Consider the following 72089-nt stretch of genomic DNA (forward strand, 5'->3'; position numbering starts at 1 on the left):
TCTGGTTATTTCTTCACATGGGGAATCATCAACCCATTGAATGAAAAGTTCATTGTCAAGTTCCATTGATTCTTCATCCTCATTGCTTTCTGTGACAACAGTTTGACGCGTTTTAGGACGGTGAACCTGCTGTGGCTCAGATGTGTCTGCGGTGGCAACCGGGAGGAAACTGCAGGGAAGCAACAGGTCTCTGTGTAAAGTTCGGGAGGGACCTTGCTTGGACTCGGGTTTAACAGTATAAACGGGTAGGTCGCCTGCACGTTTGACTACCACATGGATGTCTGCCTCCCATTTATCAGCAAGTTTATGCTTGCCACGCAGCCGCACGTTTCTAACTAAAACCCGGTCCCCAGGTTCAAGTTCTGAAACAGTTATTTTGCGATCAAATCTGGCCTTATTCTTGTCTGCCACTTTTTGTGCGGTTTGAGAAGCTAACCTATAGCTTTCCTCTAGCCGTTTCTTGAGACTTTCAGCATATTGCGAATGTGTCACTTTTTGATCTTTGCTGAGAGGAAGTCCATATGCAAGATCAACAGCTAATCTGGGTTTTCTGCCAAACATCAACTCGTAGGGTGTAAACCCTGTTGCATCACTACGGGTGCAATTGTACGCATGTACTAATGGCATAACATAGTCTTTCCAGTGAGACTTTTGTTTGGATTCCAGTGTTCCTAACATACTAAGTAGTGTTCTATTAAATCGTTCAGTAGGGTTACCACGTGGGTGGTACGGGGTAGTTCTTATTTTCTTTATCCCAGAGATCTCACACAGATCTTTTATCAGTTTTGCCTCGAAATCAGGACCCTGATCGCTGTGCAGGCGCTCAGGTATGCCGTAGTGGACAATGAACTGGTCCCACAGGCACCTGGCGACTGTTCGTGACTTTTGATTAGAGGTGGGCAACGCGAGGGCAAACTTAGTGAAATGATCGGTTATCACAAGGATATCCCGTGTGTTGCTACTGTCTGGTTCTAGACTGAGAAAATCCATACAGACGAGTTCTAAAGGTCTGGTTGTTGTTATGTTGACCAGTCTAGCTGCTTTTTCAGGGGGACTCTTTCTCCGTATACAACGATCACATGTTTTCACTTTCTGCTCAACCTGTGTCGCCATGCGTGGCCAATAGAATCGGGTTCTGACCAGATCAAGGGTTCTGTCGATACCTAAGTGGCCCATGTCATCATGCAAACTTTGGAGCACTGAAGCTCTGAGCTCCTCAGGAAGAACAAGCTGGTGGGTCACCTGGTCTCCATCTTGTCTTTTTCTGTATAACACCTCATTGTGCATTTCCAACCGATTGAGTTCCCTAAGCAAAAGAGGGAGATCTGGGAGTTCTTTTCTAACAGTCGGTGGAGGTGTCTGACCATGTTCGATTTGTTTGATAACTTGGCTGATTGTCGAGTCTGCTCTCTGCTTATCCTTAATTTCTGATTGGGACAAGGCAGGGATGGTTGGTAAGCCATGATGTTCTTCTGAAACATAGATGTCTGGAATCGCGTCAGCTGAGAGGGTAAGCGATTCTACAAGTGTAACACCACTATCCTGACAATCATCACTGACTTTTACAAGGTGATTTTGACAGATTGCTTGGACAACATCACTATCTACAAGCTTTATGGTGTCAGTGGTGTCAGTGTCAGCTAGGTGACGCTCTACAAATTGGCTTACACGCTCCTGCTCTTTCCTGGACTGGACATCATTTACGAGTTCTCCATGAGGACGTCTAGACAACCCATCTGCGTCTAGGTTGTGCTTGCCCGCTCTATACTGTAACTTAAAGTTGTAGTTAGATAAAGCGGCAAGCCACCTATAGCCAGTGGCATCTAACTTAGCAGAGGTCAATATGTATGTGAGTGGGTTACTATCTGTAACCACAGTGAACTGACCACCATACAAATAATCGTGAAACTTTTCAGTCACTGCCCATTTGAGTGCTAAAAATTCCAACTTGTGGGCTGGATATCGTGCTTCACTTCTTGATAACCCACGACTGGCAAAAGCTATGGCTCTGAGCTGACCCTCCTGCTCCTGGTAGAGTGCTGCACCTAAGCCAGTAGTACTGGCATCGGTATGGAGCACATAAGGCAGCTTCGAGTCTGCAAAGCCTAAGACGGGGGCTGACGTTAGCTTTTCAATGATGGAGTCAAAAGCTTTTTGACACTCTGCGGTCCATCGGTCCTCAAATGGCAGTTTGGGATCAAAGTAGGTCTGGTTGGGTTCTTTGGACTTTGATTTCTTACGTAGTGGTGGGTAACCACGAGTGAGGTCATTGAGTGGGCGTACTATGGACGAGTACCCTTTTACAAAACGTCTGTAGTACCCCGAGAACCCCAGGAAAGATCTTAGTTCTTTGAGATTCTTGGGCCGTGGCCAGGTCTTTAGGGCCTGAATCTTTTCGGGATCCGTCTCAACTCCGCTTTCAGAGATTACATGCCCAAGATACCGAACTGTGGTTTGGAAAAATTTACATTTTTCCAGCGATAACTTCAGGCCATACTCTTTAAGGCGATGGAGTACCCGCATAAGTCGGCGTTCGTGTTCTTCCAAACTATCTGAGAAGATGATGAGATCATCTAAAAAGACGAGCACTTCATGTAAGTTCATATCACCAACACAGCGCTCCATCAGCCGCTGGAAGGTGCTTGGGGCGTTGGTTATGCCCTGCGGCATGCGGTTAAACTCCCAGAACCCAAGCGGTGTCACAAACGCGGTCTTTTCTTTGTCTGCCTCCTCAACTTCTATCTGGTAATACCCAGATTTCAGATCGAGGACCGTGAACCACCTGGATCCTGAAAGGGCAGAGAATGTCTCTTCCAGATTTGGAAGTGCGTAAGAGTCTTTTATTGTTTGCAAGTTCAGCTTGCGAAAGTCTATACATAGACGCACATCATTGTTCCGCTTTCTCACCACAACAATGGGAGACGAGAAAGGTGATTGAGACTCTCTTATCACACCTGCAGCAAGCAGCTCCTGCAGGTGTTTCCGGACAGCCTCAAGATCTTGAGGGTGTATAGGGCGTGCACGGTGCTTGAAGGGAGTCGGATCATTAAGCTTGATGGAATGTTTCACCTTGTTCGTACACCCAAAGTCAAGATCATGAAAAGCGAATACTTCCGGAATGTCATTGAGTTGCTTGGTTATCCTCTCTTTCCATTCATGTGGAATCGGAGAGTCACCAAAATTGAAATTCAGCGGTGTCTTACTTGTGGCTGACTCATTAACACTGGTGACATTATGCTGGGACATGATACAATGGAAAGCTCCCAGCTCTGCAATGACACAAGTAGACGGGATAGTAACATCTTGTTCTGTTTCATTTGTAATCATAACAGGCACTTTGTGTGGAGCTCGGGAAGGAAGTGTTATCAAGCAAGTTTTAACACAAAGGCCACCAGGCAAGGAAGACTGAGAGGGGTGTTCAACTATGGCACACGTGTCTGCTGCAGTACAATGAACGTTAGCAGATCCCTCTAAAACTACTGTTTGGCCTGCTGGAACTACAACTGTAGCCTTGCCTGACAGGGTAACTAACCCAATGCTCCCATCTTTGTTCTGTGTATGTCTTAGTTCTAGAGTTTTCAACAGGGCTCTAAACCCGCAAGGACTAGGTAAGTAGTCAGAAGTCTTAAGGTCCAAAAATTTTTCATAAAGGACATCAAGCGTGTTTGTTCCCACCAACACTGGGGTCTGACTGTTTGGATGAGTGTCTGGAACAACAAGAGCTAAGGTTGGTATGTCCATCTCTGCATCTAAGAAGTCTTTTGGAAAAGTAATGCATGTCTCTATATAACCCAAATAGGGGACGGGCTGACCTGCAGCACCCTCCACTTCCAAAAGATCATAGAGTGGGTTAAGATTTTGATCTGGAAAGTTCTGTTTGTAGAACGACTCAGCGACTGTGGTCACTTGTGACCCTGAGTCCAGGAGACAATTTACATTAACGCCAGAAATGCTAACTACTGCTGTGCATTTAGAGCCAACCAACCCTTTTGGCAGACTATACTTCTGTGGCTTAGTGACAGATTGCTTACAGTTAGCATGTTGCATGTACTTAGTGGGACATGATCGCCTGGCTGCAGTCTCCATTTGCCCCGCAATAGAGACTGTTTTCAGTTTAACTGTTCCTTAGTGGCTGGAGGGTTCTCAACCTCCCATTTCCTCTGTTTCTCTTTAAACAGTTTGCGCTTTTCAGCAACTAGGGCTGGGTTTGGTTCATTTTCGCAGTTTGGCTTGATGTGGCCATCTTCTCCACATTGGAAACAGTACCACGGTTTGGGTGGGATACTTTGAGTTTTAACTGTTCGTTCTGAGGGCTCCTTGCTCACTTTGTCTGGCTTTCGGTTTTCTTTAGACTTGGTATGGGAGGCATATCTGGAATTCTGCGCTTTTGATTTCGCGGTCAGCTGCACCAGTTGGGCCTGGAGCTCTGCAACTTGCTTTGAGAGTTCTTTAATTGAGCTTAAGGTGGTTGTGTCTTCATTTTCGTCTAAGCAGCCTTTGACTGTTTGGAGGTGGTATGTCGCTTTTTGTTTCGTGATGTTCAAATGTTGCTTCATTCGCATTGTTTTGGTAGCATTTTGGTCTTCTTCTGTGCGTAATAAGAGAAGCAACTCAGGAAAAGATGGGGGGTTTATCCGTTTTTGTTTTAGTTGAAGTGCGTTTAAAAGGGAATCATCCCAGCAACCACGACAGAACTGCGTGACAAGGAGTCTGTCAACATCATTGCTTAAAGCACCACCCCGTTTTACAGTGTGAGTTAAAGCTACCTGAAGGCGTTGTACGTATGACGACGGTTTCTCACCTGGATTTTGGAAGGTGTCAAGAAATTTGGCGTAAAGCTCTCCACCATCTTGAACTGTCCCATAGGCAGAATCCAACATTTGAAGGTAGTCTGCAGGTGAGCTGTCTGGGTTCAAGTGCTTAACTACGTCAGCTGCCGGGGGTAAGAGAGACTCAAGAATCTTTCGCGATTGTTGCAGTTGCGACATGGAAGTGTCACTCAAGATTAGTTCAGCACTGGAACGCCAAGTATCATAATCTGGCTCATAGGTTGGCCGGGGGTCCTTGCCAGAAAAAGCTCTGAGTTTTTGTGAAAAATGTTGCACTGAATGATCATCTCTTCTCACAATGTGCTCAACTACTACACGCTGCACCTCAGGAGGGTTTAAATCAGGTGCAGGTATGGTGGGTACACTATGAGCTGGGTTTCTTGCAGTGTGATTTGACTGGTTCGATTGCTGTGCACCATCAACACTGGGTTCAACAGCTGAAGGCTGAAACTCAGCCAAGGGAGATTCAGGTAAGTCAATTTGCTCTGATTGATCATGTTCAGGCTCTTTGATTGATTCAGCTATCTGTGACATCATGTCTTTCAGAACATCTGCAAACCCTCGGCCGCTCATTTTGGCTAGGTTTTTTAACTCAGTGAGATATGACTTGGTTGTATCATTCCCCACACATCGCGTGTATACGCTTGCAAGAGACTGTATTCTATACTTAACCCCGCTATCGGATATGTGGTTGTAAGGTAACGGCTCAAGAACATCAACAGCAGTACCTGAATTGTACTCAACAACAACACTCGAGATAAACTCAGATTTACCATCATCTACCTTTAAGACTCTTGAGATTGACCCATACTGTTTTAGGAATTCAGTCACCTCATCAATTTGCTCATCTCCAGCTATTTCGCTCACGATCACCGAATTTGGGACTTTAACAGATTCACGTTCAACAAGACGGTCCATTTGGGGTGCGTTATATACTTGTAATCACATGAGAAAAAGCCTCCTGGCTGGCTCGCCAAGACTTACTGTAACCACTGACTCATTTTAAATAGTTTAGGACAGCCAAACTACGGACCAGTTGCTAGGTTCGGCAGGGCTACAATAGAAAGCGAGGCGAATGCAGAATGAAATGGCTGGAGACAGGAATTTGAGCAGCAACAGTTATTATTTTGCACAAAAATGAAATAAACAAGACACAAATTCCACATTGACAGTAGTAGTGATAATAACCATAACAATAATAAGAAGAAGCCGGCAAAACAAAAATAACCCCAAAAATAGTCGTTTGAGCTCAATATTCAATTGTCTTTTTGTCTTTGGTCATTTGTCAAGTCAAAAATTCTTAGTCTAGTTCTTGTTCTCTTTCGTTTGTGGTTTGTGTGTTACCACTTGGGAGTCTCCGTCGAGGAAGAAGAGTAAGTTCCTCTGCAAAGTTCAGTCTGGGCTCAGGCTCGCCATCTCCATCCGGAGAGAATCCATTGGAATCCAAAATCTTAGTTCCTTCCACACGGACAAGGGAAAAAAACCTAGCCTGCACAACAATATTAACATTATTGTACACAGCCAGCTCCGTTTCTTCTCTTGTATCACAGCTATAGCTTTAGTTCTTTATCTCTTTTCACATTTCTTTCACATTACCACAGTAATACATTACATGCATGCTTTGAATATATCTCTCGTTATACATGAAATTATTTTAACCATGTAAACAACAAATGAATTTCTTGTTCTCTTTTTAACCATGAAATTATGATTAATAGGTATAACCAGCAAGATAATACATTTTTCCAATCATCCTTCGAGTATGCTAAACAAATCCTACCACAACAGCATTTCAACCGTTTTTAAACAGCAAATTACCACTCGCGAATCGGTATGAACAGAAGAAACAACTTTTAGCAACAGACTAACACATTATTAACTTTTCAAACCCATGGGCTAAACTCACCAAAATGTTAGAAAATTCCGCACGAGCTATCCGTGACCTGTCTCATCTATTTCCACGTGCGAAAAGATCTAGCTCATGTGAAATGATGGTCTGGTGTTTCGGAAGACGAGGCTAAAACCACCTTCAACCAATGAAAAAGGCATTTATCCCTTGTGATCCAGCAACAGAAAATAAAGTTTGCTAGAGGATCACACTTCCTTTTTTCAAAATAAATGTTTCTTTTCAAAATAAAATAATGAAAATACATTTATACAATCAAAACGAAAACAAGAAAAAAATAACAAAAGGTAGTTTTCTCTACTGGGTTACAAATGTCCTCAACCAAAACCACTGGCCCTGGTGTAATGTGGATCGCCTCATCCAGCACCCCACGCCCTGGTGTGGTGATGATGGCCTCAGCCAAAAGAACTGTCCCTGGTGTTATGTATATGGCCTCAGCCAACAACAGTGGCCCTGGTGAAATATGGATCGTATTGGTCAGCACCACACACCCTGGTTTAATGTGAATGGCCTTAGCCAGTAGCACAGGCCCTTGTGAATTGTGGATCACATCAGCCAGCAACGCAGGCCCTGGTCTGGTGAAGATGGCCTCACAGGGAGCATTGGCCCTGGTGCAATGTGTATGGCCTCTGCCAGCAACACAGACAGTGGTGTGGTGAAGATGGCTTCACAGGGAGCACTGGCCCTGGTGTAATGTGGATGGCCTCAGCCAACACCACTTGATCTGGTGAAATGTGGATGATATCGTTCAGCACCACAGGCCCAGGTGTAATGTGAATGTCCTCAGCCGAAACCACTGGCCCTGGTGTAATGTGGATGGTATCAGCCAGTAGCACAGGCCCTTGTGTATTGTGGATGGCACCAGCCAGTAGCACTGTCCCTGGTGTAAAGTGTATGGCGTCTGCCAACAACAGTGGCCCTGGTGAAATGTGGATGGTATTGGCCAGCAGCACAGGCCCTGGTGTGGTGAATATGGCCTCACAGGGAGATTGGCCCTGGTGCAATGTGTAAGGCCTCTGCCAGCAACACAGACAGTGGTGTGTTGTAGATGGCTTCGCAGGGAGCACAGGCCCTGGTGTAATGTGGATGGCCTCAGCCAACAACACTGGCCCTGGTGTAATGTGGATCGCATCCGCCAGCAACACAAACCCTGGTGAAATGTGGATGGTATCAACGAGTAGCACACACCCTGGTGTAATGTGAATGGCCTCATCCAACACCACTTGATCTGGTGAAATGTGGATGATATCGTTCAGCACCACAGGCCCAGGTGTAATGTGAATGTCCTCAGCCGAAACCACTGGCCCTGGTGTAATGTGGATGGCATCAGCCAGTAGCAAAGGCCCTTGTGTATTGTGGATGGCACCAGCCAGTAGCACTGTCCCTGGTGTAAAGTGTATGGCGTCTGCCAACAACAGTGGCCCTGGTGAAATGTGGATGGTATTGGCCAGCATAACAGGCCCTGGTGTAATGTGGATGGCATCAACGAGTAACACAAGCCCTGGTGTAATGTGGATGGCCTCATCCAGCACCACACGCCCTGGTGTGGTGATGATGGCCTCAGCCAAAAGCACTGTCCCTGGTGTTAGGTGTATGGCCTCAGCCAACAACAGTGGCCCTGGTGAAATATGGATCGTATTGGTCAGCACCACACACCCTGGTTTAATGTGAATGGCCTTAGCCAGTAGCACAGGCCCTTGTGACTTGTGGATCACATCAGCCAGCAACGCAGGCAGTGGTGTGGTGAAGATGGCCTCATAGGGAGCACTGGCCCTGGTGTAATGTGGATGGCATCAGCCAGTAGCACAGGCCTTTGTATATTGTGGATGGGATCAGCCACTAACACAGGCCCTGGTAAAATGTAGTTGGCCTCAGTCATGACCACAGGCCCTGGTGAATTGTAAATGTCCTCAGCCAGTATCACAGTCCCTGTTGTAATGTGGATGGCCTGATCTAACAACACTGTCCCTGGTGAAATATGGATGGTATTGGTCAGCACCACACACCCTGGTGTAATGTGAATGGCCATAGCCAACACCACTTGATCTGGTGAAATGTGCATGATATCGTCCAGCACCAGAGGCCCAGGTGTAATGTGGATGTCCTCAGCCAACACCACTGGCCCTGGTGTAATGTGAATGGCCTTAGCCAGTAGCACAGGCCGTTGTGAATTGTGGATCACATCAGCCAGCAATGCAGGCCCTGGTGTGGTGAAGATGGCCTCACAGGGAGCACTGTCCCTAGCCAACACTACTTGATCTGGTGAAATGTGCATGAAATGGTTCAGCACCACAGGCCCAGGTGTAATGTGAATGTTCTCAACCAACACCACTGGCCCTGGTGTAATGTGAATGGCATCATCATGTACTTCCTGAGGCAGCTGAAGAAATTCAACCTGCCAACACGGACGATGATCCAGTTCTACACTGCAATCATTGAGTCCATCCTCACCTCCTCCATCACCGTGTGGTACGCTGGAGCCACTATCAGGGACAAACAGAGACTGCAGCGTGTTGTGCGCTCTGCTGAGAAGGTGATTGGCAGCAGACTCCCATCTTTGCAGGACCTGTACACCTCCAGGACATTGCGGCGTGCAGCTCGGATCTCAGCTGACCCTTCTCACCCTGGACACAGTCTGTTTGACCTGCTCCCCTCAGGCAGGAGGCTCCGGTCCATTCGCACCAGAACCTCTCGCCATAAGAACAGTTTCTTCCCCTCTGCTGTTGGACACATGAACAATAACCATATGACTGTCCCCGCCACTAACACATGACCCTACGCTGTGTTCACTGTATCATTCCATGTTTGGCACTGATCACCACCTGCACTCATGTATATATCTTTCAACGTAGCACTCTTAATTCTTACTCTCATGTATATATCTCATGTATATCTCATGCACATATCTTTCCACGTAGCACTTTTAATTCTTATCCCTACTTTTATTTTTTCCATGTCTATTTAAGTGTTATTTATGAAACCATGTTTGCACTGAAGCACCGCAGAAATTTCCTAATGCTGTAAACCTGTTCAACATTTGGCAATAAACCCCATTCTGATTCTGATTCTGATTCTGATTCTGATCAGCCAAAAGCACAGGCCCTGGTAAAATGTGGATGGTATCAGCCAGCAGCACAGGCCCTGGTGTGGTGAATATGGCCTCGCAGGGAGCATTGGACCTGTTGCAATGTGTATGGCCTCTGCCAGCAACACAGACAGTGGTGTGGTGAAGATGGCTTCACAGGGAGCACCGGCCCTGGTGTATTGTGGATGGCCTCAGCCAACAACACTGGCCCTGGTGAAATGTGGATCGCATCAGCCAGCAACACAAAACCTGGTGAAATGTGGATTGTATCAACGAGTAGCACACACCCTGGTGTAATGTGAATGGCCATAGCCAACACCACTTGATCTGGTGAAATGTGGATGATATCGTTCAGAACCACAGGCCCAGGTGTAATGTGAATGTCCTCAGTCAACACCACTGGCCCTGGTGTAATGTGGATGGCATCAGCCAGTAGCACAGGCCCTTGTGTATTGTGGATGGCATCAGCCAGTAACACAGGCCCTGGTGTAATGTGAATGTCCTCAGCCATGACCACAGGCCCTGATGAAATGTAGTTGGCCTCAGCAATGACCACAGGCCCTGGTGAAATGTAAATGTCCTCAGCCAGTAGCACAAGCCCTGGTGTAATGTGGATGGCCTCATCCAGCAACACCACAGGCCCTGGTGAAATGTGGTTGTTTTCGGCCAGCAACACAGGCCCTTGGGTAATTTGGATGGCTAGCAGCACAGGCCCTGGTCTGGTGAAGATGGCCTCACAGGAATCACTGTCCCTGGTGTATTTTCGATGGCATCAGCAAGCAGCACAGACCCTGGTCTAGTGAAGATGGCCTCACAGAAATCACTGGCCCTGGTGTATTGTGGATGGCATGAGCCATCAACACAGGCCCTTGTGAAAGCCAGCAGCAAAGGCCCTGGTGTAATGTTAATGTCCTCATCCAACCCCATGGCCCCGGTGCAATGTGGATGGCCTCAGCCAGCAGCACAGGACCTGGTGTAATGTGGATGGCATAATCTAACAACACTGGTCCTTGTGAAATATGGATGGTATTGGTAACCACCACACACCCTGGTGTAATGTGGATGGCCGTAGCTTACACCACTGGCCCTGGTGTAATGTGCATGATATCGGCCAGCATCACAGGCCCTAATGTGGATGGCATCAACGAGCATCAAAGGCCCTGGTGGGGTAAAGATGGCCTCACAGGAAGCACAGGCCCTGATGTAATGTGGATGGTATAAGCCGACAACAGTGGCCCTGGTGAAATGTGGATGGTATTGGCCAGCACCAGAGGCCCTGGTGTAATTTGAATGGCTTCAACCAGCAGCACCAGCCCTCGTGTGGTGAATATGGCCTCACAGGAAGCACTGTCCCTGGTGTAATGAGGATGGCCCCAGGAAACAACACTGAACTTGGTGAAATGTCGATGGTATTGGCCAGCACCACAGGCCCTTCTGTAATGTAGATGGCATCAGCCAGCAACACAGGCCCTTGGGTAATGTGGAAGGCTAGCAGCACTGTCCCTGGTGTAATGTGTATTTCCTCAGCCAACAACACTGGCCCTCTTTAAATGTGGATGGTATTGGCCAACACCACAGGCCCTGGCGTAATGTGGATGGCATCAGCCAGTAGCACAGGCCCTGGTTTAATGTGGATGGCATCAACGAGTAGCACAGGCCCTTGTGTAATGTGGATCGCATCAGCCAGCAACATAGGCTCTGGTGAAATGTAGATGACCTGGCCCTGCTGTCGTGAAGTTGGCCTCAGAGGGAGCACTAGCCCTGGTGCAATGTGGATGGTCTAAGCCAGCAATACAGGCCCTGGTGTGGTGACGATAGCCTCACAGGGAGCACATGCCGTGGTATAATGTGGATGGCCTCATCTACCAACACTGGCCCAGGTGAAATGTGGATGGTAATGGCCAGCACCACAGACCTTGGTGTAATGTGGATGGTCTTAGCCAACACCAATGGCCCTGATGTAATGTGGATGGTTTCAGCCAACACCACAGGCCCTGGTGTGGTGAATATGGCCTCACAGGAAGCAATGTCCCTGGTGTAATGTGGATGGCCTCAGCAAACAACACTAGCCCTGGTGAAATGTCGGTGGTATTGGCCAGCACCACAGGCCCTGGTGTAATGTGGATGGTATCAGCCAGCACCACAGGCCCTGGTGTGGTGATGATGGCCTCACAGGAAGCAATGTCCCTGGTGTAATGTGGATGGCCTCAGCAAACAACACTAACCCTGATGAAATGTCAGTGGTATTGGCCAGCACCACAGGCACTGGTGTAATGTGGAAGGCTACCAGCACTGGCCCTTGTGAAATGTGGATGGTTTCGGCCAGCAACACAGGCCCTTGGGTAATGTGGAAGGCTAGCAGCACAGGCCCTTGTGTAATGTGGATGGTATCAGCCAGCACCACAGGCCCTGGTGTGGTGATGATGGCCTCACAGGAAGCACTGTCCCTGGTGTAATTTCGATGGCCTCATCCAACAGCAATGGCCCTGGTGAAATGTGGATGGTATTGGCCAGCACCACAGGCCCTGGTGTAATGTGAATGTCCTCAGCCAACAACACTGGCCCTGGTGAAATGTGGATGGTATTGGCCAGCACCACAGGCCCTGGTGTAATGTGAATGTCCTCAGCCATGACCACAGGCCCTGATGAAATGTAGTTGGCCTCAGTCATGACCACAGGCCCTGGTGAAATGTGAATGTCCTCAGCCAGTAGCACAGGCCCTGGTGTAATGTGGATGGCCTCATCCAGCAACACCACAGGCCCTGGTGAAATGTGGTTGTTTTCGGCCAGCAACACAGGCCCTTGGGTAATTTGGATGGCTAGCAGCACAGGCCCTGGTCTGGTGAAGATGGCCTCACAGGAATCACTGGCCCTGGTGTATTTTCGATGGCATCAGCAAGCAGCACAGACCCTGGTCTAGTGAAGATGGCCTCACAGAAATGACTGGCCCTGGTGTATTGTGGATGGCATCAGCCGTCAACACAGGCCCTCGTGAAATATAGGTGGCCTCAGCCAGCAGCACAGGCCCTACTGCAATGTGAATGGCCTCAGCCAGCAACACAGTCCCTGGTGTAATGTTAATGTCCTCATCCAACCCCATGGCCCCGGTGCAATGTGGATGGCCTCAGCCAGCAGCACAGGACCTGGTGTAATGTGGATGGCATAATCTAATAACACTGGCCCTTGTGAAATATGGATGGTATTGGTAACCACCACACAACCTGGTGTAATGTGGATGGCCTTAGCTTACACCATTGGCCCTGGTGTAACGTGCATGATATCGGCCAGCATCACAGGCCCTAATGTGGAATGCCTCAACGAGCATCAAAGGCCCTGGTGGGGTAAAGATGGCCTCACAGGAAGCACAGTCTCTGGTGTAATGTGGATGGCCTAAGCCAACAACAGTGGCCCTGGTGAAATGTGGATGGTTTCGGCCTGCACCACAGGCCCTGGTTTAATGTGGATGGCATCAACGAGTAGCACAGGCCCTTGTGTATTGTGGATCGCATCAGCCAGCAACACAAGCCCTGGTGAAATGTGGATGGTTTCGGCCTGCACCACAGGCCCTGGTTTAATGTGGATGGCATCAACGAGTAGCACAGGCCCTTGTGTAATGTGGATCACATCAGCCAGCAACACAGGCTCTGGTGAAATGTAGATGACCTCAGACAGCAGCGCAGGCCCTGCTGTCGTGAAGTTGGCTTTAGAGGGAGCACTAACCCAGGTGCAATGTGGATGGCCTAAGCCAGCAATACAGGCCCTGGTGTGGTGACGATAGCCTCACAGGGAGCACATGCCGTGGTATGATGTGGATGGCCTCATCTACCAACACTGGCCCAGGGGAAATGTGGATGGTAATGGCCAGCACCACAGACCTTGGTGTAATGTGGATAGCCTTAGCCAACACCACTGGCCCTGGTGAAATGTGGATGACATCGGCAAAGACCAATGGCCCTGATGTAATGTGGATGGTTTCAGCCAACAGCACAGTCCCTGGTGTGGTGAATATGCCCTCACAGGAAGCACTGGCCCTGGTGAAATGTCGGTGATATTGGCGAGCACCACAGGCCCTGCTGTAATGTAGATGGCATCAGCCAGTAGCACAGGCCCTTGAGTATTGTGAATGGCATCAGCCAGCAACACCACTGGCCCTTGTGTAATGTGGATCGCATCAGCCAGTATCACAGGCCCTTCTGTGTTTTGGATGTCATGTGGATTGAATCAGCAAGTAGCACAGAATCTGGTAAAAATGTGGATGGTAACGGCCAAAACCAAAGGCCCTGGTTTAATGTGCATGGCATGCACGAGTAGCACAGGCCCTGTTGAAATTTAGTTGGTCAAAGCCAGCAACACATGCCCTTGTGTAAAGTGGATGGCATCAGCCAGAAAAGCAGGTTCTGGTGAAATAGTAGATGGCCTCAGAAAGCAGTACAGGCCTTGGTGTGGTGAAGATTAGGGATGGGTACCGGTGTCTGGTGCCATGATGGCACCGGTTCTGACATAAACGGTAGTAACCAGACCGAAAAGCAGCGCACATTTCGGTGCTTTATTTCGGTGCTTTTTTTTTCCTGAGCTGTGATACACTTTAGATTCTAGCCAATCATTTTACGTTTCCGAGGATAGTAGGCGGGGCCAGGTACGTACGTACGTTCTGTTAAAGCAGAGCTACAGATTAAAAATGTCCAAGGCGAAGCGGTTAAAAGTCTGGCTGTACTTCATAGCAAAATATGCAAACTCAGCAGCCTGCAACAAGTGCTTTAAGCTGATACTGTGATACTGTCAAAGGAGGTAACACCTCAAATCCGATGAAACACCTGGCGACGCATAGCGTTTTTTTTAAAAGCCCAGAAATGCGCCGTATTTGATAGCTTGCTGCGAGACCTCACACCGAGCGCATCTACTGCGGGTGGGTTGCCTGTTATGCAACATCCCCCAAAAACACGAAGAGGAGAGTCCTGGCCCCTAGCCCTGCCAGTGTAGCAGAAATGATGACGGTTGATGATGGCAGCAGCCGTTCTTCGCTGCGTGAGTAGCTAATTTATGTTGAGTAGGCTAACCACGTTATTACATTAATGCATGTAAGGTGAACTAGCAAACATCATCATAGCTACATGCTGCAGTCTTCTTGTTTGATGGCAGACAGTCCCTTCACCCTGGCTAAAAAGGCTAAAATGACCAAAGAAAAAGTGGAAAACAGTTAAACATGAGAGGTTTAGGACAAAGTTTGTGTTTTTTCCATTGTTTAAGCACTGCTTCCAGCCAAGAGTGATACCATCTATGCCCCATAGCTGCAGAAAAGGCTAACATTGTTATATTTTTACAAAAAACAGCTGAACATGAGAGGTTTTTGGACCAATTTTGTGTTCTCCATTCTTTAAGCACCGGTTTGAGCACCGTTTGAGCACCGGCACCGTTTCAAAAGTACCGATTTGGCACCGGTATCGGATAAAATCTAAACGATACCCATCCCTAGTGAAGATGGCCTCACATGGAGCACTGGCCCCGGTGTAATGTGGATGGCATCAGCCAGAAGCACAGGCCCTGATGTGGTGATGATGACCGCACAGGAAGCACTGGATCTGGTGTAATGTTGATGGCATCAGGCAGTAGCACAGACCCTGGTCTGGTGAAGATGGTCTCAGACAGAAAGCACAGGCCCCGGTGTGGTGAAGACGGCCTCACAGGGAGCACTGGCCCTTGTGAAATGTGTTTGGTATCGGCAAGCATCACAAGGCCCTGGTGTGGTAATGTGGATGGCCTCAGCCAGCACCACAGGCCCTGGTGTGGTGATGATGGCCTAACAGGAAGCACTGGCAGTGGTGTAAAGTGTATGGCGTCTGCCAACAACAGTGGCCCTGGTGAAATGTGGATGGTATTGGCCAGCATAACAGGCCCTGGTGTAATGTGGATGGCATCAACGAGTAACACAAGCCCTGGTGTAATGTGGATGGCCTCATCCAGCACCACACGCCCTGGTGTGGTGATGATGGCCTCAGCCAAAAGCACTGTCCCTGGTGTTAGGTGTATGGCCTCAGCCAACAACAGTGGCCCTGGTGAAATATGGATCGTATTGGTCAGCACCACACACCCTGGTTTAATGTGAATGGCCTTAGCCAGTAGCACAGGCCCTTGTGACTTGTGGATCACATCAGCCAGCAACGCAGGCAGTGGTGTGGTGAAGATGGCCTCATAGGGAGCACTGGCCCTGGTGGATGGCGTCAGCCAACAACGAAGACCATGGTGAAATGTGAAATGTGGATGGCATTAGCCAGCAACACAAGACCTTGTGAAATGTGAATGGTTTCCGACAGCACCACATGCACTGGTGTAATATGGATGGAATGAGCCAGCAACACGGGCCCTGGTGAAATGAGGATGGTATCAGCCAGAAGCACAGGCCCAGGTGTGGTGAATATGGCCTCAAAGGGAGCACTGGCCCTGGTGTAATGTGGATGGCATCAGCAAGTAGCACAGGCCTTTGTATATTGTGGATGGGATCAGCCACAAACACAGTCCCTGGTGAAATGTAAATGTCCTCAGCCAGTAGAACAGGTAATGTGGATGGCCTTAGCCAACACCACTGGCCCTGGTGAAATGTGCATGATATCGGTTAACACCACAGGCCGAGGTGTAATGTGGATGGCATCAACGAGCAGCAGAGGCCCTGGTGGGGTGAAGATGGCCTCACATGAAGCACTTTCCCTGGTGTAATGTGGATGGTACAAGCCGGCATCACAGGCCGTGATGTAATGTGAATGTCTTCAGCCAGTTGCAAAGGCCCTTGTGTATTGTAGATCGCATCAGCCAGCAACACAAGGCCCTGGTGTGGTGATGATGGCTTCACAGGAAGCACTGTCCCTGGTGTAATGCGGATGGCCTCATCCGACAACAGTCGCCCTGATGAAATGTGGATGGTACTGGCCAGCACCAAAGGCCCTGGTGTAATGTGAATGTCGTAAGCCAGTAGCACAGACCCTTGTGTATTGTGGATCGCATCAGCCATCAACACAAGCCTTGATGAAATGTGAATGGTATCAACGAGTAGCACAGGCCTTGGTGAAACGTAGTTGGCCTCAGCCAGTATCACATGACCTGGTGTAATGTGGATGGGATGAGCCAGCAACGCAGGCCCTGGTGAAATGAGGATGGCCTCAGCCAGCACCACACACCCTGGTGTAATGTGAATGGACTTAGCCAACATCACTGGCCCTGGTGAAATGTGCATGATATCGGTCAGCACCACAGGCCCAAGTGCAATGTAGATGACATCAGCTAGTAATACAGGTTCTGGTCAAATTTACATGGCCTCGGAAAGCAGTACAGGCCCTGGTGTGGTGAATTTGGCCTCACAGGAAGCAGTGGCCCTGATGTAATGTGGATGACATCAGCCAGAAGCACAGGCCCTGGTGAAATGTAGTTGGCCTAAGCCAGTAGCACAGGCCCTGGTGTAATGTGGATGGTATGACCCAGCAACGCAGGGCCTGGTGTGGTGAAGGTGGCCTCACAGGGAGCTTTGGCCCTGGTGCAATGTGGATGGCCTCAGCCAGCATCGCAGGCCTTGGTGTGGTGAGGATGACCTCACAGGGAGCACTAGCCCTGGTGTAATGTGGATGGCCTGATCTAACAACACTGTCCCTGTTGAAATATCGATGGTACTGGTCATCACCACACACACTGGTGTAATGTGAATGGCCTTAGCCAACACCACTGGCCCTGGTGAAATGCGCATGGGATCGGTCAGCACCCCAGGCCCAGGTGTAATGTGGATGGCATCAACGAGCAGCAGAGGCCCTGGTGGGGGGAAGATGGCCTCACAGGAAGCACTGTCCCTGGTGTAATGTGTATGGCCTCAGCCAACACCACTGGCCATGGTGAAATGTGCATGATATCTGTCAGCACCCCAGGCCCAGGTGTAATGTGGATGGCATCAACGAGCAGCAGAGGCCCTGGTGGGGTGAAGATGGCCTCACAGGAAGCACTGTCCCTGGTGTAATGTGGATGGTAGAAGCCGGCATCACAGACCGTGATGTAATGTGGATGGCCTCAGCCAACAACAGTGGCCCTGGTGAAATGTGTTTGATATTGGCCAGCACCACTGGCCCTGGTGTAATGTGAATGTCCTCAGCCAGTAGAACAGGCCCTTGCGTATTGTGGATGTCATCAGCCAGCAACACAAGCCCTGGTGAAATGTAGATGGTCTCATCGAGTAGCACAGGCCCTGGTGTAGTGATGATGGTCTCTTAGGAAGAACTGTCCCTGGTGTAATTTGGATGGCCTCATCCAATAACACTGGCCCTGGTGAAATGTGGATGGTATTGGCCAGCACCACAGGCCTTGGCGTAATGTGAAAGTCTACAGCCAGTAGCACAGGCCCTTGCGTATTGTGGAACGCATAAGCCAGGAACACAAGCCCTGGTGAAATGTGGATGGTATCATCGAGTAGCACAGGCCCTGGTGTAATGTGGATGGCCTCATCCAACAACACTGGCCCTGGTAAAAATGTGGATGGTAACCGCCAAAACCACAGGCCCTGTTGTAATGTGCATGGCATCAGGCAGAAGCACAGGCCCTGTTGTAATGTGGATGGCCTCATCTAACAACACTGTCCCTGGTGAAATATGGATGGTATTGGTCAGCACCACACACCCTGGTGTAATGTGAATCGCCTTAGCCAACAACACTTGCCCTGGTGAAATGTGGATGGTATTGGCCAGTATCACAGGCCCTTGTGTTTTGTGGATGTCATTAGCCAGTGATAGGTTTTGTATTGTTGATTGTCATTTATGCTTAGAAATATTTACTTATATATGCTTAGAAGTATATAATCATTTGTAGATTGAAAGAATGTCTCATCCTAAGAGGTCTGTAACAACTCTGTGTAGCATGAATAGGGGGTTGAGTTCACTCCCCTACAGAGGAGAGGTCGTATCTTCTTTTGCTGATTTATGGTATAGCAAACACACGTATATCTGTTTAAGTATAAAAGCCTTTTGTTAGATGGACCCAGACTTCTGGCACCAGCTTTGGGGAGTCTTCACAGGGTCACATCTTGACCTCACACAAATCACTCACACACACACACACACACACACACACACACACACACACACACACACACACACACACACACACACACACACACACACACACACACACAGTATTCTTTGTTCACATGTATACCTATGTAAGATGTTATATGTTAATGACCCTATGCATATTCATGTAACCACAATAAAAGGAGTGCTGTGGGGAACCTGGCTGAGAGTCTCTGACGGCGGTCAAGTGGTGGGACGACACTTGGCTCCAGCCAGATACCTCCCTCATGCATGAGTAAACCAGAGCCTTGTGTCTTGCTTTTTGTTGCGTAGCAGATTGTCCTTAACATTCCAGCAAATAGGTTTATGCTACAAACCTATCATTAATTGGTCCTTCGAGAGCCGGATCCCTGGAATCGACATTCACCGAGGGGAGGAGGGACACATTGAAAGACTGACGTCAGCCAGGAAGTTCCTGTGGATTCGCGGTCTGTCTTTTCTCCTCGATGAATGGCGATCGGCGGGATTCGGGACTGATGCTACTCGCAATAAGCAACACCAAGTAGGTATGTGAAAAATCTTAGCCACTGTGTGAGGCTGAGTATTAAAGTCTTTATCACTCTGTGTGATAAAGCGTGTAGTCACTGTGTGCGACTATTCTTTGCCGCTGTGTGCAGCAAAGCAACACGTCCACTGTGTGCGGTTGCGTTGAAAGTCTTTATCACCGTGTGCGATAAAGCGCGTGATCACTGCTATGTAAGTCTTTGCCACTGTGTGCGGCAGAGCGCGCAGATCTGTGTGAGACTGCGTTGAGACATTAGGCCTATTTTGTGTTGCTGCCGTTGTCGTCGTTGTTGTTGTTGTTTTGTGTGAGTGTGTGCGGAGCAGAACACGTGGTCTGTGACACCGACTGTTGTTGTTATCATGGGTTTCTAAGCAACCAAGAGTGAGTCGGAGGGAGACAGACGTTTGTGCTGGAATTTGCTCCTGGCAGCACAAAGTATTTATGTAAAAAAGAGAGAGAGCGACGGCTCCACAGCTGCGCGGGTTCACGCGAGCGCGGTCACGCGGGTTTCACGCGGACCTGAGCCGTGCGGTTAATCGCAGGCTTATAAATGGAAGAGATTCAAATGTTAGAAGTTTTCAGAAAACACACCAGCCTTGAAGAGCGTGTGGAGAAGGCCTGCCACATCAGCAGCACTTAAGATGTGCTCTGGCTTTCCCCCACCCCCTTGCTGACAAAAAATGTTAACTCTTTAGCTTGCCCTGATCAACAACAGCCTGTGTGCCAGACCATAGACGTAATTGAGGTGGATAGTTGTTAAAAGTAATCTACATTAAGCTTGTGGTTGCTCAAATTCAGTACAATGACATATGAGGTGAAGTGATATAGGTAAATATTTAAACTAATGAAGTGCATAGAGGCACTTGACCTGTGTGAAAGACTGTTGTCATATTATGAGCCATTGTTGAGATATACAGCACACCTGTGAAAACAACTAATATGCTGAACCCTGTATGAAACATCTAAAAGTATATGATGGAGAAGCTGAATTGAATATGAAAGTGCAAGACTTTGCCACTGTGGGCAGAGCATGCGACTACTGTGTGATGTTGCGTTGCGGGGTTTTTTTTGTTTTCTTCTGAGCTGATGAGCAAGCTACACATTATCAGATCAAGAGCTGTCTGAGAACTACTCAAAGAGAGGGAAACAGAGCTCTGATAACTGTGATAATTGGAGTGTGCAGCGTTCCCGTGAGCAGTTTTCCTGCACCTTGACTCGTGTGTGTGTAGCATCAGCATCATGTTTTTGTTTATTTGTTTTGTTGGGTTAAAAATAATTAAATAAACTGGCGATCATATTTATGGATCACCATGGTATCATCAGTCATGTGATTTATTTATGCAGATGAAAAAGAGAAAGAATTTATATTGTAGATGAAAAATAATCATAGGGAAAAGGTTTTGTGTTGATCAGCCAAAAAACAACTACAATTTCATTTTCTGCTTTTAAGAAAGGATTGTTCACAAAAACACAGAGAGAGAGAGAGAGAGAGAGAGATGTGTGTTGATTAAGCAGTGATGATAATAATGAACATGTCTTAGTTTGTCACTTTCAGGTGAAAAGCAGACCTGAATCAATTTTCCACATGCAGCAGTCGGAAGAAAGTTATAGTTTATTTATTTATTTTGTTTATTTTATTTTCACTTGCTGAATACGGGACAGCAAATGAATACTGGGGGAAAGAAGGGGAGAAAGAAAGAGGGAAAGAGAAACAGCTGAGAAGAGGGACGGGGGAGAAGGGCAAAAAACAAAAACCAACAGAATGAGCAGAAAAAAAAAGAAATAAAAAATGCATATATCAATCACCTGGATCACCTGCTGAGAAAGAAAAAAGAAAACAAGCAGAAGAGAACAAGAGTAATAGAATAAACAGCATCACAATGATATATGGGAATATGACAGTAAATACTAAATATTAAACATTATTGTGCAGCACATAAGATCAACAGAACACAGTGTGCTTTGAGGTAGGAGCCAAAAAGGGTGTAGTTTGTGGGTGTGATCACCCATGTGTACACCTGTGGGCATGGATGCGCTTGTTTTTTTTTTTAAAAGGTTCCTTCATGTAATGATCTGCTAGAGGGTGTGGGGGGGCCACAGCCCCGTCCTCCAGGGCATGAAGCAGGTATGGAGGAGATCAAAACTCCAGACATCCAGAGGCCCCCAGAACACAAGAGACCAAGGAAGACCAACAGAGGGGCAGCCGCGCCACTGTCCCAGAAAGAGCTGAGGAGAGTCCCAGCTGAGGGCTCACTCAGCAGCCGCGGAGCAGAACCACCAACGCACCGATGCCTGAGGGAGTCCGCCACTGGCAGGGGAAGTGGTGGTAGGGGGAGATAGGCCTCCAAACCTTGGAGGGCCTAAGATGTCCCCAGAGAGGTGGCGCCTGACACCCAACCTGACATATAGACACAGAAATACAGGCACACACATATACAAACATCCATTCCCACCCTCATGCTCTCATATGCACTTACTCCACACTCAACCAACGTGGAGACAGACATAAAGAGACGCTGTACACACGATCACACTCCCCAAGCGTACTCTACAAACCGGGTCTAGGTACCCTTGCCCCTGGAGGGGGAACTGCACCCAGACCCAGGTGGTATTACCCTTTTCCCTGTGGTGGGGGGAGGCAGACCGCCCCGACTCCGCAGCAGCAGGGAGGCCCCACACTCCAGACCGCAGTCGGACGGCCAACTCCTCCTCCTAGCCCCCCCGCTCCAGCAGGTCGCAGAGAATGGGGGTGAGAGAAGACTCCAAACCTCCCTCCACCCGCTCATTGTAGTGTTGATGCATGTGTGTTCTAAGGTGCATTTAAAACCCAGGAGGGCATGGAGCTACCTGCCAGAGAGCAGCAGGTAAGCGCATGGTCCCTCCTGCTAGCCCTCAATGTCTACGTGTATTTAACCTTGAGAGGTGGGCAACGACGCCAGGGGTGGGGTGTACACCCTGATGGTACTTTGGATTCCGTGTATCGTGCCCACCCCCAAGATCCTATATGTATGTGTAATGAGAGTGTGAGTAATGTGAATGTCCAAGTTGTGGGATAAAATTTAGGCAGAGGCAGCCAGAAGGGGACAGAGGGGGGGGGGGGGGGGGTAGCCTCCTCTGCACCCTGGTGACATACCCCTACTCCAAGGTCCTGCATGTGTGGGTGGTTGTGGTGGAGCGGGAAGAGGGAGGCAGCTGGAGATGGGGAGGGAAGGAAGGGAGGGGCATGTGACCCCTCCCTGGGGCCAGCTCCCCCGCTGACCCCAGTAGGCACCCCCATACTCCGCAACCCACCAGGGAAAGGGGGCCCCGGTCTGGATGGACCTGGGCCCAATGCAGCAGCGCCTCCCGGCCCCACAGAGCCCGGGACAGTCCACCCAACCCCACCACAGAGAAAACTGCACCCACCCCACCATCCACTCATCTTCCAGACTACATAAGACAATAAACACCCAGGCTGAGATCTTCCTCCACCTCTCCTGTATCTCCCCCTCCTGCAGAGAAAGCTCCCGAGGAGAGGAAAGCTCCTGCAAGATGTGACAATCTCCCCCACCAGTTGAAGAGCCCCCCAGGTGGCTCGATGCACCGGCGGCACCCTGCTCCAGGGCCGGGCCCCCATGCACCCACCCGCCCACAACCCCGGCAACACACCAACCAGGACCCAAGCCCCCGAGGCCCGGCCCGAGCCCCAGCCCAGAGACGGAGCGCCCCCAGAACCTCACGCCCATCCCGGACCCACTCAGGGGCAGCCAGGCTACCAGGTCAGTAACCCACGTCCGTCAGCACAGACCCTCCCCTAGCCCCGCTGCACGCAGCCGCGAGGAAACAGTCACCTGAGAGCCAACAGAGCCCCTAACCGGACACGACCGCTACCCCGGGTTGAGCCCCCCAAGGAAGATGCCTCCGGGGAACCCCCCGACGCCCTAAGCCTGTCCCTACCCCCACACCAATCACAACAGTGAAGGCGGGACCAAACTATGACCCCCCACCCCCACTAGGTGATGGAGCTGATCAAAGGAGCCCAGAGCAATTGATCTGATGTGGTGGCAGAGGCTGTATCAAGACTAATGTAATCTAATAGATAATTTCTATATTGGTTAGAATTAAGATTATTTTTATTTTTCCAGTTCATGAGGACTGTTTTCTTGGCTATGCATAGGGCAGTGAAAACCATATGGGCGATATTCTTTTCTGAAGTGACATTATCTAAGCTGCCCAACAAACACACTAAGGGGGAAGTTGGAATGTTACATTTCAGACACTTCGATAAGTCTTCACATATCTCGCGCCAAAACTTCTGAACTGGTGGACAGAACCAAAGAGCGTGGATATAATTGTCCGGTGAATTGGTTTGGCAGTGTGAGCAGTTGTTGGTAGACGTAAAGCCCATCTTGAACATCCGATGACCTGTATAGTGCACTCTATGTAATATTTTGTATTGAATTAATTGAAGACTGGGATTTCTAATTAGATGAAAGGTTTTTAAGCAAATCTGAGACCAGAAGTTTAGGTCTAAGTTAACTGATAAATCCGCTTCCCATTTTGCAATAGGAAGTGATATTGATTCATCTGTTTTAGAAAGCATTCTGTATATTTTGGATAGTAATTTGGGGGTTTTAAGAGTAAGAAATTGAACCACACTTGGTGGTGTTTGTAGTTCAACTTGACCCGGTTTAAATTTCTTTTTTACTATGGATTTAATTTGTTGATATTCTAAAAATCTTTTCTTGTTGATCCCATATTGTGTAACTAGTCTGTCAAATGAGATAAATTCTGTTCCTTCTAGTATATGTTCTAAATATTTGATTCCTTTATCACTCCAATCTGAAAGGTTTATCATATTATTGTTTTATAATATGTCAGGGTTGTTCCAGATAGGTGTACGTTTGCATGGGATTAATGAAGACGCCGTCAATTTTAGAAACTCCCACCATGCTGTCAGAGAAGAGCTGATGTTGATGCTTTTAAAGCATTCATGTCGTTGGATGTTTGAGCTGATAAATGGTAGGTCTGAGATCTCTAGATTATTGCAAAGTGCTTGTTCTACGTCTAGCCAAGGTTCATCTAAGAGGGTGTGTTTTAGCCATCCTGAGATAAACTGAAGCCTGTTGGCTAAGAAGTAGTGCTGAAAGTTAGGCAGTTCTAGTCCTCCTTTATCCTTGGTCTTTTGTAGTGTTTTTAAGCTTATACGTGGGGGTTTATTTTTCCAAAGGAATTTGGACATACATGAATCTAGCGATCTGAACCAATCTTGTGGCGGTTTAGTTGGGATCATTGGGAATAAATAATTTATTTTTGGTAAGACCATCATTTTTATAGCGGCAACCCTTCCCATGAGTGATATGGGTAGACATTTCCATCTAGCCAGATCATCTTCTACCTTCTTTAAAAGTGGGATATGGTTTAATTTAGTTAGATCTGCAAGCTTGGGAGAAACATTAATACCTAAATATTTTATATTTCCCGATTGCAGTGGTGTAGAAGAGGAATTATGGAGGGAGCAATTAATCGGTAGAACTGTAGATTTTGACCAGTTAATTGAGTAATCTGATATTCTTGCAAAAGAGTTTATCAATTCAATCACCCCAGAGATATTGGTTTGTGAATTTTGGAGAAAGAGTAACACATCATCCGCATAAAGGCTGATTTTATGTTCCACGTTCTTGCATTTTATGCCCTTAATTACTGAATTCTGTCTAATTGCTGCTGCTAGTGGTTCAATAAAAATTGCAAACAGTGAAGGGGAGAGTGGGCATCCCTGCCTGGTGCCCCTCAAGAGACAGAAGCTGGAGGATGTTTGGTCATTTGTTCTAACACAAGCTGTTGGGGAATTATATAATATTTTTAACCAGTTTATGAAAGAGGATCCAAAACCAAATTTGTGTAAAGTTGCAAATAGAAATTTCCAGTTAACTCTGTCAAATGCTTTTTCTGCGTCTAAAGAGAATATTGTAGTTTCTAGGTTTTTACTGTATGAGTAGTCTATCAAATTAAGTAATCTACGTGTATTTGTTGATGAGTGCCTACCTTTTATGAAACCAGTTTGGTCAGGATGAATTAAGAGGGGGGTTATTTTCTCCAGTCTCTTTGAGAGAGCTTTGCAGATTATTTTAAGGTCTACATTTATAAGGGATATTGGACGATAGCTTGAGGGATACACAGGGTCTTTGCCTGGTTTTAGTAGGAGATTAATGTTTGCAGAATTCATATTTGATGGAAGTCTGCCCTTTTCTTTAATTTCCAACAACGTTCTGTAGAAAACTGGTGCTAGAATCGACCAGAATTCTTTGTAGAATTCTGCAGGAAAGCCGTCTGGACCTGGAGCCTTATTATTGGGCATACTTATCAGGGCTTCCTGGAGTTCACCTGGTGTCAGTGGTGAATCCAGTGCCATTGCTTGAGTGTCTAATAATTTTGGAAGAGTTATGTTGTCCAAAAACTGATCAATTTCTTTTTTAGATGGGTTTATTTGTGGTGAATACAACGTTTTATAGAAATCCCTGAAAATGTTGTTTATTTGTATCGGATCATATATTGTGTTCCCAGATGAATCTTGAACAGCACATATAGTTGTTTTTTCTTTATTTATTTTTAGCTGGTTTGCTAGAAATTGACCGGATTTATTACCATGTTCATAATTTTGTAGGCGTAGTCTTTGTACTAAGAATTTTGTTTTTTTTTATCAATTATCTCATTTAATTCTAGTTTTGTTTTGCGTATTTTGTTCAATGTTTCCTGATCTTGGTGGGACGCGTAGGCTTCTTCTAGTGATTTGATGTTTTTTTCTAATTCCTGAATATTTTTGTTTTCTTTTTTCTTTTTATGTGATGAGAAAGAAATTATTTTACCTCTCATCACAGCTTTCCATGCTTCCCATAGAACAGAAGCTGATGTTTCGGGAGTGTCATTATAGTCCAAATATGAAGTCCACTCTTTTTTAAAATATTTAATAAAGTCTTCATCTTTAAGTAGTGATATATTAAATCTCCAGTTTTTTCTTGGCGTAGTATTATTCTTGTGCATTAGTGTTAAAGATACAGGACCATGATCGCTGACAGCTATAGGGTGAATCTCAGTGTCTGAAATGTCGTTCAGCAGTGAGCTGCTGACCAAAAAATAATCCAGACGAGAGTAGGAGTGATGGACATGTGAGAAAAAAAGTATATTCCTTACTGGTGGGGTGAAGGGAGCGCCATGCATCGCAAAGACCAAAGTCGCTCATATACTGTTTGATTATATTTGTGGACTGCCAATTACGCTGAGTTCCCGCTGTATCCATGTCTTCATTTAGTCCAGGGTTGAGGTCGCCTCCAAGAACAAGTGTGCCATCTAAGTGTTCAGAGAGTGCACTGAAAAAACCGTGAAAGAATGAAAGTTATAGTTTAACATCATTGGAAACATGCAGGCCAAGTTTCTGGCTGACTTATTTACAGCGCCATGTGTCTCTCAACCTCACAAGCAAGCAAGCGCTCACCCCTCCCTGAAGACAAGGAATGCAGCTCCAAAGCAATAACATGATAAAGAGACAGCAGCAAGTCCTAAGCAAAGAGTCCCAGCAAAGCAGCAGCAATGTGGACAAACAACATCAGAGAAGAAGAGCAAACCCATCATCCTGACTGATCGGATGAATGGCACTGTGTCTACAACAAGCTGAAACTTCACTGTCCATGTGAAGAAAACGTTTGAGGAGAACTGAACAGTTGGAGTTTGACATTTGCCACCTGTGGAGTAAAATGGCAAGAACAGACAGTGGGACACAGGACAAAGCTGAAGGAGAACTGCCGGCTGTTGGACTGTTGAAGTGGGAGAGGACAACAGAGTGAGAAGACTAGGTGAGAACACATAGGAATTATTTAATGTGGGAAATCAAAATTTGCATTAGCAAACCTGCGGAAAAGAAAACTGACTGCTTAACTTGGAAAATTGTGAAGGAGTCTGAAACACTGCGAAAATAGAAACATACAAAATCACACAAACAAGCAGAACATGCATTAACCCTACTAACAATTCCAAACACAAAATAACTCATGAAGACTCATAGCACATTAGTTAAGAAATGATTAAATAATAGTAGAGAAGTGTGTAGGAAAGGCAGCTCTAAGAACATGCTCTGCTGGATATGCAGCTCCACAGACATGCATTAGACCTGCCTAATAACACAAACACCCATGCAATGAAATTTAGCTTGTTATCTTTCATCAGTGTTAAAATAGTGTCAATTTAGCAGACACTTGTTATCAAATACTGAATTTATCCAAGGCAAAAATTTGACTCTCTAGGTTGCAGGACAACAATTTAACCTTTGTGGGGGAAAAAAGATTCTGGTTTGACCAACCAGTGATCTGACAATAAATTTAGTCGTTGATATAGTAAATTGGGAGAAGCTTCCTGCTTGATTGATGCAGCACAAGTAATTTACTGTATGAGGGAAATTGTCTTTTGTGATACTATTTTGAACATGCATTTCTGTTGTCCTGTCATCTTAGTGGGTTAATAGCTGATATGCAAATTAGTTGATCGTTCTTAGATTAATGAAAGGTGACTGAATTCTAGCACGAGTGAATGAGATGTGTTGGAGTTTGTTGTGTGTTGAGTGGAGACTCTAAAACACTGAGTTTCCTGCTTTGATGTGAGAGTGAATCCTGTATTTAGATACACAACTCTGAATATGTCAGAACAAACGTCTTTTGTGAAGTGCATGACAGCATGTCACATGTTTTATGATGAAGGGAAAAGGAAGACTGAATAAAATCTGTGGCTTAAATGAGTGAAGAGCACAGACCTGGTGATTAAACTCATAGCTAATATGACATTAGGCTTATGTTGTATGTTGTGCAGCTGATGGTTGGTTTGGAGTGAATCTAGCTGATGATTCTTCTCCTGTTGTGAAGTTGATGAGGAGTTTGTGTCATGACTTAACAAGGCCTTTTTATTTTGATACTTTTACAGTGCACTGAAAGTTTGGTTTGATAATCTCTGTTATTTTTCATTTTTATCTTTTGAACAGGCACTGATTTTGTTTGTCTATTTCTTTTCTTTAAGCAGATCTGCACGTCGGGAATTAAAAGTGCTATACGACCTGTCGAGAAAGCCGTTACAAGTGAGTTTTCTCCACATTAAAATGGGCTCTGGAGAAAGCCACTTATTGGGACAATATTAAATGAAAGCCCCGGCCTAAAAAGGATTCAGCGATGTAATCCGATCTAAAGTTCTTTTTTTCTTTTTGAGATGACGTCATTTTGCTGGAAGTGGAAACTAAATGCGACGATAGGTTCCACTATCAGCAAAGAAAGAATGAATGCATGAATGAATGAGTGAAAGAAAAAAAAACTGACTGACTGGTAAAAGCTGACAGGACTTGACCACGACTCAAGGTTAACCTCCACCTAGACAGGACAAAAGGGTGGATGGATTTATGTGTTTTTTGTTACAGGAGCAGAAAGATGACAGCAACATCCGAGGTTGCGTGATGATTTAACCTTTTAAATGCCATTTTTATGTTTGTGAACTCTGAAAATTTAACCTTTTTAGTTTAAATTCTCTGTCTGTGAATTTACCATGTGTGTGTCATTCACTACCTTGTGTTGCTCACAGAGATTACTGTGAGAAAGTGTACACACCTGCGCAGCGCTAACATTTACATTTCTTTTTACAGCAGATGGTTAATCATGTTTTTGATCATGTGATTTACAAGAGGATTAGTTAATGTTTTTTCCTACTACAGGATTTCTGGGTTTATGTGTGAAGAAAACTGTGTTTACAGGTTATGAGTGGTGATACTGTTACACTGTGTTTTTGGGAAAATGTAACGGTTACTTTGATGAGATGAATAACATTCTTTCCACAGCGATGGATGGTTGATTTTATGGTGTTTTTATGGCACCTCTGGAATGTGGATGGCCGACGCCTGCCCACCAGGATGATCAATGTGTATTGCTAATGTTTGTTTTCTGAGACTGCATGTAGAGGAGTCAGCGGAAGCAGACAAGTGACATGAGAAAAATATATAAGGGATTGTTTATGGAATAGTTGAAGATGGGCTATTGAGCTCATAGTAATATTTGAGTGGAGTGACTTTGCTTAAGAGCAGTCACTGATTACATTAATGTTGACTGAGTACATGGGATGATCCATGTCTGAGGCAAATTATGGAAATAATTGTAGTTTACTGATTTGAGAAAACCTGCACATGACACTTGTCTTGCTGATGTTGAAAGCTTATTGTTCTTATGATACAATTGTTTACAGGTATGAAGTTTGATTTCACTTCCAGATTTTGCTTTCCAGGCCATGATGGTGTGTATGCAGGCTCCTGGGAGAGCCAGGTGTTAAGCAAACTTAATATGCAAAACACACTAAGATTTTCATTGCTGGATTATAGGTCCGGGGTGGAGCTACTCCAGCAGAGATGCCCTGATGTTGCCTGGGATGTGATCTAGCTAACCTTTTTCTTTAAGACAGGGATCCAGGTTTGATGAGTTGACTCGTGGGAGTGTCCATGAGTCAAGTGGAGGGGTCCAGGATTAATATTAAACAATGTTTTCTATTATTGTTGCAGTGATTTCTGTGATTAGCCGTTTATTTACAGGTATTAAACCTATGCAAGTGGTGCATCCATGTTCAGATGAGGCTTTGATGGCCTATAAGTGAAGTTCACTGAACTAAAGAATGTTGTTTGATGATTGTTGACATGCTCTCCAAATAGAAGTTTTCCCTCTTAGCAAGGAAATACAGGTGCAGCAGTAATCTCCTGAGAAATCTTAAGAGGCCCAGTGAGAAGCAAGAACCATTCCAGGCATAGCTGACAGCCCAGGCAGTGGTTCAGGTAAAAGGTCGAGCTGGTTGGGGCCCATCATGAGATCAGACTTTGGAGCCACAGCAAGGACCATGAAACTGCGTTGGAATGAGAGCTGTGCCACGGGGGGTTTCCAGAGGCCAAGAGAGGAGATTGTGGACAACAGACGGGCACCTGAAGGATGAGGGGAGCGTGCCAAGCTCCATCGACAGCGCAGAGGGAGTCTAAGGATGACATCATGATTCTGTGAAAAGCACAGGAACCAGAAGCTATGGTGGTGATAACAGCAGTTTCCTATGTGGTCTGCAGCTTTGGAAATAGCTGAGACACATGTTGACAAACAATAAAACTAACTGGTATGTTTGAATGTTTATTCTACATACATTTGGACTCTGGTCCTATGGACAGTGATGGAAACAACTGGAAGAGACATTAATGACGCCCTGCAGAGCTTAAACCACTCTGCAGAGAGACATGTGATTTGCACACCCGGAGGAAGCACCACCAAGCTGAGATGTTTTTGAAAATGTTACTTTCTTATTTCAACTATTACATTAACAATTTCTTTGTTTGCTCGTAGGATGCAGTTTGCCATTGGATGAGATCAATGAATGGGATAACTGCTAATACATTTGTTAAACTGTGTACCTTTTCAGTAATTTAGGGTGATTTGACATATGCTGAGTATAAAAATGTTTGCATTGAAACTGTCAGACATGAGGTATTCATAACTGGGAACTTTTCTAGCATAAAGGGCAAAAAGGGGGGAATGATAGGTTTTGTATTGTTGATTGTAATTTATGCTTAGAAATATTTACTTATATATGCTTAGAAGTATATAATCATTTGTAGATTGAAAGAATGTCTCATTCTAGGAGGTCTGTAACAACTCTGTGTAGCATGAAGAGGGGGGTGAGTTCACTCCCCTACAGAGGAGAGGTCGTATCTTCTTTTGCTGATTTATGGTATAGCAAACACACGTATATCTGTTTAAGTATAAGAGCCTTTTGTTAGATGGACCCAGACTTCTGGCACCAGCTTTGGGGAGTCTTCACAGGGTCACATCTTGACCTCACACAAGTCACACACACACACACACACACACACACACACACACACACAGTATTCTTTGTTCACATGTATCCCTATGTAAGATGTTATATGTTAATGACCCTATGCATATTCATGTAACCACAATAAAAGGAGTGCTGTGGGGAACCTGGCTGAGAGTCTCTGACGGAGGTCAAGTGGTGGGACGACACTTGGCTCCAGCCAGATACCTCCCTCATGCATGAGTAAACCAGAGCCTTGTGTCTTGCTTTTTGTTGCGTAGCAGATTGTCCTTTATGCTAGGTTTATGCTACAAACCTATCAGCCAGCAACACAATTCCTGGTGAAATGTGGATGGTTTCAGAAAGCACCACAGGCCCGGGTGTAATGTGGATGCCATCAACGAGTAGCAGAGGCCCTGTAACTCGTTGATGTAAAGTGGATGTAAAGTGGATGGCATGAGTCAGCAAAGTAGTTCTGGTGCAATGTGGATAGCCTCAGCCAGCAACGCAGGCCCTGGTGAAATGAGGATGTATCACCCAGCAGCACAGGCCCTGGTGTGGTCAATATGGCCTCACAGGGAGCACTGTCCCTGGTGTAATGTGGATGGCCTCAGCCAACAACACTTTTCCTGGTGAAATGTGGATGGTATTGGCCAGCACCACAGGACCTGGCGTAATGTGCATGTCCCCTGCCAACACCACTGGCCCTGGTGTAATGTGGATGGCATCAGCCAGTATCACAGGCCCTGGTGTAGTGTGAATGTCCTCAGCCAACACCACTGGCCCTGGTGTAATGTGGATGGCATCAGCCAGCAACACAGGCTCTGGTGAAATGTGGATGACCTCAGACAGCAGCGCAGGCCCTGCTGTCGTGAAGTTGGCCTCAGAGGGAGCACTAGCCCTGGTGCAATGTGGATGGCCTCAGCCAGCAATACAGGCCCTGGTGTGGAGACGATAGCCTCACAGGGAGCACATGCCGTGGCATAATGTGGATGGCCTCAGCCAGTAGCACAGGCCCTGGTGTAATGTGGATGGCCTCATCTACCAACACTGGCCCAGGTCAAATGTGGATGGTACTGGCCAGCACCACAGGTCCTGGTGTAATGTGAATGTCCTCAGCCATGACCACAGGCCCTGATGAAATGTAGTTGGCCTCAGCCATGACCACAGGCCCTGGTGAAATGTAAATGTCCTCAGCCAGTAGCACAGGCCCTGTTGTAATGTGGATGGCCTCATCTAACAACTCTGTCCCTGGTGAAATATGGATGGTATTGGTCAGCACCACACACCCTGGTGTAATGTGAATGACCTTAGCCAACACCACTGGCCCTGGTGAAATGTGCATGATATCGGTCAGCACCAGAGGCCCAGGTGTAATGTGGATGGCATCAACGAGCAGCAGAGGCCCTGGTGGGGTGAAGATGGCCACACAGCAATCACTTTCCCTGGTGTAATGTGGATGGTAGAAGCCGGCATCACAGGCCGTGATGTAATGTGGATCGCCTCAGCCAAAAGCACAGGCCCTGGTGTGGTGAAGATGGCCTCACGGGAAGCACTGTCCCTTGTGTAATGTGTATGGCCTCAGCCAACAACAGTGGCCCTGGTGAAATGTGGATTATATTGGCCAGCACCACAGGCCCTGGTGTAATGTGAATATCCTCAGCCAGTAGTAAAGGCCCTTGTGTTTTCTGGAACGCATCAGCCGGCAACACAAGCCCTGGTGTAATGTGGATGGCCTCAGCCAGCACCACAGGCCCTGGTTTGGTGATGATGGCATCACAGGAAGCACTGGCAGTGGTGTAATGTGGATGGCCTGAGCCAACAACACTGGCCCTGGTGAAATGTGGATGGTATTGGCCAGCACCAAAGGCCCTGGTGTAATGTTGATGTCATCATCCAGCACCAAAGGCCCTGGTGTGCTGATGATGGCCTGACAGGAAGCACTGTCCCTGATGTAAAGTATATGGCCTCAGCCAACAACAGTGGCCCTGTTGAAATGTGGATGGTATCATTGAGTAGAACAGGCCCTGGTGTAATGTGGATAGAATCATCCAACAGTACAGTCCCTGGTTTGGTGAAGATTTCCTCACAGGAAGCACTGTCCCTGGTGTGAAGTGTATGGCCTCAGCCATCAACAGTGGCCCTGGTGAAATGTGGATGGTATTGGCCAGCACAACAGGCCATGTTGTAATGTGAATGTCCTCAGCCAGTAGACCAGGTCCTTGTGTACTGTGGATCGCATCAGCCAGCAACACCACAGGCACTGCTGAAATGTGGTTGTTTTCGGCCAGCAACACAGGCCCTTGGGTAATTTGGATGGCTAGCAGCACAGGCCCTGGTCTGGTGAAGATGGCCTCACAGAAATCACTGGCCCTGGTGTATTGTGGATGGCATCAGCCATCAACACAGGCCCTCATGAAATATAGGTGGCCTCAGCCAGTAGCACAGGACCTACTGCAATGTGAATGGCCTCAGCCAGCAACACAGTCGCTGGTGTAATGTTAATGTCCTTATCCAACCCCATGGCCCCGGTGCAATGTGGATGGCCTCAGCCAGCAGCACAGGACCTGGTGTAATGTGGATGGCATAATCTAACAACACTGGCCCTTGTGAAATATGGATGGTATTGGTAAGCACCACACACCCATGTGTAATGTGGATGGCTTTAGCTGACACCACTGGCCCTGGTGTAATGTGCATGATATCGGCCAGCATCAAAGGCCCTAATGTGGATGGCCTCAACGAGCATCAAAGGCCCTGGTGGGGTAAAGATGGCCCTTTACTCTACCAGCAATACATGACATAAATACACATATAAACATTATAAGACATAAATACACACATAAACATTATAAGACATAAAAACAAGTCAAAGATATTTGCAACAAACAGAACTCAGTGCAAGAAAGTTACTTACCAGCAATACAACACATAAATACACATATAAACATTATAAGACATAAATACACACATAAACATTATAAGACATAAATACACACATAAACATTATAAGACATAAAAACAAGTCAAAGATATTTGCAATAAACAGACCACAGTGCAAGAAAGTTACTTACCAGCAATACAACATATAAATACACATATAAACATTACAAGACATAAATACACACATAAACATTATAAGACATAAAAACAAGTCAAAATATTTGCAACAAACAGACCTTAGTTGAAGAAAGTTACTTACCAGCAATACAAGACATACATACACATTTAACAGCAATACAAGACATAAATACACACATAAACATTACAAGACATACATACACACATAAACATTACAAGACATAAAAACAAGTCAAAGATATTTGCAATAAACAGACCTCAGTGCAAGAAAGTTACTTAGCAGCAATACAAGACATACATACACATTTAACAGCAATACCAGACATAAATACACACATAAACATTATAAGACATAAATACACACATAAACATTATAAGACATACATACACACATAAACATTATAAGACATAAAAACAAGTCAAAGATATTTGCAATAAACAGACCTCAGTGCAAGAAAGTTACTTACCAGCAATACAAGACATAAATACACACATAAACATTACAAGACATAAAAACAAGTCAAAGATATTTGCAACAAACAGACCTCAGTGTGACGCATGGTCAGGCTCCCTCTGCTGCACTTATGGACGCACAGGGTACCCCTCTCGCGTCGGGAATTGACGTGAAGGGTCCTCCGATTGAAGAGATTGCCGCGGAAGTGCCTTTTGTCGGTATATTTAGACATTTTCCAAATCACATTGTAGTGACGTATACAGAACACAATAAATTATATAATGTAAACAACTACCTGAAAAACAGGTAGAACGATACTTTTGTATGGTTTATTGCATTTACGGAGGGAGTGATGTATGCTGGGTAATGGCACAGCTAGCTACTGGGTGACTTTATTCACCCGCTTAGGCTGTTATCAGTCCATACAATGGGCGTTATTAGCACAAATCAATCCCATAGATATGGGCCATCTCCTGCTAGATTGTTCAGAAGGTTGTTCTCATCCATCCAGATGGAGGATCACTAACAGGAGCGTGGGAAGACTCCAGAATCCACTCTGGCTGCAAATCGGTGGATATACAGTGTTTACAGGTAAGACCATTTAAACGGACAGCATTTATAGAATGACTATTAAAAGTCAGCGAGTGTCAGTAATGTTAATGTGGTTATGTTAGTAATACACAGAGTGCTAATATAACAGCTTTAAGATGCATTTGTAGATATCATTACGTGTTTTACCGTCTTTATGGTGCTAGCTTAAAGTTACGGTGTAAACGTTAGCTTATATTGGAGTAAAGCTGTTACTGGTTAAACGATGTTAGCACAGAAATATTAGCTTCTGTCATGACTGATGAAGTTACTAGTTAATAAAGTTTCCAGTAAAGTGATTAATCGCAGCCACAGATTGACAGCAAATATCTCGATTAGCTTCAGTGCATCTGTAATAAATATGTGCAAGTTTCAGTGCTTCGTTTAAACTGTATGATACTTATACTGACCCAGGGTCAGTGTAAAATACAATCCTAGCTGTGTGAACAAAGCCTGGCTCCTTTAATCCTGCATGACAAACCTCAGGATGCAGGCTATTATTACTCTTTCCTGCTGGCACACCTGTCACACCTGAGAGTCAGCTAGAAACTTAGTGACGTGGACATCATGCAAAGACTGCCAGACTCTGTATTACTGCAAATGATCAGTGACTCGGGTTATCACTAAACTTTAAACAGTACCTCTGTGTCTCTGTGTGCTGAACATTTAGGATTGAGTCAGGCTGCATTGACTTTATTTATTGAGACTTTAATGTGCTAAAAGCAGGTTGAAGACAGCTCAGAAACATTTGAAGATTAAAATTTAGCATTATGGCTGCTGGTGGTTTGTAAAGCCTATACTCAGCTGTAGTTTTTGTTACTAATTTATGTTTGTTGTTGTTTAACACAGATTTCAGAAGAGCAAATATGCTTAATGGTTTAACTAGATTTCATTTGTCAGTGTGGGACTGCTGAGTCACCGGAAGAACTCATTTGATTCATTCTCCACATGATGTTCATTTACAGAAATGTTTCACAGGAACTGATTTCTCCCAAAGGGTGAACTAGTGTGTTTCCATAGATTACCTCTGTATGAATGTACTTCTTAAATGAAGGCAAGTGTTTGTCCTTTTTTGTTCCTCAGGTACAGTACGTGATATCAAGGGCAGGCGGTCAACACTGGGGGAAGACAAGAAGCAGACGTACTTCCAAGAGGGAGCTGCAGTGAGGACACAGCCAGGTCACTGAGGTCAGAGGTCAGAATCTGAAACAGCTCAGGTTTATATTTTAGAGGTTATAAAAAATCAAAATGTATTATTTAAAGAAACCTTTAAATAATAGTCATAATTATGATTATTACAAGAAATATCAAACATTTAAGTGGATTTTCTGTTACACATATTGTGTTAGCCCTGCAATAAACTGGCAGCCTGTCTTTGTCCTGTATCAGCTGGGATAGGCTTCATCCTCCCGCAACCCTGAATTGGATACATTGTATTCCAATTATGTAATCTGATCATTTACAAACTCAAGGTATCTAATCAAAATGTAAGTAATAATTATAAAATGGGAAAGCAGAAATAAGTGTGACATAAATGTAAATGTGTTAGCTGACATAGAGGACAGCTACATGTAGTCTGAAAAACCTTTGTTGTCAAGTTTGCAGGTATATCAGCACGAGACATTCTTACATAGAAGAGTCTGTTAAAGTCTCTAACTCAGCGAAGCATTATTGGTCCCGTCTGTTTGGATAAATATAGTAAGTTGATGTTTGTCCATTTATTGACACATTTCCTTAAGTGCTTATCCAGCTCAGGATCACAGTGGAGCTGCAGCTGGATATGTTCAGTAAATAAACCTTCCAAAAGTTAACAATAAACCTGCATCCATGTACGTTGTTGTCCACAGGATGAGAAAATCAAACTGGAACACTGTGGAACATGTTAATAAATGTTTGTGTGTTTATGCCTGTGTCTTTCACAGGAGGCGCTGGAAGGTTTCCCTAATAGTTCCTGGTGAATCAAAGCAGAACCATAAAGGTTGCTGGACTGCATGATGGCCTTACCCCTGAGCAGTCATCCTGTTACAGGAGGAACCAGTTAGAAGCTGTTTTCAAAGTAGCTGAGCAGATTTCATCTCAAGTAAGCAATTAACTGTTTGTTCGTTTGTTCTGCCACTTAAAGAGCATTTAAGGACGTCTTTTGAGTGTCCAGTTGAATTAATTCTACTGGCTCTCATGGTCATTTGTTATTATAGACATATTTTTCATCTTCATCCAGCTATTTAGTAAATTCTATCTATTTAGTAATATCCGTCAGCTATAAAATGTAATATAAATATAAAAATATCTAAATATCTCCTGTCCTTTATGTTTTAATGATGTAAGTCTGTTATCATGTTACATTAGCATTCCTCACATATCAATGAGATGCTGTACAGTACAATCCTACTGACACAGCAGAGGGATAACGACGGCTATTCAACATCGTTACACGACACATTCGAGCTGCATGACGCAGACAAAGTGACTAAATCATCTTTTTGTGGTTTGTTGTCTTCAAACCAGCAGACAAAGCCGATGGCAGAAGATGTGAGAGAAGAACTTCAGGCCGTGGACTGAAAAGGTATTTTTTTCTTGTTATCAAAAGACATTTGGAGTGACGGCTTCTACAACTGGTTGTGCTAAAGTAAAGCTTACAGTCTAAGAAATCACAGTGTTGATGTTCAGCACAAAGAGAAAAGCTCACTTGTTTGAATTTATTTACAATCATAGTTTTATAAATTCTGACTGTAAACAGCTTTTACAGCTTTGATATTGTTTGACACTCGATATCAGGTTTAATTTAAAGGTTTCTGTGTCCCAATGAGCCATTTACACTGATCAGTGTCAGTTTAACTGTAACACATCCATTATTTAGATCCAGCAGAGAAATAACTAAATGTAAAAAATGGCAGCCCTCAGGCAGGTTTATAGAGATATATGCATGCATTATGAAATTTATGCATCCCAGATAATTGTTATTCATCTAGTCATGGCAGACCCACCTCTTCCTCCCAAGTTAACTGCAACCCAAAAGAACTAGTGGGGCTATTTACACACTCACAACCAGTGTGGGGTAAAAAGAGCCACCAAAAAGCTGTCAGCCACAGATGTGCTGTAAGAGTTAGAAACTCTACTTATGGAGAAACTTTCTAAGTCTAACAGAGGACAGGTACTCCTGCCCAAATAACATGATATAACCCCACATACAGCCCAGCCATAAAGTGAACAAAGTCATTTAGTTAAAGACAGCATGGGACCAAATGCATGTAACCAGCCTGCATCAACCTGGCATTTCTTCCTCCTGAATTAAACGAATGAATGGATGAAAGTTAAATGACTACAAACCTAAAGCCACTAGTTCCCACACTGGAGCTCCCTGACACTGTGTGTTAACCGTATTTAGCTTGTATCAACAGTTGTAACAGGCTAAGCCACTTGAGACACTGCATTGAATTTGTTCCTGTCTTAATGATTTCAGCTGACTGGTTTCAACTCAGATGTTCTGCTTTTTCCTTTCAGTAGATCAAATCAGCTCGTGCTGCTTCTGCTTCCAATTTAATGGCAAGAAGAAGAAGAAGAATGCTTCAGCGAAGTGGCGTTCATGGTCTCAGTGAACAGTCATGGTCACACACTGCATGTGGTTTTAAAAGCAACATGTCTGTTCAGTACAACGATCGAGATGTGTAATATTAGTGCAGCTACGGTTTGTTCTTGAACATCAGTTCTGTTTTCTACTTTGATCACTTAGACCAAAAAAGTGTTGTTTTCAGATTCTTTCTTTTAAATCTATAAAGCACCTGCTCATTTTTTATTACAATTAGTTTCACATAAATGTTAGTTTTTCCTTTATGATCTTTTAATGCTTACACTACACTGTACATGTCTACATTAGAGACATTTCTGTTACCTGTTTCTGTTGACTCAGAGTTGTGAAATGTTCTTTTATTTAATGCACAATATGAAGTTCATAATTTTCTTACAAATAAAACTCTAATGACAAACATGAACAGCTGTGCTTATTTCTGAGACATGAGTTTTTGAATGTGTTTAGACAGTGTGCATTTGTAATCTGAAACTGTAATGGTGAACCTGAGGTGATGGTCAACAGAAGGCAAATATATATCAATATAAAACAATATTGAAGTAATGTCTTTACCCTCTGCAGCGTGTGGACGCAATCACCTTATTCACTGTAGTAAACATGCACCGCTAGCTCAAGTGACTGACTGTCTCCATGGTTACATCGTATATTATTAGCTATGTAAACAGCTTCCATAGATACCGCCATAGCTCTCTGCAGCTGTAACACTTTCACACTTTGCAAATCATTTCACGATTTTGATAGTTATGAAGACAGAATATGTTTTTAAGGTCATGCTAGGCGGTTGCTATGGTGGTTGCTGTGGACTTGGCTGGACCGCGTCCGATTCCTGTTATTAGCTGTCCGCCGTAGGAAGGCTGCGTTCCATTTACAAGTAGTGACAGTCTGCCGTAACTCGAACTCAAACCCCGCTTTCTTTAATTAAAGGCCTTTTATAGCCGTTCATGACACGCACACACACACATAAAGCACTTTGCCTCACCATGAGAATGCAAGTTTACCTAACCTAACCTTAAAGTATCTGATATAGGATAGAAAAATGAAGCAACCAGAGATTTAATGATGAAGACTCTGGGTTCTGTAGTTCACGTTTTACAGTCCTGAATGACTCTTTGCATACAATTTATTGAAGAGGACTTTAGAATGCACTTTACATTTAGACTGTTGCTGTTTAATTTTTTACATTGTTGCGGTGTTATGTCATGAATAAGGTTCACCTGCTGGGGGTTTGATGGATCAGCTGGACAATACAGTCAAAGACAGACTTCATTCATCATATGCAAGAATCCTAGTTGGATTTTTGTTGTCACTCGTGTTTTTGAACCAAATATTGAAAACAATTCTGACAGACTGGATACCTGCTCAGGGTGTACATTACCTTGTACTCAAGCATCCCAGGACAGAGCCCTGCCCCACCATGAGCCTGGGTGGATACGTGGTTATAATATAAAAGGACCGATACTGAATATGAATATTTCATGAAAATTGAATTATAATACAAATTAGTAATAAGGGTTTCTCTGCGCCCTTATCTACCCCATACTCAAAGAGCTGCGGGCAGAGAGGGTGACAGGAGAGGATGGCACTGAAGAGAAGATGCTCGGTTTCTGGAGTCTCCTGGTCCTGTCAGTAGGATGCATCTGCTGTGTCTTCTCGTGGATGCTCACCTACCTTGACTCGTTCCAGCCTGGTATGGATTTCCCAACACTGCGGACAGTGGCCCACGTCAGAGACGTTTAATATTGATTACATGTGTCTGAATTGCTAACCCTAACCCTAGCTCAACAGACCACAATGCCCTGGACTGTCAGTATTATTACATGCTGTGAACATAAGTACCTTTGATCACAGTTTAAAAGAGAAGGAATATTGAAAAAAAGATCAACATTGTGATATTATTTCTTCCAAACTGACCAGAAACATGCTTGTCATACTCTCACAGCAAAGGATCAGACTCACTGTGCATGACAGCTCGGGCCAATGATGTCTGTTAGATTGTCAGTTGTTTAGTGCTTCTGTACAGTTAGGGTCACCGTCTCTATTTCAGAATAATTAATATGCGGAAAACACAAAGTTGATTGTCTTCCAGTATTCTAGCATAATTAAAAAACTTTGACTTTGTAAGTACATATTATTAGTCCTAATGCCAGCATGATTCTTCATAACTCCTGCTTTGAAATACTGAACTTTAAAATTGACCTGATGAAAGATAATTCACAGTGGCACTCTGTCAGGATCATTCTGACTGTAAGATCACTGTATTAATCTGAATCCTTCTGAAATGTGCTGTGAATGAATGCTGATGCAACTCACTGTGGGAAAGCTGTTAATAAAATGAATCTGTGACACATGCAACACGTTCACAGAGGAAGAGGACACAAAGGGAGGACACGCAGAGGCTGTGTTGAAGTCAGAAATCCAAATCTTTATTAAAAAACAGGCGGCGGTAACAAACAGGAAGACAAGCAGTCCATCAAACAGTCTACAGGGTCAAACATTCAGAGAATTCAAACAGCAGTAAAAAATAACCGGACACTGAAAAACTTAAAGCAATGTGTGACGCAATAAAAGGAAGCAGCGCAGTATATTCACTGAATTATCATCAATTACAAAAGAGAAAAACAACGATTTCTAAGGATTATTTTCTTAAATGCAGTTAGAGTGTGGCTGGTAAAGATGGAAATACACAACAGATCATATTTTTTCTTTCTTATGATTTGCTTTGAGAACGAGCTGGCTATTCACAGTGAAAATCTTGTCCAACAGGTACAGCTGGGTCTTCCAGCATTTGGGTTGTACGTGAAGGAGAGGATCTTTCACTTTATAATCTTTTCACTGTGTCTGGAAACACAAAGTTCTTCTGCAAGGAAAAATGTGAGCGAGCAGAAAACATCCTCATTAAAACAGATGAAACCACAGCTCAGAGCGGCAGATACAGCATTAAATACAAAGATGCAGCTTCAGGAAGAGGAAGCCTGACTTTTACCATCACAAATATGAGAAAGTCTGACTCAGGAATGTACCGGTTTGGTTTGGGTAAATCTTCAGCTCCAGATTCATACTCAGACTTTGAGGTCAGAGTTTCAAATGGTGAGTTTCTACTAAAAGTTACTAAAGTCAAAATTGGGAAACCAATCACCTACTCTCATACCTCCATAAACTCTCAGGCCAAATACAGTCCTATTTAAACTTAGTCACTTTATGTATTTATTATATAATTCATGGATGTTCATCTATTTAACAGAAATTGCTAAAAACTCTAGAGTCTCCCATGCACAGAGTGAGGGAGAAGAAATCTCATTTCCATGTGCCACTGCTGTCCAGGCACAGAGGAAGTTCCTTTGTAAGAATCCATGTGAGAAAGAAGGAAATATCTTCATTGACACAACTAATGACAAAGTTCAGAATGGCAGGTACAGCATTGAATACACAAAAGGATTTGCGTTTGAACTTCTAGCAACCATCAGACATCTGACCAAGTCTGACACGGGACAGTACAGGTGTGGTTACGGGGACCCTTTATCTCCTGATTCATATGACACTGAAATTATTTTGGTTGTAGATGGTAAGTTTCTTTTCATAATAATAACAATTCTTGATATGTTGATATGTTGTTGTTAAAATCTTGCAAATTAGGGATTAGATTAAAATTCATAGTAAAAGATGCCAGTCTTTCTACAATTCTCTCTGTTTTGTCCTTTTTCTGCCCGTCCTTTCCAGCACTGTAGCAATCAGAATTATTGTTTGAAGACCAGGAAAAATGCCCAACAGATTTATTTTACCAAGTGGACCATCCTGGCTTTTGATATACTGGTAGATGGTCAGGTGGCCAGGAGAGGAAAGAGGTGCAGTGCTTTCCCTGCACCTGTAAATTGTTATTATAATTTTTTAATTATGATTAAAATAATCCCACTATTGTCCTCTCTCACCTATTCACAGACATTTGGGACATTATTGGACACAATATTCATTGTAATTGGGTCTTTTTCAGTTACGTTGTTAAATATATATGCCCCCCTGGAAGCGATATTTATTTCTTTAAGAAAATTATAGACATGATGGTTACAGAGACAGTAGGTTTTCTAATTGGTGGAGGAGATTTAAATATACATCTATAACCAAAGCTAGATATTTCCAATAGAAAAGCACAGAATACCAAAACATTAATTAAGAATATAAATACATTGATGAAGGAGGTGGGACTAATTGATATATGGAGAAACTTGCATTATACCTATTTTTCCTCACCGCAGTTGTTATACACAAGAATAAATTATTTTATTACCTTTGGGGAAAATAAAGATAGAATAAACACTTGTGAAATTGGAGCAATAGACTTAAGCGACCATGCACCAGTATACCTGTCCATTGATTTAAACCTGCAACCAAAACTCAATAATTGGAAATTAAATTCAAGCTTACTGAATGATCCACACTTCAAAGAACAAATTAAGAAAGAGATTCACTTCTATATGGAAACGAATGATAATGGTGAGGTGTCTCCTCCTATTCTGTGGGATACTTTAAAAGCTGTCCTGAGAGGGAAAATTATAGCAATATAAGCAATTATAAAAAAAAAAGATGAGAAATAAAAAATTAGAAGAGCTGCAAAATAAGTTAGAAGAATTAGAGAAAAGGCATAAAAGAAAAACAACACAGGATATATTGGAGGAAATCATCAAAACAAGAAATGAAATAAATGATTTGACTACATATGAAATTAAATTTTTTTTTATGTTTCTTAAACAAAGGTATTACGAGGGAGGATCTAAAGCAATGAATGTTTTAGCCTGGAAACTAAAAAAGTAAATAGCAGATAATACAGTTCACAAAATTAAACATCCAGTGACAAAATTAATAAAAAATAAACTAGGAGAAGTTCAGAGTGCATTTGAAACATTTTATAAGACTCTTTATGCTAATAAGACAGAGAGTAGTATAGTTGAAATGAACAGTTTTTTAGACTCTCTCGATTTACCAGTACTGAATGAAGAACAGAATAAAACTTCGATTGAAGATATAACAGAAAAGGAACTAAGAAGAGCAATAAGGAGCTAAAAGAAGAATTAATACCAGTGATGCTTCTCACACTGAATTGGGTCTTAAAGAAGGCTCAAGTACCTTTTAGCTGGAAAGAAGCAATTATCTCTGCTATCCCAAAAGAAAACAAGATAAATTAGAATGTGTGTCATATAGACCAATATCTGTTCTTAATACAGATCATAAGCTGTTTATATCTATCATGGCTAGACGATTACAAAAGTTCTTACCTAGTCTAATTCATAATGATCAAACAGGTTTTATTCGAGAGCGCCAAATACAAGATAATGTACGGCGGACACTACAAATTATTAACCATATTCGACAGAATAAAGTAGAAGCAATGGTAATCAGTATCGATTCAGCATTCGATTCAGTTAATTGGAACTTTCTTTATGGAGTCTTGCATAGATTTGGCTTGCATGAAATAATAATTAAGACAATACAGGCACTTTATGATAACCCTACGGCAAGGATTAAAATTAATGGCTACCTATCAAATAGTATTAAGCTGCAAAGAGGAACAAGGCAGGGCTGTGCGTGCTCACCATTATTATTCACGTTATATCTGGAACCATTGGCTCACTATATATGGCAAAACAAAGAAGTAGAAGGTATTAATATCCATGAGAAGGAGCATAAATTATGGAGTGCCAGGACTGCCATAATGCATTAATTAAATACACCATTAAATAATTAATTAAATGTGGCAATAATTAATTAAAATTGGAATTAATTAATTAAATAAATAGTTATGACATATGTAATTAATTAATTATTGACACATTTAATTAATTATTTAATGGTGTATTTAATTAATGCATTATGGCAGTCCTGGCACTCCATAATAAATTAGCCTGCTATGCAGATGATATTTTAATATTTTTGGGTCAACCATCAAACTCTCTACCTAAATTAATGCAGTTATTTGAATACTTTGGTCGACTATCAGGATATAAAGTTAATATGAGTAAAATACAATTGCTTAAGTACAACTATATTCCATCAGAAGAAATTAAAAATAAGTACCAATTAGCATTAAAAAACGCAGGCCATTTTTTGATTTTGACGGTGTTAACTACTAGAAGACTAGAGGAAATATTAGTTATATTAATGGAAACAAAAACACACTCCTTACATGCCTTTTGTATTTTTTTTCTGTTTTTCTTCCTTTTCTATTTTTCTTTCTTTTTTTCTTTTTTCTGTTTTTCTTCTTTCATTCCTTTTGTATGGATATTTTAGTTAGAAATAAGACCCCAAGTAATTGGGTCTTTTTCAGTTTAAACCTTTTGCAAACATATATGAGATTCTTGACAGGTTCCAGTCACACTTTAAAGAACAGTATTGTGCTGTATTCTGTCTTGTTCTCTATGAAACATGTCTAAATGGAATCTTAGAAATTGAATTCAGATCTATGAAAGTGAATATAAATAAGTCTGCTTTTTGATTTTTCTATAATGGGCTCTGTGTTACAGTGGTGACTTACACTTCTACTCAGGTCTGTGCTTTCAAAGGATCAACAGCAGAAATACACTCCAAATTCAGATACCTATCGACTATAAATGACATAAAGACAAGAATCCAGAAAATGTTCTGGTTTACTACAGTCAAAGATAATGAGCCTGTGGACCTGAAAACAGATCCAGAGTATTCAGGTCGAGTTCAGTATCAGTGTGAAAACAATGACTGCACTCTGAGAATCTCAGACCTGAGAGAGAGCGACTCAGCTGAGTACAAGTTCATGCTCATAACAAACGATCCAGGAGGGAAATATACTGGATCACCTGGAGTCACTTTGACTGTTACAGGTAAAAAATATTTGACTGGAATTCACGATAAACATTTCCATGTGTATTTGTGCAGATGTTGAGATATTTCTGATATAATGTCATTGTTTTTTTTACTCCCAGATCCACAGCTCCAGGTACATGTGAGGAGATCAACAGTAAACTCTTATTCTAACTGGACAGAGCTGACATGTCACAACAACTGTCAGCTACCCGATCAATCTTCCTACATCTGGTACAGAAATGGACACAAACTTTCATCAGACAAACAATATTTACAGCTGAACACATTTGATTCTGCAGACCGTTTTTACTGCGCTGTGAAAGGATATGAGATATTCCCTTCTCCAACAGTGTGTGAGTTCACTACTTTTTGTTTCATTAAGAGAATTATATTTAATTTTTCCTTATTTACGTGAATGTGTCTGTATGTTAGTTTTAGTCAGAGGCCTTTCTTTTGGGAGGTTTACAATGTTTTCTTTTTAGAATATAAATTTCTAAAATTTGGTTTTGTTGTCATTCTTATGTTTCCTCCTCCAGATGCTCCAAAGCTTCCCTCTGTGTCAGTGAGTCCCTCTGCTGAGATAGTGGAGGGCAGTTCAGTCACTCTGACCTGTAGCAGTGATGCTAACCCAGCAGCTAACTACACCTGGTACAAGGAGGATGTCATCAACCCTCTCAGTTACCAAAACCAACATGTTTTCAGCTCCATCCTGCCCTCTGACTCTGGAAAGTATTACTGTACAGCTGATAATGACCTGGGACAAAAGAGATCTGAAAGCAGAAACATTGATGTGAAATGTGAGTAAAATACATTTATAAGCTTTAAGTTCTTTGATCTCAATTGAACAGTTAACATCAACTTTAGAGATAAGAGTTAATTCATTATCATGAAGAGTGAAAACAGATTTACTGCACAATCATGTCTGTTTATTACAATATAAGGAAGTTTGACAAGGAAATAAGTAAGGTTTCTGAATGTTACCTTTTATAATTTTTGTAGTGTTGTGAGAAACCTGCAAAGACTTGAGTATATTTATAACCAACCATGTTGTCATTGTCCTTATTTCTCCTCCAGATGCTCCAAAGCTTCCCTCTGTGTCAGTGAGTCCCTCTGCTGAGATAGTGGAGGGCAGTTCAGTCACTCTGACCTGTAGCAGTGATGCTAACCCAGCAGCTAACTACACCTGGTACAAGGAGGAATGAAAATTTACCAAAAGCATTTGGACCGAACTTCACCGTCACCAAGTTCAGACCTGAACACAGTGTGAAGCCCAGAACAAGCTGGGACGTCATAACTCCACCTTACAGCAGACCATTGTGCCAGGTAATCATTTATATTTACATACTGGATACACTCAGAAAGGAGTGCAGTCAAAAAGTCAGGCACAATCTACATTCATGCACTATGGCTAATTATTGGATGGCACTAGAATTTATAATAACAGATCACTGTCAAAATACCTCAGCACAGATAGAACTGTATTACTACCTAAATGTACACATGTGCAAGTATTTATTTTGCCAAGACGTTTCCCCTTCAGTGTTGTATGGACTCATAGTGTTGCTACAGATAATTAAACCAGAGCTGATTTTAAAAACTTTGCTCTTTTGAATCTACACTAATCCATCATCATCTTTAAAAGCATATGTTTGTATGGTGCCTGTCCTGTGAGGGCCAAATATCTCAAAATAATCATTAATGAGTTCAGAAAACCAGGCCTGCAACTTGATTTACAAAGATAATTTAAATATATTAAAAAGAAAATACCAGCTGCACCTGTAACTGTTCAACTTGCCTGTGTGGTTAAACAGAATATGGCAGGAGTCCCACTGTCTGCTGTCAAGGCTTTCCTTATTCATGTGCTAAAGAGTCCTAAGAATCAACATTGTAACTTATCTATCACGATGACAAGAACCATGTTTATTGCTAATGCTAGTCCTGTTTCCATGCAAAAAGCAGATTGTAACTGATCTCAGAATACTGAAAGCAGAGCCAGTGACACTTTAACCTCCTGTTAAAAACCAGGGATTTATCCATAATGCCCATGTGCACCCAGCCAGATAAAGCTGCAGGCCACTCAGCTTGAAGTGATTTTTAATCGAATGCAGACGAGGCTATGAAATTAAGATGTGCTACAGTTTTCAGTGGAATAAGGGGCGCGCCCAGTTAACCCCGTTTCCAGAGACAATAGCCAACTGCTGCCACTGTAAAGAATGAATGTTTATTGTAGGGTTTTTACTTTACAGTATAAAGTGCATTGAGACAACTGAAATGAGACCTCTAAAAGTTCTGATCCTGTTCATCTGGACGTAGCGTTTTGTGGGAGAAATGTTTCGTCACTGATCCAAGTGACTTCTTCAGTCTCAGCTGACTGCAGGTTTCAATCTTATAAACAGTACATTTGCATAATGACTGAAACCAGCCCACTGAAGGAACAATGGGCTGGGAGGTCAGTTCCTTCATCATAATTATGCAAATTCTCATGACCATTCATCAACAACCACTGACCAAAACCCACTGATCAAAGCCCACTGATCAATGGCCATGAGTACCATTCACAGAGAGTTGGGGAATGGCTGCAATCACAGCAGTGTAAGATGCTGACAGATGAACCCTTAGGCCCCCTCCTCAATTCAGAGATGGTCTTTCCCTTTTCATGTAAATGGCCTCCTTGACTCCTGGACAGCGTTCTTCCTGTCCAGGATGTGTACATCCTCATCCTTGAAAGAGTGTCCACTGGCCTGTAGGTGTAAATAGACTGCAGAGTCCTGGCCTGACGAGGTAGCTCTTCTGTGTTCGCCAGAGGTTGTTTGGGTTCCCCGATGTATAAATCCTGGCAATCCTCCTGGCACTTAAAACCCTCACGTCATCCTTTAAAATACTCACACTTATCACCCTAGGGACCGTTTTCTGCCACGCCCAAAAAGTGCTATAAAAATTTATATATTAATATTTTTTCCACTTTAAATTAGCCAATCTTTTAGACCTACTTCTCCTTGAAATATTCATGTCAAGTTTTAATTACATTTCGCGGATTTTAACCCTTTATATCCCGGTTTCGTCACATGAGCGCACTGCTTTTTTTGCCCCAAAAAACAAAAAACTTGAATATTTTCCAAAAAAAACATTTGAGGTAATATTCAATTGTTATTATAATTAGGCCTTTAGATGGACTAAAGATTGGCACCAACAGTCATTTCGATCGCCTTTTTTTTTTTTTCCAGGAGCGCATTTCATAAAATGCACACTATCGACCACGCCCAAAAAGTGCTATAAAAAATTTATATATTAATATTTTATTCCACTTTAAATTAGCCAATCTTTTAGACCTACTTCTCCTTGAAATATTCATGTCAAGTTTTAATTACATTTCGCGGATTTTAACCCTTTATATCCCGGTTTCGTCACACGAGCGCACTGCTTTTTTTGCCCCAAAAACATAAAACATAAAACATAAAATATTTTCCAAAAAAAACATTTGAAGTAATATTTTATTGTTATTATAATTAGGCCTTTAGATGGACAAAAGATTGGCACGAACATTAATTTCGATCCGGTTTTAATTTTTTTTCCAGAAGCCAAAAATGTCCCCAGGCGGCGCTGCTGCTCCTGCTCCCCCGGGGAGGAGTGCCTCTGCCGCGGGTGTGTTTCACGCAGCGCCGGAGCATATGGTTCGGTTCCCGTGTCTGCAGCACACACTTCCGCTACCACGTGAAAACAAATACGTCATTTCCTGTTGATTAAAAAAAAAAAAAAATCAAACGAACCTAAGGGCAGAAAATGGTCCGGAACGAGCAGCGGGCCAAGCTGCTGCTGTACGCGGGAAATTAGTCTGCCTTTTCCGGGTATCTGTCTCGAGCAGGCCGCTGGAGAACATGTGTATGTTCCAGCAGGCGTCACATGTGGAGCAAGGGCGCCACCCGGTGGACAAATAAAAAAGTTACAACTCTAAGGCCAGTACTGCAAGCGGAAGCGGAAACATAACCGATCACGATAGATTTGACCGTAATTTTTTTGCCGTGAAAAATAGCGTTTATAATGGGTTTCAATGGGGCACAAAACGGTCCCTAGGGTGTTGAGTGTGAGTATTTTTGCTGCTAAGCCGTGTTAGGCTGATGTAAGAAAATCAGACTGAAAATTTGAAGATTTTACAAAAACGAAACCGGCTGGCAAGTTTGGCTATGCTACACCCAACACAGCGGAAATGGCGTTCATACGAATGAAAAAAGTGGCACAAAAAGAGCCCAGTATGACGTGAGGGTCAGCGTACACTATGTTAATCTGTTTGTGTCGGGGGACCCGATCCTTGGGGTGGACCAATTCTTTTTGGCACAGCGTGTTTTGGGATTTAAAAGCCACAGAGACCCGGTGTTTAGACAATATGCGTCTCAACTGTTCCGATACTCCTGACACATACGGGATCACTACAGGTTTTCGCTTGGGCAGCGGTTGTCCTTCTCTCCTGGATCAGCTGGAGCTTTTTTAGGTGCCTTCCCAGCTTTGACAAAAGTCCAGCTGGGATAACCAGATTTACTCAGGTCCTTCTTGATGTGCTGTTCTTCTGCCTCGCTGGCCGCTGTGTTAGTGGGGATGGTGTTCACTCTGTGTTGTAGCATCCTGATGACACTCAGTTTGTGCTCCAGTGGATGATGAGAGTCAAACCTTAAATACTGATCCGTATGCGTAGGTTTACGGTACACGTCAGCTTTTAGATGTCCCCCATTACTGATGTAAATCTCACAGTCTAAGAAGGCTAACCTGCCACTTTTCATATCCTCCCTGGTGAATTTGATGTGTCGGTCCACCGAGTTAATGTGATCCGTGAAATGTGGTACGTCCTGAGATTTGATTTTCACCCAGGTGTCATCCACATATCTGAACCATCCACATATCTGCTATCCTACCCTGGTGGTGTTCCAGGGTAGGATAGCAAAGCCCTCTTTTCCATTTCTTCCATGTACAAATTGACCACGATGGGTGAAACTGGTGAGCCCATGGTACACCCATGTTTCTGCCTGTAGAACTGACCCTTGAAGACACACATGAAAACACAGTTCCAAAAGCAAACACACTTGGTCGATGCTGAGAGGGGTCCTGTTGCTGAGGTTGGTGTCATCCTGTAATCTCTTACAGACTACCTCCAACGCTTCCGGGACTGGGATGCAAGTGAAGAGAGATGTAATGTCGTAAGAGACCATCAATCAATCAAAATCAAAATTTATTTATATAGCACATTTTTAAGACCGAAGTACACCAAAGTGCTTTCCATTAAAATCGCAGTACAAATAAAATCACAATAAAATATAAATTACAAATATATAAAATATAAGATAATTACATAATCTAAATACAGAGCCAGATGTAAATTACCCTAATTCGCCTTAAATGCCAGATCAAACAAATACCTTTTTAAACGTGATTTAAAAGACTGAATGGAATCTGACGCGCGAATATGAAGAGGGAGAGTATTCCATAGCCTGGGTGCAGCAACGGCAAAGGCACGGTCTCCTCTGGTCTTCAGCCGAGACCTAGGTTGCACCAAGAGCAGTTGGCCCGATGATCTTAGTGCTCTCTGAGGGCTGTACAGACAGAGGAGATCAGCTAAGTAGTCAGGTGCCATATTGTTCAAAATTTTATAAGTAAACAATAGAGTTTTAAAATCAATTCGATATTTGATAGGAAGCCAGTGTAAATTTTTCAGAACAGGGGTGATAGAGTCAAACTTTCTAGTGCCGGTCAAGAGACGTGCTGCGGCATTCTGGACCAGCTGCAGACGCTGCAGAAGAGAAGATTGTAGACCCAAGTAAAGTGAGTTACAATAGTCCAGTCTTGACATAATGAAAGCATGAATGAGTTTCTCCATATCTTTGTGTGGTATGTAGGGTTTAGCCTTAGAGATTAGGCGTAGTTGATGAAAGCTAGTTTTTACCACAGTAGAGACCTGTTTGTCAAGTTTGAAGGAACTATCCATGAAAACTCCAAGATTCCTGGCAGTATCAGTAAGGTAGTTAGCAACAGGCCCAAATGTGTCAGAAACCATGGTTTCATCTGCCTCATAATGGTAAATGGCCTGTATTTGTATAGCGCTTTTCTAGTCCCTAAGGACCCCAAAGCGCTTTACACAACCTGTCATCCACCCATTCACACACACATTCACACACTGGTGATGGCAAGCTACAATGTAGCCACAGCCACCCTGGGGCGCACTGACAGAGGCGAGGCTGCCGGACACTGGCGCCACCGGGCCCTCTGACCACCACCAGTAGGCAACGGGTGAAGTGTCTTGCCCAAGGACACAACGACCGAGACTGTCCAAGCCGGGGCTCGAACCGGCAACCTTCCGATTCCGATTAATGACATCTCTCACCTTCTCAACACAATCCAGGGTGTTCTGGATGTGGTGTACAGAGCTGCAAATCTTAATTTACATAATTAAGATTAAGGAACTGACCTCCCAGCCCATTGTTCCTTCAGTGGGCTGGTTTCAGTCATTATGCAAATGTACTGTTTATAAGATTGGGGAAACCTGCAGTCAGCTGAGACTGAAGAAGTCACCTGGATGAGTGACGAAACATTTCTCCCACAAAACACTACGTCCAGATTAACAGAATCAACTTTTGGAGATTTACTTTCCTGGGTGATTAAGAATGCATCAAGACCTTCGGAGGTGGGGTGCCCCCGGCCTCTCGGCCTGGGGCTCGGTCACTCAGGCGCGGCTGGCTGCCGGCGGAGCTCACGGGCGCGTCACTGCAACTCCCCCTGGCTTCTGCTCCGCGGCTGCTGAGTGAGCCCTCATCTGGGACTCTCCTCAGCTCTTTCCGGGACAGTGGCGCAGCTGCCCCTCTGTTGGTCTTCCTTGGTCTCTTGTGTTCTGGGGGCCTCCGGATGTCTGGAGTTTTGATCTCCTCCACACCTGCTTCATGCCCTGGAGGACGGGGCTGTGGCCCCCCCACACCCTCTAGCAGATTATTACATGAAGGAACCTTTTAAAAAACAAAAACAAGCGCGTCCATGCTCACAGGTGTACACACGGGTGATCACACCCACAAACTACACCCTTTTTGGCTCCTACCTCAAAGCACACTGTGTTCTGTTGATCTTATGTGCTGCACAATAATGTTTAATATTTAGTATTTACTGTCATATTCCCATATATCATTGTGATGTTGTTTATTCTATTACTCTTGTTCTCTTCTGCTTGCTTTCTTTTTTCTTTCTCAGCAGGTGACCCAGGTGATTGATATATGCATTTTTTTTTCTCTGCCCATTCTGTTGGTTTATGTTTTTTGCCCTTCTCCCCCGTCCCTCTTCTCAGCTGTTTCTCTTTCCCTCTTTCTTTCTCCCCTTCTTTCCCACAGTCAAGTCTGTCCCGTATTCAGTAAGTGAAAATAAAATAAACAATAAAAGGTGAATCAAATGGACCATTACGGCAAGGCTGGGATGGTCAGTTTGGTAAAGTAAATCCGTTGGGCATCTTTCTTTGCTTTAGACAACAATTCTGAGGGCAAAAGAGCCAAACGGGACAGGCCAAAAAAAAAAAAAGAAAAAAAAAAAAAAGGATGCATCAAGACGAAACTGACATGAGAGAAACTTTATGATAAAACACTGTTTGAGATTAACAGAGTGAGGTCACGTTACTCTGGTGTGTTTAAGTAGATTTCTATTTTTATTTTTCACTGGAGAAGAACTTGGCTTCTGTAGCCTAAAACTCCAACACTGTTCAGGCCATACACAGGTCGAACGTTATGGAATACTCAATTAACTATTAGTGCTTTACTTTGATCTTGATCAGGAGCAAAGAAAATAAAAGCTGCTGGAGTAACTGCTGCTGTTCTCCTGTCCGTCACATTCCTCCCTGTCTTCCTTTGGATTCGGTGAGCAGATCTGTTGCATTAAACTTTTACTTTTCAGTCATTGTGTTGTTCTTTTGTTCATTATCATTTCACTCCTCAGAAAAAAGAGGAATTCCAAGGAATCATCCAAGACTGAAGGCAGAGCAGACAACAAAGAACAGGTGAAACCAGAAATATAAATGCAGTAAAAAAAATCATCATTCACCATTCTAATCTAAGATCTTTTTTTCTATGCAGTGTCTCTCTGATCAGGAGGAGCCACAGGAACAGGATGATCTTCAGTATGCCAGCATCCACTTCTCTAAAAACCAGGCAGATCCTCTCTACAGCAACAGCAGTTCAGCCCCACAGACACCTGGAGGAACAGAAAGTTACACTTAAAAACTGAAAACTATTTAATAATAATAATAATAATAATAATAATAATAATAATAATGAATAATAATTTGAATGAAAGAGTCCAGGCAACTAATCAGTCTTCCTACACACATGTGATTGTATCACATCATCTCAACGAGAATAATGTCTTTAAGTTGTTGAACTTCATGCAGATCGTACATGATTTAATTACGCTCACCGCAGAAACATAAAATAATATTTTTAATTACAAGTTTGACTCTTGTTAATATAAAAACCACCTACTTTCACTTTTTTGAGTTTACTGTGTTACACCGCTGTTAAATTAAATTAAAAAGTACAGCCCTGTGGTGAGCAGCTCCTCACATAATACGATGAGCCTCGCTAGAAGATTCAAATGAATATCTGGGAAATGCATTGCCTGCTTTAGCGTTCTTCTTTTGTTTTTAAGCTTGTTTTTTTCACCATCATAATATAATTTCATGCTACATACTCAGAATCAACTAATTTCTGTCTATGAACCAAAAGCCATTGATGAAGAGGATCCATCCAGACTGCACCCTGCAGTCAACAAGATGTGGTCAACAAAGCCATAATTCCCATTAGCAGAAAGAAGCTGCATCATGGGAGGTTTGGTCTGTTCACTCAGTGAGCGTCATAATTTAGCCAGCATGGTGGCTACTGGAGCTAGTTTCATTTTCACAAACCAAAATAATCTTTTGCTGCTCTTTTTCTTTCCTCATCACTTGTAGAAAAATACACGTATGTGATCAAACATGATTATCATAGTCTGTTTTCTGATGTTTGATATCCTGATGTATTATTATCATAATCACATTTATTTCAAACTGCACAAAGAAATTGACTTTTTAAAACGATTAACTTTTTTAACAAATCATTAAATAACACCTGATTTTTCAATAGCACTTCATTACTCTGATGTCTCACAGTGATATATATGGTTTATAAAACATTATTCTGCTACACCTCAACTTCTATGTGACTTTAATTTTCCATGGTGCTTTTTTTGCATCAATAAAATTGTATAATATCAGCTTATGTCATGTTAATGCTGACTGGCTATTTGATATAACAGATCCAAACAGAGCACACTGTCTGGATCTAGGTAAAATGGTGAAATGTGTTTGTTTTGAAAGAAAATTACAAAAATAACATTAAATTCCTTACAAAAAAATATAAATTATAGTGATTAACAGAAATATTCACAACAAATTCTCTGTAAAAACTCCCTTATGTATTGTCACAAACTGGGTCAAAGGGCAAAGAGAGAGTTCATAGGTACATCTTTAACTGAACTCTTTGTGTCATGATAGTCCCATACAGTAGAAGACAAATTACTAAAATCATTTAGCTACATTTATTTCTAAATTTACTGCTATATTTTGTGTTCTGTGCAAATGAACGCTGTCAAAACCACCAACACAAAGCACCAAAAAGTGCCTTGAAACATAAACAACATACATTATTAAAGTGACAGAACTTCAGGTTACAAAAAGACACAATCACTAATTAGTGAGATACACGAGTCTCACAATAAATCCACACATGTTGGGATTTATCATAAAGACAACACTAAATGCATTTGTACAGCTAGCTTTCTTCATAGACAAAAATAGACACGTGTTTGGATAAGAAAAAATAACTTCACCAAACATGGTGGAGGAATTATTATGGTATGTGTGGCTGCCAGTGTTGATGATGTGACTGTGGATATAAGCAGCAGACTGAATTCTGAGTACAGGTATACACTCTCTTCTCAGATTCAGCCAAATGCTGCAAAACCAATTGGATGGTCCTTCAGATTGCAAATAGATAATGAATCAAAGCATATTACAAAACCAACAGGAGAGTTTCTCAGTATTCATCAATGGCAAAGTCACCAGCTGATCTTAACACCTAGGAGCATCCTTTTCAGTTACAGAAGACAAAACTGAAGTCAGAGAGACCCACAAAGAAACAGCTACTAAAGGTGGCTGCAAGAAAGACCAGGCAAAGTGTCTCAAGAGAGGAAACTCTTAAAGTGTTCCTGATTTTTTTCTTTCTTTCTTTTGTTTTACTGCCCTCTAGTGATAAAATGTTAGCTTGGAGCTTTGAGTTTCATCTCTCAGTACTCTCTCTCCCTGAGTGAAAAATCCTTTAAAGAATTTGGCCATTCAAAATAAATAAACTTGTTTGTATATTGATAACAAACACCTTAAGGTCTGATTTAATTCCACAGTAAACACAGACCTTGCCCCAAATCCCCCCTAACCAGGCTAGCCCACAGGTCACATGACCACTACTTAACTAGAAACCATGCTTTTTTTTCTTCCCCTGTCATATATAATGAGTAATACATACAAATCATTTCAGTACATAGGTATGATCCCCAATGTCCTGTTCGGAGAACAATTACTTTCTAGCTGTCTGATTGGATTTTTGTTTTTAATAAATCAGTCTCATGATTGTGAGCCCCACCTAATGTGTAAACAAATGGAAGGCAGGCAGGGTAGTGAGGTGAGGAGACCAAAGACATTACTGCCAGGCAACCCTACATCTGATATGGCTCCCCAGTACCATTCCAGCCTTCCACTAGCACCTATAGTGGATCCTGTTGTGTCATTTGTAAGTATAATTGTCTTTATGTAGGTGAGTGCTAAGCTAGTGCTATGTAGGGCAGCAGATATCGATTGTTCAGATAAGAAATACTTATGTCTTATTAATGAGCAATAATAAAAAAAAGAGAGTCTTTTAAAATGAATTGCTCATTGACTTCCATTTCAGACATTGCAATGTTTTAAATTTTAACTGGATATAATGGTTGTCAAAAACTTCAATTCAATTCAATTCAATTCAATTTTATTTATATAGCGCCAAATCACAACAAAAGTCGCCTCAAGGCGCTTCATAGATACAGAGAAAAACCCAACAATCATATGACCCCCTATGAGCAAGCACTTTGGCGACAGTGGGAAGGAAAAACTCCCTTTTAACAGGAAGAAACCTCCGGCAGAACCAGGCTCAGGGAGGGGCGGCCATCTGCTGCGACCGGTTGGGGTGAGAGAAGGAAGACAGGATAAAGACATGCTGTGGAAGAGAGACAGAGGTTAATAACAGATATGATTCAATGCAGAGAGGTCTATTAATACATAGTGAGTGAGAAAGGTGACTGGAAAGGAAAAACTCAATGCATCATGGGAATCCCCCGGCAGCCTACATCTATTGCAGCATAACAAAGGGAGGATTCAGGGTCACCTGGTCCAGCCCTAACTATATGCTTTAGAAAAAAGGAAAGTTTTAAGCCTAATCTTAAAAGTAGAGATAGTGTCTGTCTCCCGAATCCAGACTGGAAGCTGGTTCCACAGAAGAGGGGCCTGAAAACTGAAGGCTCTCCCTCCCATTCTACTTTTAAATACTCTAGGAACAACAAGTAGGCCTGCAGAGCGAGAGCGGAGCGCTCTAATAGGGTGATATGGTACTACAAGGTCATTAAGATAAGATGGGGCCTGATTATTTAAGACCTTGTATGTGAGGAGCAGGATTTTGAATTCAATTCTGGATTTAACAGGAAGCCAATGAAGGGAAGCCAAAACAGGAGAAATATGCTCTCTCTTTCTAGTCCCTGTCAGGACTCTTGCTGCAGCATTTTGGATTAGCTGAAGGCTTTTCAGTGAGTTTTTTGGACATCCTGATAATAATGAATTACAGTAGTCCAGCCTGGAAGTAATAAATGCATGAACTAGTTTTTCAGCGTCACTCTGAGACAGGATATTTCTAATTTTAGAGATGTTGCGCAAATGGAAGAAAGCAGTCTTACATATTTGTTTAATATGTGCGTTGAAGGACATGTCCTGGTCAAAAATGACTCCAAGGTTCCTCACCGCGTTACTGGAGGCCAAGGTAATGCCATCCAGAGTAAGAATCTGATTAGATACCATATTTCTAAGATTTTCAGGGCCGAGTACAATAACCTCAGTTTTATCTGAATTAAGAAGCAGAAAGTTAGCGGCCATCCAGGTCTTTATGTCTTTAAGACATTCCTGCAGTTTAACTAATTGGTGTGTGTTATCTGGCTTCATGGACAGATAGAGCTGGGTGTCATCTGCATAGCAGTGAAAATGTATGCTATGTCTTCTAATGATGCTGCCTAAGGGAAGCATGTATAATGTAAACAGAATTGGTCCTAGCACTGAACCCTGTGGAACTCCATAATTAACCTCAGTGTGTGAAGAGGACTCTCCATTTACATGCACGAATTGGAGTCTATTAGATAGATATGATACAAACCACTGCAGTGCAGTACCTGTAATACCTACAGCATGTTCTAATCGCTCTAATAGGATATTATGATCAACAGTATCGAACGCTGCACTGAGGTCTAGCAGGACAAGCACAGAGATGAGTCCACTGTCAGAGGCCATAAGAAGATCATTTGTAACCTTCACTAAAGCTGTTTCTGTGCTGTGCTGAGCTCTGAAACCTGACTGAAACTCTTCAAATAAACCATTCCTCTGCAGATGATCTGTTAGCTGTTTGACAACTACTCTTTCAAGGATTTTTGATATGAAAGGAAGGTTGGAGATTGGCCTATAATTAGCTAAGACTGCTGGGTCTAGAGATGGCTTTTTGAGTAAAGGTTTAACTACAGCCAGCTTGAAGGCCTGTGGTACATAGCTGATTATTAGAGATAGGTTGATCATATTTAAGATCGAAGAATTAATTAATGGCAGGACTTCTTTGAGCAGTTTTGTAGGAATGGGGTCTAAAAGACACGTTGATGGTTTGGAGGAAGTAATTATTGAAGTTAACTCAGAAAGATCAATTGGAGAAAAAGAGTCTAACTTAATATCAATGGTACTAAGAGTAGCTGTAGATAATATTACATCTGTGGGATGATTATTGGTAATTTTTTCTCTAATGATAAAAATTTTATTTGTGAAGAAGTTCATGAAGTCATTACTAGTTAACGTTAAAGGGATGGTTGGCTCAAAAGAGCTCTGACTTTTTGTCAGCCTGGCTACAGTGCTGAAGAGAAACCTAGGGTTGTTCTTATTTTCTTCAATCAGTGATGAATAGTAAGATGTTCTGGCTTTGCGGAGGGCTTTCTTATAAAGCAGCAAACTATTTCTCCAGGCTAAATGATGATCCTCTAGATTTGTGACACGCCATTTCCTCTCCAGATTACGAGTCATCTGCTTTAGGGTACGTGTTTCAGAATTATACCACGGAGTCAGGTACTTCTGATTTGAGGCCTTAGTTTTCACAGGAGCTACAGTATCCAGAGTCGTACGTAGTGAGGAGGTGAAATTATTAACAAGATAATCGACCTCTGTTGGGGTAGCGTTCAGATAGCTGCTTTGCTCTGTGTTGGTACAGGGCATTGGAGATGATAACAGTGGGTGGATTATATTCTTAAACTTAGTTACAGTGCTTTCAGAAAGACATCTACTTTGATAAAGTCTACTCTTCACCGCTGTGTAATCAGTTATTGTAAAAGTAAATGTTATCAGGAAATGATCAGACAGGAGAGGGTTTTCAGGAAACACTGTTAAATGTTCAGGTTCGATGCCATATGTTAGAACAAGATCTAGAGTGTGATTAAAGTGGTGGGTGGGTTCTTTTACATTTTGAGAGAAACCAATTGAGTCTAATAACAGATTAAATGCCATGTTGAGGCTGTCATTTTTAGCATCTACATGGATGTTAAAATCACCCACAATAATTATTTTATCTGAGCTCAGAACTAAATTAGATATAAAGTCTGAGAAATCAGACAGAAACTCTGTGTAAGGCCCAGGTGGACGATAGATGATAACAAGTAAGACTGGTTTCTGAGTTTCACAGCTGGGGTGGACAATGTTAAGCATCAGGCTTTCAAATGAATTAAAAGTCTGTCTTGGTCTTTCATTAATTAATAGGCTGGTGTGAAAAATTGCTGCCACACCGCCCCCTCGGCCTGTGCTTCGAGATTTCTGGTAGTTAGAATGGCTCGGGGGTGTTGATTCATTTAAACTAACATAATCATCCTGCTGCAACCAGGTTTCTGTAAGGCAGAGTAAATCAATTTGTTGATCAATTATTAAGTCATGTACTAACAGAGACTTGGAGGAGAGAGACCTAATATTTAATAATCCACATTTCACTGTTTTACTCTTTGGTTCAGATGTGGATACTGTATTGTTCTTTCTTTGTGATTGTTTATGTTTAAGTTGTTTGTTGCTGGTTTTTAGTTTGTTTTTTGTCTTTTTGGAAGCTGACACAGTCTCTATGGAGATGGGTTTTTGGGGGGGTAGCAGGAGGAGAGAAGCTGCAGAGAAGCGTGTAAGACTGCAACTCTGCTTCCTGGTCCCAACTCTGGATAGTCATATTTTGGGGGGTTTAATAAATTTGTCCATATTTCTAGAAATGAGAGCTGCTCCATCCAAAGTGGGATGGATGCCATCTCTCCTAACAAGACCAGGTTTCCTCCAGAAGGTTTGCCAATTATCTATGAAGCCCACATCGTTTCTGGGACACCACTCAGACAGCCAGCAATTTAAGGAGAACATGCGGCTAAACATGTCACTCCTGGTCTGATTGGGGAGGGGACCAGAGAAAACTACAGAGTCCGACATTGTTTTGGCAAAGTTGCACACCGATTCAATATTGATTTTAGTGACCTCCGATTGGCGTAACCGGGTGTCATTACTGCCGACGTGAATTATGATTTTACTGAATTTACGTTTACCCTTAGCCAGCAGTTTTAAATTTCCTTCAATGTCGCCTGCTCTGGCCCCTGGAAGACAATTGACTATGGTTGCCGGTGTCTCTAGCTTCACATGTCTGAGAACAGAATCGCCAATTACCAGAGTTTGACCCCCGGCGGGTGTGTCGCCGAGTGGGGAAAAACGGTTAGACACATGAACGGGTTGGTGGTGTACCTGGGGCTTCTGTTTAGGACTATGCTTCCTCCTCACCGTGACCCAGCCGCCCTGATTCCCCAGCTGCTTGGGACCTGCCGGGGAACAGCTAGCGGGGCCTACGCTATTTTCGGCTGCACCAGCTACAGGGGCCTGGCTAGCTGCGGGTGAATGAAGGGTGCGAAGCCGAGTCTCCAATTCAGTAATCCTGGCCTCCAGCGCTGCAAATATGCTACATTTGTTACAGATATCATTACTGCTAAAGGAGGCCGAGGAGTAACTAAACATCTGACACAATGAGCAAGAAAGTGCAGGAGGGACAGGTGAAGTAGCCATGGTGCTAATGAGTCGGCTACGAGCTAAGCTAGGCTAGCGAGACAGTACAGAGACAGTGAGTGAATACTTTGGCTATAAATTAGGTAGTGAGTACACAGAAAGTGTGCTTCGGAGGAAGCACGTGAAGATTATACTATGAAAGAAGAATGTATTTAAAAGTTGTTAATTAAATCGCTAAGCAAATAAGCTACTCAGAAACACCACTGTGTTTGAGCAGGAACAGGAAGTGATACTCTACCACAGAGCGAGCGAACACCAAGTGACAGCGCAACAACAACAACAACTAAACCCCTTTAGGTAATTTAATACCAACCATATCAATTTTTTTTAAAGAAAACCATTTTTAAAGCAAAAAAATCAAAGATCAAAGTCATTGCAATCTAAACTAAGACATAAAAATGTACATTTATCTTCTTAGACAGCTTTCTGACATTAATGAGGTAGATTAGGCATGTTCTCATTTTTATGAGTTTTTGTGAATGTGTGTGTCTGCAGGTTTAAGTGTACAAGTAAATAAAGGAGTTTGTGCCTGTAACCCTTTAAAGGAGTATCTGGTGGCTGCAATGAAGAAAAGCAAGCAAACAAAAAAAATATTAACACAATTTATATAGCACACTATTTTACATTATTTTACTTTCAATCTAAAAAATGTTTGAAATGAATATGGTCTAATACACCCCAAGCCCTCCTTTAAACTCACCACTGTTTGCTGCAGGTACTGCTACAGCACTCCTACTCTGGAGTTTATCACATCAGTGCACTCCTGAACAGCGGACTTATTTTTGAACAGTAATAATAATTTTTTGCACATCAGGTCATCCTGCATACTAAGCCAACATATTGAGGTCATAGTTCTTTTGCACACATCTCTGTTTCACACTTTAATATTGTCTTCGTTTTGTCTTCATTTATTTATTTGTACTATTTGTATTTTATATGTTCTATTTCTATTGTATATATTAATTGGCATCTCTGTGGGCACAGCAAAGAAAGAATTTCATTGCACAGAGAAATCCCTTTTTTTCTTTGAATACATGACAATAAACACTTTGAATCTTGAATCTCTTGAATCTACAGAGCTGCGTGTTAAACTAAGATAAGATGAACAAACAACTTCTGTTGAGAATTTTTTATAATCGAATTATTCAAATTACTCCGTGAATTGTTGCAGACCCATGCATTAAAAGACGTGAGACAGGTGGAGGACGATCCCACTCAGTGGCAGACCGGCTGTCATCCCATCCCATTGACCCAGCACCCAAGGGAGGCCATAGCTTCAAGGAGTACAGCAAAGGGCCACATTTCAGCCTGACAGCTTGATCATGGGGAACTCTCCAGATTGTAAGTTACCAGAATTCTGGAGATGTCATAGGATCCAGTAAATATTCCAGTAAAAGCTGACGTACTGAAGCAACTTCTTTACTCAAAGAATCTGACATTTAGAAAACCGTCACTCCCTTCTTGCTTCCTCTTCTGTAGTGCTAGCCAGATTTTGCTAGAAAATTTTAAATTGGATCTATTTAAATATTACAGCTTCCCATCCCACAGCCAAATAAAGGAGATGTGGAAATTTTTTTTAGTCTGTTACAGATAAAAGATAAGTTTATTGTATTTATGTGTTCTGTCTTGCAATGTAAGAGACGCAGCAGCAGATTAGAATCAAGTATAGAAAGACTTTATATATTTTCTACATCACCAAATTAATACATGGATATTCCCTGGACAACGTAACACAAAGTTTGCGCTCCATTCACAGGTTTTAGCAAAGTACACATAGCAACCTCCACATATAAAACATATTCCACCAGTAGAGAATCTGTAATGCACATAAAACAAATATAAGAGACTGTCGTCAATCGCAGAACAGTAACCAGACTCCTCTATGGCTCTGTGGCTGAAGAGTTCACTATATACAACACTTACTCATCATCAAGCCAGTCTATATCTGGAAAGAAATGTTTCAATATTCACCTCTCAGACTCACCAACATGGCCACCCACTGATGGCTCCAACCCTGGCGAGCTGCTCCCCCCATCACCCTCTCTCCACATTCCCCAAGTAAGGACTGATTGAAATCTCAACACTCTGTTCACTTTTCAACATACATCAAGATTTATACACCTGAGTCACAAACCCAGAATCCCTGTGATGTCCCCATTTTTACTTTATAATGAATATTATTACTATGGAAGGAGGAAATGCGCGCGCGTGCACACACACACATATTATAAACCCTCTGGTGACTGTTAACATATATGTGTAACGAGTATTTGAACCATTCTGCTTGATTTAGCTGCTGTCAAGTTTTAGCAAACAATAGCTGTAGGGCTCAAGTGTTGGACTGGGCATGACAGAGAGAAGCAGAGTGTAAATGGTAAATGGCCTGTATTTATATAGCGCTTTACTAGTCCCTAAGGACCCCAAAGCGCTTTACATATCCAGTCATCCATACATTCACACTCACATTCACACACTGGTGATGGCAAGCTACATTGTAGCCACAGCCACCCTGGGGTGCACTGACAGAGACGAGGCTGCCGGACACTGGCGCCACCGGGCCTTCTGACCACCACCAGTAGGCAACGGGTGAAGCGTCTTGCCCAAGGACACAACGACCGAGACTGTCCAAGCCGGGGCTCGAACCGGCAACCTTCCAATTACAAGGCAAATTCCCAGCTCTTGAGCCACGATCGCCCGTAGTTTGAGATTCTTTCTTCCCTTAGAGAAATCACACAGGCTGGCGGCCTTACTGCAGACAATAATAAAAGGCACTAATTTACATGAGGAACAGATCATCAGAGAGAGCAAAACGAAACAAGTCTACCACCCACTAATGATGTGTCGGTCGCGAACGAAATGGCTCTTACACAGACACAGAGAGAGGTATGAGTTTTCTTCAGTGTATTTCTGACATTCAGGATTTCTCTTGAACAAATGGCCATAATTTCCTAACCGTAGGGGCTAGAACGGTCATTCTGACACCGTTTTGTTCAGAAGGGATGGGGGAATCTTCAGGTGTTCATAATTCATAAATAAAGTATAAATTATTGAAGATATATGACTTGTAATACACTGTAACTAAGTAGAGGCGAAGCAAAAACTGCCTTGACTTGCCCTCAAACAACATTTTGTAAATCGAAATCTATACCAGCATCAAAATCATTCTTTCACCGTAAGAAACAGCAGGGGTTGGTGAACAGTCATGGAAATTTTCAGGGCTCTGTTGAAATCCATCAAAAAGATATGACGAGAGAAAAAAGTGCCTCATTTACAGAGTTTGAAATCTGAAGAAATCTGAGCGAGAGACAAATTTCCTACCCTCAAAAAAATGTAATTCATGACCAAACGGTAACAGATGAGAAACAAATTCTTGAATTGTGAGCGTCAGGAGTGTCTGAAGATATATTGGCACAAGCCTCATGTCTCAACTTTGCTTTGTTAAGCAGATATGACAATTTGAAAATGTGTCTCATTAGAGAAATCCAGCGGTGATTTTGAACAAACTCTCCATTGACTGTCTATGGAGAGTTTTCAGACTTTGTGTTGACATTTTCTGAAAGCCAGCAAAAATACCTACGTTTTGATGTATAATTTGTGGGGGTTGAGTGGAAATTGAGCGAGTAGTAAGAAGTTGTTGGGACATGAAGAGAAAATTCAAAAAGCTCAAGTGTCCACTCTGAGTTAATTGCACAGCAACCATAACAACGCATGTATTTTCTGAAAAATCACAAAGCTGCAACTGAAAACTTAAAGAGGCATTAAATTAAAATGGTAACAGATATGAAAAAGCTGAATCATACATGAATAGCCCAATAATCTGAGAATGTTTTAAAGTTTGAATGGAGTTTCTACGTGAAAGTATAAGGATGTAGTTAAGTTTCAAAATCAAGCAAGTTTTAGCAGAATTTTGGAAGTTTTCCATTCATTTTCCATGCCTGTGAGGCATTCACACAACTACACACTCCAAACACGATGAACCAGCGGTCCCCAACCCCTGGGCCTCGGACCGGTACCGGTCCGTGAGTTGTTTGGTACCGGGCCGCGAGAGTTGAGGCTCAGGTGTGAAATGTCTGGTTTTCAGGGTTTTTATTGGTTTTCAGCGTTATTTTGTTATCGTTTTTATCGTTAACTTGGTTTTCCTGGGTCTTTTCACGTGTGTTATGAATAAAAAAAAAATTTCGGTACCAGTACTAGTTTTATTTTGTTGTATTTCTCCGCGACACCTTAAAGGCCGGTCTGTGAAAATATCGTCGGGCATAAACCGGTCCGTGGTGCAAAAAAGGTTGGAGACCGCTGCGCAAAACTCGCTCTCTCTCTTTTTCTGCTCTCTCTCTCTTTCTCCTAAAACTTCCCCTGGTTTTTTTTTGGGTTTTTTTTGGCGGGGTGTTGCTCATAAGCAGAGAGTGCTGTCCTTAGACAGTAAACGTGAGCGTATATATTGTCTATCATGACTCTGGTTTTACGTGGCCTATCAATACAGTTTATAAATTGGTATATATCACCTTGTTGCTTTGTCTTTAAGGGGTAATGTGATTGGCTTACCACGACTATTTTATTCTTCCTCAGTCAAACAGCAGCACTCATGCCATTGTTTTGCCCCCTTAGCTACAGGTGTTGTGCTAGACAGTGATCGTGATTACCGTCCGCGGGAGCGTGCAGCTGCTTAAAGCTGTAGCGTCCAGATTACTTACAGCTACTTCCCCGTTAGTAACGCTGTTACTCGTAACGCCGTTATTCCCATCACTGACTACCACACACCAAATCTGGTCGTTGATACGACCTGGCTTGTGTAGCCACTAGATAACAAAAGCTCAACACTGTGCTTAGCATCCTGGAGCACTTCTGTTGTGTTTTGTACGTGTTTTGGAGTTTGTACGTGCTTCGGGGGTTTGAAGATATTTGTAGCTTATTTTAGGAGTTAGAAATGTGTGAGATAGAATGTAGAATAGTGTAGAGACACTGACACTGCCCTGGATGTAATAAAGGCCTGAATGTGTCATAAAATTAGGAGTAAACTTGATATTGTATTTGTTTTAAATGTTATATACCTATGTGGTATGTGACTTTTGTTGCCATGATGCCAGGTCTCTCTTGGAAATGAGATTTTTAATCTCAATGAGATTTTTTTTACCTGGATAAATAAAGGATTAATAAAAAAGGAGACCTTCCCCCACCTTGAGCTAAAAAAGTAAGCCAGAGAGAAGTTATAGCTGAGTGGAAATTCCCCAGGGGATGCCTGGTGTTTGTAACCTGATAATTGTGGTCTGGAGGGGAGACACATCACAAGTGAGTGAGTGAGACGGTAGACAGCAGTGAGGAGGAGAGTGCGAGTGCATCGCAAAAACACATCTGGCTGCAGTTTGAAGAAGAAACAGATACTAACTAAGAGGGGAAACCTCTTGAGGTTTGTCCTCAAGGCCTGGTTCCCACTGGATTCTTGGCTGACTCATCAAACGAAGACTTAACTACATTACTTAAAAACCACTTCATCTCTCCATTCCTCGTGAGAGAGTTAGAGCAGGATTGTAAACATGTTCCTTATTTTGGTCCTCAGACTTGACTTTGCTTCTTCTTAAACACAACACTGAACTTTAAGCTCTTTCAGATTAATCACATATACAGAGGGTACAGTCAGGTGTATGTTAACAGTTTCTGCTTTTACTTACAGACCTCAGGAAAAAGCCACGTTTGACAGCTCTTTGAAGACAGCTCCATTGTGGATTGTATTTAACACTAGGAAGGCCCAGAGCCCAGCCATTTGGCTTTTCTACCTTTAAAACCCGGAGAGCAGCCAAATGGCTGGTAGGCTTTTAGCTAAGCTTTAGCTTCAGGCAAGTGGAAGCTAAATTGGCTAGTCATTCATATGTAAATTGGGTTGTTACCTGGGAATTCTGGAGGGAGGGGAGTGGGGGTGTGTGGATGAGGGGGTGGGGGAGCTGCTAAAAGCGGTGAGCTTCCTTTTGTTTCATCTTGATGCATTCTCAATCATCCAGGGAAACAAATCTCCAAAAGTCACCAACTTGGAGTGTTTCAGTTTGCCATCTTAGGGAGAAATCAACACACATGGGTGTATGTCCTTTGTTGCTGAGATTTATTGATAAAAACAGTACAAAAAATCAACCATTTGTACACATTTTTACAAATAATTATAAAAAGTGAGTGAGTACATTTCAACATTTTCAGCAATCACTCACAATCCTGGCACTGCCATGGTATCTGTAGTCTGCATTTACCACATGTGTATCTGTTGCAGTGAACACATCGCACAGTGGCATGATTGTTCTTGCAATTGTGTTTGACCTGACACATGGCTCTTTTTCCAGGGCTCGGTGTGGAGGGTTGTGTCAAAGGCAACTGTTCTTTTCTTGCCTTCTTCGCAGCTACATGAGAGTGAGCTAACTCCCTTGCAAGCTCCACCAGGAAGTCCACCCGTCTTTCCTTCGTCCCGGAGCATGCTTGATACAGCACATGTGCATTCAGTGCTGCCATGTCAATCATGTTATAAAACACGGCAACTGGCCAGCGCCGTGTTCCTCTGCGGACAGTGTACTCCCGAACCATCTGGTCCATCACATCCACGCCACACTTTGTTTTGTTGTAAAGGGTGACAGTGTTTGGCTTCCTTTTGGTAGTGTTATCAGTCTGAACCACGCCGTGCATGCTGCTAAGAATATAGACTGTCTTCTTCCGTTTGGCCGCATACGCCGTCAGCGTGGCAGCAGAGGTTGAAGGAATGGAGAGTTTAAATGTTAGTTGTAAACAGCTATATCATATAATAACTGCAGCTGTAGCTGTGATCAGACATCCCCCTGCAGGCCCTGAAGCTGAGCTCTGAGGTCCTCACAAACCTGCTGGAGCCAGCTTCCATCCTGGGGAGCACGTTTTTGTGTTTCAGCGCGGGGCGAGGCACAAAACCCAGATGGTCCAGATGGACCAGATGGTTCGGGAGTACACTGTCCGCAGAGGAACACGGCGCTGGCCAGTTGCCGTGTTTTATAACATGATTGACATGGCAGCACTGAATGCACATGTGCTGTATCAAGCATGCTCCGGGACGAAGGAAAGACGGGTGGACTTCCTGGTGGAGCTTGCAAGGGAGTTAGCTCACTCTCATGTAGCTGCGAAGAAGGCAAGAAAAGAACAGTTGCCTTTGACACAACCCTCCACACCGAGCCCTGGAAAAAGAGCCATGTGTCAGGTCAAACACAATTGCAAGAACAATCATGCCACTGTGCGATGTGTTCACTGCAACAGATACACATGTGGTAAATGCAGACTACAGATACCATGGCAGTGCCAGGATTGTGAGTGATTGCTGAAAATGTTGAAATGTACTCACTCACTTTTTATAATTATTTGTAAAAATGTGTACAAATGGTTGATTTTTTGTACTGTTTTTATCAATAAATCTCAGCAACAAAGGACATACACCCATGTGTGTTGATTTCTCCCTAAGATGGCAAACTGAAACACTCCAAGTTGGTGACTTTTGGAGATTTGTTTCCCTGGATGATTAAGAATGCATCAAGATGAAACAAAAGGAAGCTCACCGCTTTTAGCAGCTCCCCCACCCCCTCATCCACACACCCCCACTCCCCTCCCTCCAGAATTCCCAGGTAACAACCCAATTTACATATGAATGACTAGCCAATTTAGCTTCCACTTGCCTGAAGCTAAAGCTTAGCTAAAAGCCTACCAGCCATTTGGCTGGTGGCGGGTTTTAAAGGTAGAAAGGTAGAAGCCTGGGACTGCCAGTGTTAAAGGTGTTGCTGGGACTCATTTCCTTCAAATACACATTATCAACCAGCAGTTATGTTTTATGGACTTGGAGAGATGAGAGGAACAGCTGTAAGTTTAATTGCTGCAACCTGTGGACTTCTTGTCCTTCTCAGTTTAACAGGCAAGTCTACTTTACAGTATTTATTGTAATGTCAAACAGAAGTGATACAGGAAAAATATTTATGCAACCACTTTTACTTTTTTCTTTAAAAGAAAAAGAAAAAAAAGAATTTTTTTACAGACAACCCCAAATCAAAAGAGTTAGGACGGTATGTTATGAAAATGAAACTGAAAACAGTATTCCAATAGTTCTTGCAACACATTTAAAAAAAAAGTTGGAACGTCCTTTAGAAAAGGAGCTTAATCTTTTAACATTTTTTATTATAAGAATGTATTATTTTTCAGTCTTTTCTCCATGTTTCTTAGTTTCCTCAGTCATATTTCCCTCTGTCTCTCGCTCTCTCTTTGTGTTCTCACTCTCGCTGTCTCTCTGTTTTTAGTCAGACTCTCATTGTGTGTTTCTCATACTTCCCAATTTATGTTGACAGTCTCTTGTCCCGTGTACATTGTGTTCAATTTTGCTTCCAAAGTCTCGTCAGTTAATTTTTTTCAGCTGTGTTCCCCAGATGTGGCAGGCAGGTAGGTTAGGACCCAAATGTAAGACTCTCTGTCCTGATTCTCTCCTGTATATTGGCTCTCTCACTCTGTCTGTTGTTTTGATCTCCCTCTTGCTCTGTGCATCATTTGTTTAGAGCCTGCAGTGTTTGTATCCATGAGTATCTGCCAGTTAAGTTGGATTATAATGTCCTCCCGATTTGCATACAATGTGAGCCATCAGGGGTCAAAAATGTCCCCACTTCATTTGACTGTTTTTTAAAGTAAAAAGTATAAATTGTCAATCAATTCAGTGTTACACCTTAGTTTTACTTAAGACCAACACATTAACACAAAATTTACTCAACATTTTACATTTTAGGGCCACCAGACCTTCTTTACAAAAAATAAACCCTGTTTTTTTAGCGAAAACAAATTGAGAAAATTAAATATTTAATTGTTTAGATAATTTTGACTATCTGAATAACTAGAGAGTGCTGTATGTTGAACTTTAGTGAGAATTTTTTTTTTCAAGCGTTTATAAATTTTTAATGGCAGCAAATAATCACACTGGTGGTCCTCAGGGGTCAAAAATGTCCCCACTTCATTTGACTGTTTTTTAAAGTAAAAAGTATAAATTGTCAATCAATTCAGTGTTACACCTTAGTTTTACTTAAGACCAACACATTAACACAAAATTTACTCAACATTTTACATTTTAGGGCCACCAGACCTTCTTTACAAAAAATAAACCCTGTTTTTTAGCGAAAACAAATTGAGAAAATTAAATATTTAATTGTTTAGATAATTTTGACTATCTGAATAACTAGAGAGTGCTGTATGTTGAACTTTAGTGAGAATTTTTTTTTTGAACCATTTACATTTTTTTAATGGCAGCAAATAATCACACTTGTGGTCCTCAGGGGTCAAAAATGTCCCCACTTCATTTGACTGTTTTTTAAAGTAAAAAGTATAAATTGTCAATCAATTCAGTGTTACACCTTAGTTTTACTTAAGACCAACACATTAACACAAAATTTACTCAACATTTTACATTTTAGGGCCACCAGACCTTCTTTACAAAAAATAAACCCTGTTTTTTAGCGAAAACAAATTGAGAAAATTAAATATTTAATTGTTTAGATAATTTTGACTATCTGAATAACTAGAGAGTGCTGTATGTTGAACTTTAGTGAGAATTTTTTTTTTGAACCATTTAAATTTTTTTAATGGCAGCAAATAATCACACTTGTGGTCCTCAGGGGTCAAAAATGTCCCCACTTCATTTGACTGTTTTTTTTAAAGTAAAAAGTATAAATTGTCAATCAATTCAGTGTTACACCTTAGTTTTACTTAAGACCAACACATTAAAACAAAATTTACCCAACATTTTACATTTTAGGGCCACCAGACCTTGTTTACAAAAAATACACCCTGTTTTTTAGCGAAAATAAAACAAGAAAATTAAATATTTAATTAAATTAAATATTTAAAAAAAAATTTTTTTTTTAAAAAATTCTCACTAAAGTTCAACATACAGAGTGCTGTATGTTGAACTTTAGTGAGAATTCTTTTTTTGAACCATCTATAAATTTTAAATGGCAGCACATAATCACACCTGTGGTCCTCAGGGCTCAAAAATGACCCCGTTTGCTTTGAAGCAACAAGTATAAAATATCATCCATCTCTGTGTTTCAAGGTTTTATTCAACTTTATTCCAACTCATTGCCTGACAGTTTTCTATATTTTGGCATGGTAGGAGGGCATGAGTCTGAGTGAAGGCAAACTTTCATGAGGACAAAGGCGTGTCCATATTTGACCCAAGTGCAGGAGGAAGCTCAGGTTTATTCCTCTGCACTGGTCCCATCATGGACAGCATTCTTTCTGCAGTTGCAGGCCAAGGGGCATATACAGTAAACAAGCTGTTACAGGTGATTGTTTTCTTTTGGAAACCTGCAATGTTAGGGACAACTCGTGTCCTGACTGCAGGACAGACGGTTTGCCATCGCACACGAGCATGTTCCATGTACAGCTGGACCTGCATCACATGCTGCCCATGTTTTTGTCTCAAAGTTCCCTGGTTTACTTGGATGTTCTGTTGGAGGGGACAGAGTCCTCTGAAGGGGACTTGGTGCTCATACAGTCACATCAGTACCAGGATCTTACATCACAGCAGGAGGAACACCCACTTGTGTTTCAAGTCAAGTCAACACCAACACACATCATACACCTCAAATGGGAGCACGTTTGTGTCATGAACGACGATCATCTATTGTGTCTTTATCAAGAAATTATGTCCTTTTTGTGCTTCTATGATTAATCTTGTGTCAGCATGAAAACTTCTCTACCAGACTCAGGATGTCATAAACTGGCCGTAGCGACTCTACTGGATGCACGGCAGTAAGAATCAACACACCCACATATGCCTACAGCTGCATTCGGTCCATTTTTCTTCCTCTCTTGTTGTCCC

At 42.8% G+C, this 72089-nt stretch overlaps 3 long non-coding RNA genes across 6 annotated transcripts; all 3 read left to right on the forward strand.

The window, feature by feature from the left end:
• The first annotated feature begins 19168 nt into the window (after positions 1-19168).
• Positions 19169-39376, forward strand: LOC113018038 (uncharacterized). Of its 4 annotated transcripts, none has more exons than XR_003271670.1 (5): positions 19169-19421; positions 35311-35390; positions 36471-36582; positions 37310-37467; positions 37893-39376. It is a non-coding gene; the product is annotated as an uncharacterized LOC113018038 (long non-coding RNA). The 4 variants fall into 4 exon arrangements; XR_003271669.1 differs by lacking the exon at positions 19169-19421 and adding an exon at positions 34892-35017; XR_003271672.1 differs by lacking the exon at positions 19169-19421 and adding an exon at positions 34892-35017 and having other exon boundaries at positions 37896-39376.
• Positions 39377-46114: 6738 nt separating this feature from the next.
• LOC113018034 (uncharacterized) lies at positions 46115-47017 on the forward strand. The gene is made up of 3 exons (XR_003271666.1): positions 46115-46154; positions 46338-46598; positions 46876-47017. It is a non-coding gene; the product is annotated as an uncharacterized LOC113018034 (long non-coding RNA).
• A 6626-nt stretch (positions 47018-53643) lies between these two features.
• Positions 53644-54227, forward strand: LOC113018035 (uncharacterized). The gene is made up of 3 exons (XR_003271667.1): positions 53644-53675; positions 53755-53815; positions 53892-54227. It is a non-coding gene; the product is annotated as an uncharacterized LOC113018035 (long non-coding RNA).
• Positions 54228-72089: the final 17862 nt, after the last annotated feature.

This window comes from Astatotilapia calliptera, unplaced genomic scaffold (genome assembly GCF_900246225.1).
Source record: "Astatotilapia calliptera unplaced genomic scaffold, fAstCal1.2 U_scaffold_34, whole genome shotgun sequence".
Taxonomy (NCBI): domain Eukaryota; kingdom Metazoa; phylum Chordata; class Actinopteri; order Cichliformes; family Cichlidae; genus Astatotilapia; species Astatotilapia calliptera.